At 40.9% G+C, this 57674-nt stretch overlaps 7 protein-coding genes across 8 annotated transcripts in view; 1 reads left to right on the top strand and 6 right to left on the bottom strand.

The window, feature by feature from the left end:
- Nucleotides 1-565: 565 nt before the first annotated feature.
- On the bottom strand, nucleotides 566-9621 carry pck2 (phosphoenolpyruvate carboxykinase 2 (mitochondrial)). Its single transcript, XM_053493696.1, has 10 exons — nucleotides 9189-9621; nucleotides 4482-4694; nucleotides 4142-4326; nucleotides 3202-3408; nucleotides 2877-3064; nucleotides 2285-2447; nucleotides 1970-2185; nucleotides 1704-1841; nucleotides 1515-1610; nucleotides 566-1365 (listed from the first exon to the last, which is right to left on the bottom strand). The coding sequence occupies exons 1-10, from the start codon at nucleotides 9218-9220 to the stop codon at nucleotides 896-898; spliced, it is 1908 nt and encodes a 635-aa protein (XP_053349671.1). The 5' UTR covers nucleotides 9221-9621; the 3' UTR covers nucleotides 566-895.
- Nucleotides 9622-14440: 4819 nt separating this feature from the next.
- Nucleotides 14441-20254, bottom strand: arf2b (ADP-ribosylation factor 2b). Its single transcript, XM_053493698.1, has 5 exons — nucleotides 20119-20254; nucleotides 19075-19236; nucleotides 17932-18042; nucleotides 16753-16877; nucleotides 14441-16583 (listed from the first exon to the last, which is right to left on the bottom strand). The coding sequence occupies exons 2-5, from the start codon at nucleotides 19220-19222 to the stop codon at nucleotides 16422-16424; spliced, it is 546 nt and encodes a 181-aa protein (XP_053349673.1). The 5' UTR covers nucleotides 19223-19236; nucleotides 20119-20254; the 3' UTR covers nucleotides 14441-16421.
- Nucleotides 20255-22607: 2353 nt separating this feature from the next.
- On the bottom strand, nucleotides 22608-29146 carry LOC128519991 (uncharacterized). Its single transcript, XM_053494002.1, has 11 exons — nucleotides 29048-29146; nucleotides 27191-28659; nucleotides 26983-27117; nucleotides 26689-26818; nucleotides 26466-26594; nucleotides 25966-26070; nucleotides 25686-25849; nucleotides 23721-23871; nucleotides 23061-23624; nucleotides 22870-22964; nucleotides 22608-22778 (listed from the first exon to the last, which is right to left on the bottom strand). The coding sequence occupies exons 1-11, from the start codon at nucleotides 29121-29123 to the stop codon at nucleotides 22608-22610; spliced, it is 3189 nt and encodes a 1062-aa protein (XP_053349977.1). The 5' UTR covers nucleotides 29124-29146.
- Nucleotides 29147-33443: 4297 nt separating this feature from the next.
- grnb (granulin b) lies at nucleotides 33444-43334 on the bottom strand. The gene is made up of 16 exons (XM_053495111.1): nucleotides 43233-43334; nucleotides 41984-42045; nucleotides 41185-41328; nucleotides 40902-41039; nucleotides 40678-40773; nucleotides 38502-38643; nucleotides 38351-38398; nucleotides 38119-38210; nucleotides 37886-38021; nucleotides 37714-37811; nucleotides 37375-37617; nucleotides 37017-37259; nucleotides 36679-36921; nucleotides 35316-35564; nucleotides 34984-35217; nucleotides 33444-34777 (listed from the first exon to the last, which is right to left on the bottom strand). The coding sequence occupies exons 3-16, from the start codon at nucleotides 41326-41328 to the stop codon at nucleotides 34667-34669; spliced, it is 2217 nt and encodes a 738-aa protein (XP_053351086.1). The 5' UTR covers nucleotides 41984-42045; nucleotides 43233-43334; the 3' UTR covers nucleotides 33444-34666.
- Nucleotides 43335-44921: 1587 nt separating this feature from the next.
- pus3 (pseudouridylate synthase 3) lies at nucleotides 44922-49119 on the bottom strand. Of its 2 annotated transcripts, XM_053493895.1 has the most exons (7): nucleotides 49005-49119; nucleotides 48052-48499; nucleotides 46519-46793; nucleotides 46256-46439; nucleotides 46007-46116; nucleotides 45690-45868; nucleotides 44922-45577 (listed from the first exon to the last, which is right to left on the bottom strand). In XM_053493895.1, the coding sequence occupies exons 2-7, from the start codon at nucleotides 48445-48447 to the stop codon at nucleotides 45294-45296; spliced, it is 1428 nt and encodes a 475-aa protein (XP_053349870.1). In that variant the 5' UTR covers nucleotides 48448-48499; nucleotides 49005-49119; the 3' UTR covers nucleotides 44922-45293. The 2 variants fall into 2 exon arrangements, with proteins under 2 accessions (XP_053349870.1, XP_053349871.1); XM_053493896.1 differs by lacking the exon at nucleotides 49005-49119 and having other exon boundaries at nucleotides 48052-48639.
- A 1397-nt stretch (nucleotides 49120-50516) lies between these two features.
- On the top strand, nucleotides 50517-54937 carry cdk5 (cyclin-dependent kinase 5). The gene is made up of 12 exons (XM_053494145.1): nucleotides 50517-50738; nucleotides 52320-52408; nucleotides 52516-52583; nucleotides 52693-52753; nucleotides 52855-52911; nucleotides 53010-53105; nucleotides 53586-53660; nucleotides 53877-53973; nucleotides 54073-54142; nucleotides 54261-54321; nucleotides 54431-54511; nucleotides 54612-54937. The coding sequence occupies exons 1-12, from the start codon at nucleotides 50702-50704 to the stop codon at nucleotides 54696-54698; spliced, it is 879 nt and encodes a 292-aa protein (XP_053350120.1). The 5' UTR covers nucleotides 50517-50701; the 3' UTR covers nucleotides 54699-54937.
- Nucleotides 54938-57052: 2115 nt separating this feature from the next.
- The window catches only part of cers2b (ceramide synthase 2b), an 8721-nt gene continuing 8099 nt past the window's right edge, over nucleotides 57053-57674 (bottom strand). Inside the window, exon 11 of the mRNA XM_053494144.1 lies at nucleotides 57053-57674. This exon is cut by the window's right edge and continues 832 nt beyond it. The gene's annotated coding sequence lies outside the window, so the exon portion shown is untranslated.

The following is a 57674-nucleotide window of genomic DNA, read 5'->3' as shown; positions in this document are numbered from 1 at the left end:
ATGACCAAGTTGCGAAATCGACAATCCACCAAAAACATGAGAAAAAAAAAAACATTCTCTCCTCCTTTAAATTTTTTTTTCACCTAAATAAGCAAATCAGATCTTCTCCCCCAGTGATGGCAGGCCTTCATATATCAAGAGACTTACCCTGGGTCAACAGGCAAGGCTAGTGCTTAGCAGCTAACTGCTAATGGCTAACCTAGTCTTCTTTAGCTTAGGAAGGTCTAGATTAGCTGTTAGTGGTTAGCAGCTAATCGTTAACACGTAGCCTAGTCTTCTTCAGTTTCCGGTCCCTGCAGTAAATTTAAAGCCATAGACACAGAAACAGCGTGTTGGGAAAAGGAGTGAAACGTAAAGGAAATCAAGGATGCCAGAGATTGTTTATGCAAACATGTTCAAAAAGGAGTATGTGAACTTAAATTATGTCTGCTTCTGCCAAGGAGTTAGAATTGAGTCATGGTGTAATGTTCATGCGGGGTTATTATGTGATGATATGTAAATGCACATGGACATCTCTTTATGACCTAGAGGGTGAAACAACATTAAGACAGCAGCTGATAAAAGATGTTTTTAGTTATTTATTCAGCCAGGTCAAGTAAACACGTTTACAACAGTTTTGTAACTCTCTTAAACATTGGTCCAATGCCACTTAGATGCTCGTCACTGCTTATATCAAAGTAAACCTCTTGAAATCCATCAAGACAACATGGCACTAAGTTAAAGTCACTGAGACTTTGCTTCATGTGGCTGGTGTATATTACTGTTATTATTATTATTATTATAGAATTTCATTGCAGGACTGAAGACTGCAGCTAAAACAATAGGTCATTTCCGTCTACACAATACAACAAACATTTAAAAATAGTGTATTTTAAAAACATCATGTCTCTTTCCTTCAATCCCGAACTCTCTCCTCGAGCGCACGTAGCTCCGCCGCTACCTGCTCAGGTAGGTCAGCGCCCACCTGCTGGGTAAAGTAGGCCCTTATCTCCTGGGTTTCTTTTTGCCAGAAAGGTTTAGGAAGGTCGAAGAGCGCCTTCATGTCGACTTTCTGGTCCAGGCCTTCCATGTTGATGGCGCCCTCTTCAGGCAACCAGCCTACCATGCTCTTTTGGGCCGCTTCGTTTTCGCTTGTGCGCCCACAGCGACGGAAGATCCACTCAAGCACCCTGGAGTTCTCTCCGAACCCGGGCCACAGGAAGGAATTGGTCTGCGGATCTTTCCGGAACCAGTTGACGTGGAAGATCTTGGGGAGCTGCGTGGGTGCTTTTCTGGTCTCCATGCTCAGCCAGTGTTTCAGGTAGTCGCCGAAGTTGTAGCCAAAGAACGGGCGCATGGCGAAGGGGTCGTGCATGACGACTTTACCTGGATACACAAGATTCGATTTGGTGATTTTATTTATATTTATGCGAGAGTCTTGTGGAATGCAAGATTCTGATTGGCCAGGAGGTACAAGGTGTTTAAAAAAAAGAATAAAAGAATGTTAATAAAAAGTAGTATAAAGTTGGAGATACCTTTATGTTCTGCAGCTGCTGTAGATTCTGATCTCATGGCAGCACCAATGAACACTCCATGGCGCCAGTTAAATGATTCATACACCAGAGGCACTCCTGTGAAAAACAACAGATAAGTGCCATTACAGCGGAAGACATAATAAACCTTTAACCATAATAAACCTAGTGTTCGGATTCAAAAGTAATCACCCTCTGGTCTCCGGCCGCCAAATACGATGGCGTCGATCGGCACTCCTTCGTCACTCTCCCACATGGGGTCCATGATGGGACACTGACCCGCGGGGGTACAGAACCTGGAGTTCGGGTGTGCACAGGGTTTTGAATTACCTGTGAAAAAAGACCTATTTTATTCATCTGCTCACAAAGCAAGAACAGTGGATATAAACTGAATATAAACACAGATTAGCGGGACAGTTTTCTTTCACAATGGTTTTCCATTTGAGTTCTGTAGTTACCAGGCTTCCATAAATTTCCAAGCCAGTCGGTCAGAGAGATCCCAGGCGGCGGTGGTTCGAGACCCTCCCACCAAATGCCGCCGTCGCTCGTCTCGCCCACATTTGTGAATATTGTGTTCTTTGAAATGGTTGCCATGGCATGAGGGTTTGTCTTCAGTGAGGTTCCCGGGGCCACGCCGAAGAAGCCGTTCTCTGGGTTAATAGCCCTAAGTTTACCTGGAAAATAATAACATATCGTCTCGTCTCAATTTCAGGGGTTTTGCGGATAATATTAGCACGACGACAACGAAGAAACCTGAAACGATAATCTCTTACCCTGACTGTCGAACTTCATCCAGGCGATATCGTCTCCCACGCACTCAACCTTCCAACCCGGCAGCGTCGGTTTCATCATGGCCAGGTTGGTTTTCCCACAGGCGCTTGGGAAAGCTGCCGCAATGTACCGCTTCACCCCTTGAGGATTTGTGATTCCCAGAATCTAAACAGATAGAGAGAAAAAGTATATTGTCTGATTTGCAGATGTGGGAGGTAACTGAGGACATGTTCTTCATTACCATGTTTAAGTGAGTAAACTGTGGCTACTGTGAGCTAATACAGGACGTTTATTTTTACTCGAGTAATATTTGCCCTAAGGAATCTCTACATTAACACAAGTACAGAACTTGCATAATTTGTCCACTTCTGTTTTCTATGTATTTTAAAAAACAATTAAAATGGCTAATATGCATGGAAATGCTGTGTCATTTTTTTGTTTATTTTTTTTAGGTTTCAAACAAAGTAATTAACTTCCTTTCAATGCCAATCTTCTCAACCACACTCCAATCCAATAGGTGGCAGTATTGCAACTTTCAACTGCTCCAAAAACTCACAGAAGCGATACTCTTGCAAAAGGCAGAAGTTCTTTTACCAGCATATGTTCAGCTAGCCAGCCTTCATCCTTGGCAATGCGAGAGGCAATACGAAGAGCAAAACATTTCTTTCCCAGAAGCGAATTTCCGCCGTAACCACTTCCGAAAGACAGGATCTGCCTGCTATCTGGGAGATGTGAGATCAGCACCTTTTCTGGATTGCAAGGCCACTGGTTTATCAATGGAGCTGAAAAACAAAAGAAAACGGAATTAAATAAAAAAACAAGATGGTGACTTGCGAATTTGCAGGTCAAACGTCATCTAGATAAAGTGAAAAGATCCGCTACCAAGGTAGAAACATATGTTGTACTAAATGCTCGGTACCTTTAAGCGGCAGAGGTCGCCCTAACGAGTGCTGGCAGCGAACGAACTCCGCCCCCTCCGCAAGTTTCTCCATGACTGGCGTGCCCATGCGGGTCATTACACCCATGCTGGCCACCACGTACGGAGAATCCGTCACCTGGACGCCGAACTTAGCTAGAGAGGAGTTCACCGGACCCATGCTGAAGGGGATGACGTACATCGTCCGTCCTGGGGTGGGACAAAGACAGTAAACAAACCAAAGTAAATTAAGTGGAATTGCAGAGGTTTTGTCTCTAACATCTGGTTGTCTGAGAGTTTACACATTAACCAAAGGCCAAAGTAGTAAGTGCAGCGTTTATTACAGAGATATAATATCATGTAAAGCCAGAGGTGAGCAAAGTACACACATCCTGTACGTGAGTAAAAGTAGAGATTACCTTGGGTGAATATTACTCAAGTAAAAGTACATTTACATATGTACTTGAGTAAAAGTACAGAAGAACTCAACTTCAAGTTTACTAATGTAGCAAAAGTTCAGGACTTGTATGAGCTCACAGTAGGGCTGGGAGTCGACAGTCACCACCCGATACGATATTATCACGATACCTCTGTGCTGATTCTATAAGTATCACAATTTTATAAATATTCAAATTTGATATTACATTTTTTCCAGATTTTGTTACAAATTAAACAATTTAAACCTTTAAACTTCAACTTAGCAAATAATTCTCTCCTACCACATGGGATGAAAATGTGTCAATAGTTCAGAGTGCGCATTTATAGCCTAATTAGCACTAATGAATGGGTTTCTGTTGTGTCACTCGGAAGCTTCTGCGGTCGGTCCAGAACCATTTATATTTCTGTGGCTGATCACCTGTCGCTCTTATGAACTAAAGTGCTAAAGAAAAGCACAAACAAAAGCAAAATGGTCCTCACACACAAACCTCACACACACACACACCTGCCATGCTCGCAGGAAAGCGCTCCTCTCTGGCTTTCTGGAAGTCTCTCTCGCTCATCCAGCTGCCCAGTTGACTCTTGGCGCCGTCGCTGGGAATGGGAACCGTGTCCCTCTGATTTTTAGTGACGATCACCGTCTTGCTCTCAACACGAGCCACGTCTTTAGGGTCAGTACGAGCCAGCCAGCTGGACAACACACACAGCACAAGAGCAGCGTTATCGTATCACATCAGAATGCTCTGCGAGGCGTTGTGAGGAGTCTGGCCTTCCTGCTCCCTCAGCAATTCCTTAACCTCTGGATCCGCTGTTATCGAACAAAGTGCAGAAGTTGCATCACTCACCAGTTCTCATACTTGGGCAGTTTTTTAATCATGCCTTCTTTCTCCAAACCAGCCAGAATGTTGGCGTTCTCCTGAGGCGTGCCGGTCACCACGTGCACTTTAGCGGGTTTGCACTCCGCCACGGCTTCGGAGACGAACTCGGCCACGGCTTTGGGCAGAGACTGGACGGAGGCCAGCGAGCGGACTCCGACTGCTGCACCCAAGACATCCCACCTCGAGATACACACACAAACATGTTAGCAGAGTCTCACACACACCAGCATCGTAACACGAAGAAATCAACCTGCAGAGAGATCAAAGGTATCGGTTTAGTCATAGTCTGAGTTTTAGCATTATAGTTTTTCTCAGTTGCTTTTTGGATCAGAGCTGAAAACTTCATGTCATCTTGTCACTCATGCACATCACAAAAACAGTTTCTCATTATTTTCAACAAATTACAAATGCTTTGGGACGTTCATGCAAATGTCTGGTGTCATAACATGTTAATTAAAATGTATTACACAGCTTCATTGGTGATTAAACATAGAGGTGTTAGTTCATGGTGCACATCATCACATGCAAAATGGTGGAACCAGGTGTCGCAATCTGTTAAGACATTTCTATTGGATTTTTTTCTTCTTCTGTGAACATATCGTGTGTTGATGAGCTGCTCTCAGGTGAATCTTGACTTCACCAATGGAGAGGAATGTTGAAGGCAATAATGAAACAATTCTCTGAAACAGCAGGCTGCCATTGATGCAGCGTGAGCACGTCAGAGAAACACTTCCAAAGGTTCTTTCAGTGCTTTATTGTGATGGAAGAGAGCCTGTGGCCTGACAGACAGGAATGTCAGGAGCTACAGAAAGACATTCTGTGCCGCAGGTACATGGGGGGAGGGGGAGGCTCGTCCTTTTGTGCTGTCTTGTCTTTTTTCTTTCCTGTATGGCAGTGATATTGTCTATTAGCTGTAGGTTTGATCAGAAAATACACAGTCAAAGTCTGGACACAAGTTTGGATTATCTGAAACAATACTGGATTCTTTTTTTTCAATGAACAATGAAATAATACATGTGGCATTCGGTAATTAAGTTACAACAACAATCAGTTATTGTAAAAAAGAAAAAAAGAAAGAAGGAAAACTGTGAAACCAATTAAAGTAGATAGATAGATAGATAGATAGATAGATAGATAGATAGATAGATAGATAGATAGGTTATTGAAACACATAAACAGCACCTCAGATTAGAGGCCATTCAAGTAGAATAGAAGGCGTGTCCAAACTTCTGACTGTGTGTGTGTGCTTTCACTGTTGTACTGTAAGGATGACTAATCACTTTGACACTAACCTGTTGGTTAACAGACACAGCAGGACTGACGGTCCTGACGGTTCGCTGATATAAACACTTACAGACTAACTGTTCTGAACGTGAAGTCGCGTGCAGTTGATGATCCCTTGTGTTTTGAGAAACGCATGCACAGTTGTTCGAACATTAGGGAATAAATTAAGAGGAGAAACGCTCCAAAGCCACTGAGAAAAACTGTACTATGAATATATGACTAATAATGAACAGAATATCAAGCATTAGGGCTTAAACATGGTGTTTAATAATTAATATGCACAGTCAGTGTACCCTGCCTCGTGCCCTGAGTCCCCTGGGACAGGCTCCAGGCTTCCTGCGTCCCTGTACAGGATAAGTGGTATAGAGAGTGAGTGAGTGAAAGAGATACTCTGAAATAAATATAAAAGTTACAGAGTGAAAGTCATGCCATTAGTGGAGAGCCATCAACCAACACCAAGTCTTTCATATACGAGGGTCACTACAGGCTCGTCTCTCCAGTGCAATTATTCATGCACACACACACACACACACACACACACGCGCACGCACACACACACACACACACACACACACATATACACTGACAGAAGAACTGAACTGTACACATTTCTTGGCTCAGTTCCAAGAACAGTCTTACCCAACACTTAGAAATATTTAGACAGCCATGTTGCACACAGTGTGTACGCACGTCCAGTCCCATCCCACAGGAGAGGCTGACACCGCAGGACGGGGAGAGGGGGAAAGAATCAAAGCATGGATGAATGATTGGAAAGAATGAAAGAACGAAATCAACAAAGAAAGAAAGAAAAGAAAGAAAGACAGGAAAAAAAATAAAACAATGTAAGGAAAAAAACTGAAAAATTAAAGAAAGAAAGAAAGACACAAAGGCAGAGATAAAAAAGAAAGAAAGAAGAAAGAAAGAAGGAAAGTAGAGAGAAAAAAAGTAAAAAGGTATCAAAAAGGAAAGAAACAAACAAACAAAAAAGGAAAAAATAAAAATAAAACAATGTAAGAAAAAAACTAAAAAATAAAACAAACAAACAAACAAAAACAGAAATAAAAGAAAAAAGAAAAAAAGAAAGAAGGAAAGAAATAAAACAAAAAGAAGAAAGAAAGGTATCGATAAGGTGTAAACTTTCAGAAAAAGAAAAAAGGAAAAACAATGAAAGAAAAAGAACTAAAATTGACAAAGAAAGAAAAAAGAAAACAGATAAACAAAAAAAGACAGGTGGAAATTTTATATAAAATATAAAAAAGTGGATAGATAGATAGATAGATAGATAGATAGATAGATAGATAGAAAAAATAAATAAAAGAAAAACTTTTTTCTTTATTTCAATTTTATTCATAATTAAATTAAAAACAGAAGAAAAAAGGAACAATAGAAGGAATACAGAAGCAGAAAACAAAAGACAAGGTTTTGAAAAAACAAAGAAAGAAATAATACAGAGATTAAGAGTTAAACGAGTGTTGGGTCAGTGAGCGCTCTGGCTGATGATGTAATCAGGTGTTCTAGTGACCCTGACTGATCTTTCTGTCTTTCATCATCCCTTCTTCTTTTTTTTTTTTGACACTGATGACGAGCATCTCTTCATCTCTCTGAAAGTATAAGATTCTTTGTGGATTTCACCGGGAGCAGACGTCACTACTGATGTCATCACTGACCATCCCTCAGTCCAAACCTATTTACACATCTCTCCCTCTCTTTATCTCTCTCTACCTCTCATTAACTCCTACTGAGATCTTCTGAGCTTTGCTCTTTCTCCTTTCTTAGAAACCAAAACCACACCCCCTTTAGTGAAACTGTCCAATCAGGTAAGCTGAAGGGCAGACACCCACTCCGCCCCACTCTCCATGCGTTAACAATCACTCTATCTCTCACTCTCTCCCTTACACACACACACACACACATGCACGCACAGAGTTAATGTGTAATGAATTATCTTGTCCTGTCCCTTGGTACATACACACAGGACCATACACACACACACACACACACACACACACACACAACAGGATTTAGCAAAAGTGTACAATATGTGTAGTCTAATAAGATGGAAGGAAGGAATAAAGATCTGAAAACTTAAAAAAGAAAGAAGAAGAAGACAGAAATAGATGGAAAAATAAAAATAGTAGAAATCAGAGAGTTTCTGAGAAAAGAAATGTGGAATAAAGGGTAAGATGAAAGAGGATGAGTAATTATCAGCTGCACCACCCGAGCGCTTTAACACATCGAGCTGCGAGACTCCTTTTCTTTTTAACGTCCCGTCCGGATAAACGTTATCGCCCATCGTCACTGAATTATCATTTTTAGATTCACATATAAAAAGTGTGCAGTGTTGTACAACATCCTGCATAGTACGATCAGTGTGTTTGCTCTCTGTAGGTGCACAAACACACGCGCACACACACACACACACACTCCCTCACAGGGTGTGTAGACCCAGAGCACTTCCTAACACCTCAGCATAAGCTCATAAACTACACAGACTATGAGACATACAGCTTGTCAGAAGTTGCCTTGAGGGGGTGTTGCCCACAGCTGGGTGCAGGGCCGAGACAGAGGCCACGTTTGGCAGCACTGTAATCTTCATGGGGACCAGAACTCCAGAATCCACCCCAAGCACAAACCCCTCCCACCCCCCACCCACATGCACGTATACACACACAAACCCCAAGAGCCAAAGGCCTGAGGTGGTCCTGTTAAGTCCATCATCATCAAATAAAACAAATAAATAAATAGATTGATTGATTGATAAAATAAAAATACAGTAAATAAATAAAATGATTAAAAAAAAACAATTAAAGTACATAACAATAAATAAAAAACATACATTAAATACAATAAAATAAAATAAAATAAAAAGGTTAAATGCACGACCACACGACTAGATACATTTTATTTTTATTTTTTTAATTAAAAAGAAACAGTAAAGTTCACTGGCGCAAATTGATTTGCTAAAAAAATGAAAAAAGAATAAATAAATGAGAAGAACATCATGGGAACAGGTTTATTTTATAAGAGTTGTCAGATGCATTTAAATAAAATAATTGTTTTAAATAAACGAATGGCCAAGAATGAATAAATTATTTAAGTTTGGTAAAAAAAAAAAAAAAAAAAAAAAAACACACACACATACACAAACACACACACCCACCATCATGGAAGCATTAAATGCATTTTAAAGGGGAAAACAGTTTACCAAGAACAAAACAGGACAACTTTATGTTTCTTTAGTTACTCAGTAACTACAAAACTTATGAAGCAACACTTCAGCTATGCATACAAAACAACAATAATAACATGAATATGCAATAACAACAATAACAATATTAATAATAATAATAATAATATTAATAATCGAGCATTTTAAGGAAAACAACTCACCTTTTGAGGGTCCCGACCAACAGGGACGACATGTTGGGAGTGTGTTAGAGCCTCTCTCACACACACACACACACAGCTGATAAAATGAAGCTTCCTGAGTGCGGAGGTGACCGCGCGAGCTCTGGATCCTCAGCTTCTTGCTCCGCTCATATATATTTATATATACTTACGTGCGCGCGAGTGTGTGAGTTTGCGCGTGCGCGCGCGTGTGTCCCCCCCCCCTACACAGTCAGCAGTCCAAACGGTTAGAGACCCTTGCACTCTGCACGCGTCCTGTAGTCGCACACGTACACACACACACACACACACACTGACACGTCCTCCTCTCTGATGTAAAGTTCGCGCGCACTTCTTTAACGCCGGACGGGAGTTCGCGCGTGCGCTGCTCTCGAGTTGCGAGCACGAGCCAGGCTCGAGAAGCTGTCTCTCTCCCCCCTCTCTCGGCTTTAGAGTGGACTTCCTCCTCCGCCACGCGCGGGCCCGGTGCTGAGCTCCGCTGGCTGACGCAAGCTCCATGCTGTAGTTCCTGGAGGTGTAGCCCTGCTGCTCGTTACGTAGAAGTTTGTTTTGTTTTTTTCATCTCGTTCATCTCAGATTTCAGTACGAGATGCCCGAGGCGGAAAATCAGTGACACACACACACAAGTGCCATCTCATTTTACAGTAAAAGTTCAGGAAATCACTTCATCCAGGCTGTATACGAGAATGTAGAAATAATTATAATAATAAAACGACTTAACCTCTGCATGTCCGCCATTTTGTTTAACTCGTATTGCACATTTCTTATTCATTCTAGAAATCCCCAATATGTTGTGCCACACTGTACATTTCTTACCTGATATCTGTCATTTTGTTTAAATCTACTCTTTCTTTACACAAATACTCAATACGTCTGCCATATTAGGCGGCACGGTGGCGTAGTGCTTAGCGCTGTCAGTTTGCACCTCCATCGTCCGGGTCCGACTCTCCCATCGGGGGTCTGTGTGCATGGAGTTTGCATGTTCTCTTCCCCGCTTGCTGGGTTTCCTTCGGGTAATCTGGTTTCCTCCTACCGTCCAAAGACATGCAGATTTGGCTGATTGGCATTGCCCGTAGTGTGTGTATATGTGTGTGCCCTACGCTGGATTGGCACCCCGTCCAGGATGTCCTAAGTTTCCTGAGATAGGCTCCAGGCCTCCACTGACTTTGATGATGAGTGAGTGAGTCATACAGTATGTCCACCATATTATTGTGTGAACTTCTTATTCAACATCCTTCTTTACAAATATGCCTGACATCTTGTTTAAGATTGCGTTACATTCATTCATTGCCTATACCACTTTATCCTGTATACTGGGCCGCGAGGGTATCCCAGGACACCACTCACATTCTTACTCAGTCTTTACAAAACATGTTAATTATGTCCAATGTTGTTCGCATTCTGTCACACCAGTATTCTGGAATTTCCTTCAGGATTCATACAGTATCTAGATATTTCTATTTTTAATTGCCCTTTTCCATATTTCCTACTTGATATCCTTGTTCAAAGAAATGATGCTCAAAAATCTTGTGTTTCTTGTCACAGTATAAAATACTAAAAATACATCAACACCTTGATTTAACTAACCAAACTAGTAAGAGCCTTTGTAATTATAATTACGTTGTGTGGACAAAAAATGAAGTCAGCTGCAGACCTGAATGTACTGAATGACCAGGTTTTTCCTGAAGATGCCAGGATTCATCGCACTTAAATTGTTAAAGAGAGCATGAGACATCATTTTCACATATGGATTGGCCACTAACATGGATTGGCCAAAAACCTTAAACCCGCTAAGAATCTTTGGGATGTGCTGGAGAAAGCTTTACTCTTCAATCATGACTTCAATCATCATCAATACAAGCTCTTGAAGAGAAACGAATGATGGAAATAAATGCTGGTCTTCGCATTACCTCATTGAAACGCGTGCCATAATAAAAGCAAAAGACGATCCAACAGTCCACGATATTAGTATGTGACTTTTTTTGTATAGCGTATATAAACAGGGCGTCACAAGTCAAACAAAACCGCAAACATATCATGTTATGTGAGCACCTGCCTTTGTTTTGATTTAATAGTATGTACAGATTGTCGTGCAAATTTAGCAAAATGTAGGACACATTGAGTATTTTCACAAATACGTTTTTGCTTATTTTTGCTTGTTTAAGCACTAATTTAACATTCTGGTTAGGAATAAATTAGTGTTCTCTGAGTCTCTGCTAGTATCTTGTTGATCTCATGAAGTTAATAAGATAGAGAAAAAAAACACAGCTAGCTTTTATTGAGAAAAAGCAAAGCATAAAAATTCCTTTGAACTACGGATGTCGCAAAACATAACAAGGCTCTGCTGACACTGGAGACTCCTTCCATGATTGGTAGCTCAATAAACATCGCAGAAAACTTCAACATTTCTTTCTTTAATAATAATAATAGCACATTTGTTAGTAGATTACATGACGCATTCACAGAATGAATAAGTTGTTACTAAGGAAACGTATTGATAACTTACTGTAAAATGGGTATTCGTTTCACACCTGGAACTACTGGTAGCAGCTGGTAATGGAATAAGAATTAACACTGATTTTATACGATGCAAAAATTATTTTATGAAATATCCCACAGGTACATTTCGTTTCCATGATGGTTATGATTACAGTGTGAAAAATTCATGAAATGTGACAGCAGAGACCCAGGAACGGAGTATACAGAACACAACTGGACAATCCTTAACATCAAACACACTTAATTCATAGTTGAATTATATAATGATTCGTTTTGGCACAAGGACTCACATCCTGCTAACATAAAAAAATGCAAATCTGCTTCAGTTCCAGCTTTTAATGTTCCAAAATAGAAACAAAGGACACGACAGAGCAGCAGCGCAGGCTTTACCCGGCCTGAAAAACGTGTTTAACTTGATTACACTCCTTCAGTAGCTTCATTCCTGTATAAACACTACCCTTACTCACTACATCTGCCCGACCTTTCACTAAGTAAAGAATTAGACAAACTCCATGTGTCATTTTTTACATAAGGGTTTTAGATGTACGTTTAATTTAACCTTTTTTAAAAAACATACAGTATATTAATGTGATTGTTTTTACACAATTATTTTAATCAAAATAATATTTTTTCCTGATTCATGTGATTTAAAAAAAAAAACTTAACTTCACATTCATGATTTAATGTTTGTCAATTCATTCATTTTTACATGATTTTAATACACAATACATTTGTCAAATAATTTTTTGAAAAATGACATCATCTCATCTTACATTATCCTTTTATTAATAAAAAATGTGTTTATTTACAGATAAAAGTCCAAATAATTTATTTCTTTTTTTACTTATGAATAAAAAAGTGCATTAATGAACGAATCATGTTGTCTCCATGTTACACCTTCATTTTTTTATAGTTCATAATCAATATTAATACACCTATATTAGGCAATAGTCTTAATGATAAGTCGCCTCTTGTGTAGATTTCCATGTGTTAGTAGTCACACTGATCTACGTAAACGGTTCTGAGTATGTAGTAGTGATAGTACTGTGTTTAATCAGCAGCAACCTTTGAGCTCAGTGTGTGTGTGTGTGTGTGTGTGTGTGTGTGATTTAACGTGCGACATGTCTCTGATCATTGTTATCAGAGTCGACTGATAAGAATTAGACTTACATTTAAGCCAATCTTCATCACTTGATGTTCTTAGATAACACACAAGTCCCTTTTCGGATAAACATTAGAAGTGTGTATCAGAGGTAAACTGCTGACTCGATTCGATTTTGAAGCGCTGCCATTTTCAATAGACTGTCCCGTGACGTCACTCGCAACCGGACGCAGGTTTAAGTCCACAAGATCACGTGGTTACGGACATAGATCTGTGGTTGAAAAGTAAGCAGTAAGATGATGGGAAAAAATTAAGATAAATGATATCTAAATGATAATATCAACGATTATATAAATTATAATTTTGTAGAAAGTTAAGTTGCTATGCTTTAGGAGGTCATGGAAGGTCTTTTCTCCACTTTTGGTACTATTACAGCTGAGTACATAAAAGCCACACTCTTCTGTGTGGTTAAATTAACTATGCTTTCAGGAAGACCAGCCGGCTAAACCGCAGTATGGAAATGAAAAACAATAGTTCCTGAACAGAGGATGAGGTGGAATGTCTGATAGCACTTTGGGGAGTGGTGGTGGTGGTGTGGGGGCGCATCTGTACAGGCAAAGCTGGAAGGGATGAAAGATTGTCACTTTGGGTTTAAGGGTAAGGGCCTTGCTCAAGGGTTTAAGAGTGGCAGCTTGGCTTGATTCCTGTTCAGACAGCAGCCCAATCCGATCATTTTAACATTAGTCTGGACACTCCAGTCGTAAAGATGTGAAGGAAATCAGATTTGACTTAACATGGTCTAGATGTCATGTCTCTCGTAAAACCGATCACCGTATTCTTTCCCCGCCATTCTTCAGCTCCACACTCCAGTCCAGTAGGTGGCGGTGTTGCACAAACCTCTCCACAAACTCAAAAGAAGAAGTGAAACTATTCTTCTGTTTGCGGAAGAATTTATTTTATTTTTTCTGCAAAGCTATGATATATAAAGAATTTGTTGATTTTATATAAATTACCTTATTGGTATATAATAAGTATAATAAATATAGTATTTTATATAATTTACAGAAATATTTTAAAAACTAAGCAATTGATGCAACTAATTGAACCAACAGAAAACTGATTAAATTGCATAAATGGTTAAAATCACACAACTCGATGTTACTCCGATTGCGTGTGTGTGTGTGTGTGTGTGTGTGTGTGGGCTGTTATCAGAGAAATTCGTTTACATTGTCCAGGCATGTCTGTGAAGATTCTCAGTCATCCAGGTGAGGTTATCTGGAAGTTGAGTCATGTCAACTGGACGACTTCTCAGTTTAATAAAAACGCTCACCCAAGTAGCTTCTTTAGTCTGACTGAAGAAGACTGAAGATCCATTCTGACTGAAGAAGCTACTTGGATGAGCAGTGAAACGTTTCTACTAAACTAACAAGTCGCAGACACGACTCAACTTCCAGATTGTCCAGGCTTGTTTTTTTGTTTCATCACTGTGTCCTGAGCGTGCCATGGACTCTGTAACTTGTCGCTAAACAAGAATTCTTGTAGCGTCTGAAACTCTCACCACATTTATGATGATCAGACCACCAGTGTCAGTGTCTACAACACCTAGAAATAAAATAATAATTTAAGAAACAAGTGATCAAAGGGTTTATTTATTTTATTTATTATTTAATTTAAATCAAGTCCAAAAGTACAAGGAGAGGGGAATGTAGCAGTGATTGTGCTCGGTTGAAAGGTAAGGTAGTGTACAGTCAAGAACCCGGACACACTCTTCCGTCTGGTCTCTTATCCTTCACCCGGTCAGGACCGAAAACTAAAACCGGAGGAGAGGCGGGAGGGAGGGGAAATGTGATTATTATCTTTTTTTTCTTTTAAATAAAGGACAATCAAGGATGGAAAAAAAATGATCTTCCCAACCTGATACAGGTTACAATGCCGTTCCTGCTAAGCCACACACACACACACACACAAACACACACAAGCATACCAGGGCTTCTTCATGATTTGGACAGAACGAACGTGCACCCGTAGAGAAGAACGTCTGGCCCCGTGTTCTACACGCCTCAAACGCCAGTGGTGGATTTTTTTTATACAGTTATTGTCGTAAACCAAACAATCCTGCTCGCAAATACTGCTTTACACACACCCTGTCAGGACACACAACTCACTCTCTCTCTCTCTCTCACACACAAACATACAGACACCGTGACTGCTAACAAACCGCTCTGATTAAACATCGTTTTGTCGTTAGCCGTATCTGGTATCGTGCCAAGTAGCAGGCTTAGCGATCATTGATCATGTGACGTACAGATCAGACGACACACTAAAGAAACAGACTTATAAATGTCAGAGAGTACTTCTTCATACTTTCTCAAAAGGACAGAGCAGTATCGTCATGCACGTCGCAAAACCATTCCTCCTCCGCTGTCTGAAATCAACTTAAAAAAAAAAAAAAAAAGAATTATTCTGACCGGAGGAGCAGAGTGCGTGTGTGTGTGTGTGTGTGTGTGTGCGTGTGAGAATGAGAGAGACAGTGAGAGAGAGATGGAGAGAAAGGCACGCCGGGGTCCGTTCTCATTCTGAGCTTTAGAGATACACATTCGAGACGACACCACTGAAGCCGCCGCCCCTATACGTTACCCTCTCTTCGACTGACCTTAAACAAATAAATAATGTTACACGAATCCGACAAGCTGACCTGTTAACAATGAAAAGCGGCTTAGCTAGCAGTAAACTACATGCATGCGCAAGCTAACATCTCTCTCTCTCACGTGTTTCTAGAAGATGAAATGAAATGTCACGTAACACTAAAACTACACCCCACCCCAAAGACCCTGGTGGTGGCGGTGTACATAAAGGGCGTCATCACGTATCTCTGCCCCTCCGCGTTCATACTAGCACGTTTGAGTTTCTTGTAGGCGTGGCCTGACCTGCATACTTTATAACTGTTTCGAAAGGGAACTCGAAAGGTTTGCGTGCTCATCCGTGTTAAAAACCGTCCGTTAGATTTTAGCGTCAAATTCAGAAAGCAAGATAACTGTACAAGTCAGGTAGGAACTGAAGGTATGAGTGAAGAACGCCGGACCAACACGTGAGACACGGGACCGGGCGACGCGTCACGTGCAAACGTGAAATAAGCAGCCGCGGGACACTTGCTAGAATGAACGCAGGGTAAGAACGTGTATATCTATGGTCCAAGCAGACACACACATTCTCTCTCTCTCTCATACACACACTTTAAGTAAACTCTTGCACATTTTCTCAGTCTCTCACACACACACACACACACGCACGCACATACACACACACACACACACACACACACACACACACACACACACACACACACAGGAGGCAGTGAAGCCTAAACCCTTATGAAGGACTTCAGAGCGTTGAGGTTTGTGCTGAATGGGGCATTCGAGTCTAACACACACAGACACACACACACACACACACACAAACGTTGGTAAAATGACACACACACACTCACTCTTGCTCTCTGTGGGGATAAAAATATACTGAGACCATTCAAGGTTTAGGCAAGGGCAACACCTCCCTCTCTCTCACACACACACGCGCGCGCACACACACACTGGTCTGAGGAAGGGTGGAATGGTTCATTTCTGGTTCTTCAGCTGGTTGGAGAGCCAGTCGAGGCCCTCGTACAGGCCGTCCCCGCTGGTCGCGCACGTGGCCTGGATGTACCAGTTGCGGTGGCGCAGCGCGTGAAGCCCAAGCTTGTCCGTGATCTCGGCCGCGTTCATCGCATTGGGCAGGTCCTAAACAACACCAACGACAGCAGGCGGTACGTCATCATAATGCTAATATTTATCATTGCTACAGCATAAATTTGTGAGAAAGTGCATTTAATACACGTGAAGGTAGCTTAAAACAATCAATTAAAACCAGTAAAAGGTGATTCAGTCACAGAATGCAGAATTCAGTCACCTGCTTGTTTGCGAAAACGAGGAGAACAGCATCGCGCAGTTCGTCTTCCGCCAGCATCCGTGTCAGCTCCTCCCTCGCTTCGTTTACTCGCTCTCTGTCATTGCTGTCCACCACAAAGATCAATCCTGAGAGACAGACAGACAGGACTGGCATGACGACTGATGTTTTAAAAATCTCAAAAGCATGTGATTTCTCCTAAGATAATCACAAACTGCAACCGCATCACTGTCATGGGTTAATTTTTTTCACTAAGAGAAACATGAAACTAAATAAAAGGAAAATGATGCATCATGACAAAATAAAGGAAGTATAAATTATTTTTAATAGAAATGCGGAAAAAGAATAACATTCAGATATGAATCGCAAATTCTTTTGAGCGCTGATTCATCTATTGCCACATATGACCTCCACATGAACATCATCTTTTTTTCCCCCGTTTAGTTTTTACACCTATAACAGAAATTCACCGGTCGATCAGCCTGTGACCAAACCTGACTGGATACACCTACTCTTAATGGTGCAACAGAAAGGCATTTTTATGACGTCTCATTATCAAGTTGCAAAAGTTGGTTAGCACCATCGCCTTCAACCTCCAGGGTTGAGGGTTCGATTCCCACCTCAGGGTCGGTGTACGTGGAGTTTACATGTGCATTTCCTGTGGATTAACCAGGTTTTCTCCCACAGTTCAAAAACATGCAGATTAGGCTAACTGCCTGTAGTGCGTGTGTGCGTGTGCCCTGAGCACTATAGAAGATGAATAAGTGAAGTTGTTAAGGTAGAAAACTTTGGCATTTTTAAAAAAAACATTTTAAAGATTTTACGTCTTAAGGTGGTAACAAAAAACATCATCAATCAACAAACAGTGATGGATCGAGGCAATTCCCATCCCTATTGCTTAGAGAAACTTTAATTTTTTTTTAAACCCTCATGTGTGATACTTAATAATGTGTCAATTTAATTAAACCTCCAGATTATATCATCACCATTAATTTAAAGATTTTTTTTTAACTCACACTCTGTAATTGATGTGTACTCGACTGAACTAATCCCAGGTGAATTAAATAACACGCTTTAATTCCAATGACTTTCATTTGTGGCGAGATGCAAAACAGCTACAAAAACAAACAAACAAACAAAAAAGTGTTCTTGGCAGTTTATAGGAAAGTGTATGTTTGTTACCTTGTGTGTTCTGAAAGTAGTGTCTCCACAGGGGTCTGATTTTGTCCTGACCGCCCACGTCCCACACTGTGAAACTGATATTCTTATACTCCACCGTCTCCACGTTAAAACCTGCAGCACAAAAACACACAAACATGACTGTTGACATAAAGGTCATAACTTCATTCACAAAACAGTTTTTATCTAATTGCTATGCATGTGTGTGTATATACACATGTATGTAATGCTTCACTTCAGGACATGCTGCCCTTAGAAGAAATTATCTTTTTAAAACTAAGGGTGGGGCAAAGAACTCTAACCTGCACACACGGCACAAGCCAAAAAATAAATGTTTGTACAAGCATAGTTGCTTCCTTTTGTTCACACACAGAGTCAATTTTACATTCTGACTCCAGACACACCCTCGAGCCAGACCAAGACGCACAACAGGAAAGACAAAATTTCGATTATAGGTCGTGCTCTACTACTACTTATAATAATGCTCTGCAATAACAACACGGATTCTCACGTCTCAAGAGAAGTCCTTTAAAACCCCGGCCCTGTTATTTAAAACAAGAAAGGGCACTTAAAACCTTTCTACTTTCCTCAGGTATTTAACCCCAGTTCTGTATCATTTTGTTTTATTGCACCGTGATAAAACTTCACGGGTTCACAAGACTCAGACCGCTGTTCCCACCTATCCTGAGTTTCAGGGCGTTTTCACGTCAGGAACGAATGATTCGTACCGTGCTCAGGAACGATTGTTCACGTTGCTCTTTGTGCTCCATACACTTGCATTTTTACAATACATCACCGATGAGACAGCAGGTGGTAATATGCACCTACTTGGTTTCTGAGCCACCATTAAACACAAGAAAAAGATAACGAGGACGTTACTATTCGTACTGGCTGTGTGGGTTAGAGGAGACTGATGGCACGAATGATGTCGCATCTAAACAGCAATTTACTATAATTCTCAAATACGATTGGCTTCCATATTTGATTCGATTCACGCCCGGGTGTGCTGTATTGTTCTCGAGACCACCTCTTTAAAATATGGTTCCTAAGCGCAAAAGGATTGTGTTCTCATTGAGCAAATTAAACCAGACTTTGGGGTCAACTGTTCGCAGAAACAGGGCCCTTAGACAGCGGCTCTCATCGTACCGATTGTAGGGATGGTGGTGACAATCTCGCCCAGCTTGAGTTTGTACAGGATGGTGGTTTTGCCAGCGGCGTCCAGACCCACCATCAGGATCCTCATCTCCTTCTTCCCAAACAGGCCTTTGAAGAGATTGGCAAAGACGTTCCCCATCCTTCCTCAGAGATCTTACAGAGAGAAAAAAAAAAAAAAAAAAAAAAGACACTGAGAAACAACAAAAATTCAGAAATAATAATATAAATGAATCACAGTTTGCCTCAAGGTATCGGATCGTATACTACTCTGACAAGACTTAAACCTTTTAACCATCGTAATCTGAACAAAGTGTGTAAAAATTCCAACCAAACTAACAGGGCTCTAATCTCCAATGGGCTGAGGCAATACGCTCTCGGATTGGTCACCTGCCATGTCAATCAATCAACCGGCCTCTTCCTGTGAAAGTAGGCGGGTCTTAGCCACGTTCATTGTTACTTACAAAACCAGGGCTTGTGATTGAAACATAAATAAATAAATATACATCTTGTATGTCTGCTTCTTGTAATTACATAGCGAAAAGCTTTAGCAATAACGAAATAAACAAAACACATAGGTCATTAACGATAAATTGCTAACTCATTTCTATATACAGTATTTGACCACTTAGCTAGCAGGTATACATATTTATATTTATAAAGCACAGTCATTTTTATTTTTTATTTTAGCATTTTAAATAGTCGTGTACATCATCTATAATATGTTCGCGTGCAATTTTACCAGCTGTTAGCATCATAAGCTAGGCTTTTTTTAACCAACCCGTATTCTGTCAGATCCCGCCTCCTGTCCTCTGATTGGTTTATGCTTCTTTAACCAATTAAATCATTGGTCAAGCTATCACGCAAGAACCAATGACAAAGCAGGAGGTGGTTATCCGTCGAAATGTGGGTGTGAGGGGAAAAAATGAGCCAACTTAGCTATTTGACTTCCTACATACATATATATGCCATGACTACGTGACACTATATTAACGTTAAAAGGAAGAAAAAATATAATTGTAATATGAGTTAACTTACTTGTCACGTGTTAGAAAAGAAACGTCTCTTGAGTGAATTCAACTTGTAAAAAAACGAGCCTTCTGGAGAGTTCTCTCTCTGTCACCGCGGTCACGTTAAAATGGCGTCACGTACACCTCACCGACACCGGCTTCACAAACCCCGCCTACTATTACAGAACAGACCAATCGTGTCAATGAAAAATCGGATTTTAGCCCGCCCCTAAGGGCTGCGCACCAATCAGAACGAAGCAGGAAGTAATTGTTTCCCATTTATTGTCGCAACTGCAGACACACCTAAAAAAAAAAAAAAAAGTCCTGATGCTCGTCATGTTTGCATAATCGCTCTCACTGTTAAAGGAAAACGTCACCGAGAAAATGATTCTAAAGATTTGCTCCTTGATGCTGTATTTATATAAATCCTGTGAGGAGAATGTTGAGTTGTGTTGAGTTGTGTCCACACTGATATCTCATCATGGTAGTGTCGAAGCAGTTACAATGGCATTTAACTGGAGCGTAAACATTCCAAGAACTGCTTTTCTTACCATTTTGGGAGAAATCTAGCTTAGAAATAGTCACAGAGGAAAAAGTACCAGAACGCAGGTTACGGTAGAGCCTCAGCATGGCTCCTTAACCATTACTCAATACACGCAATGTCATGAAGTGTTGTTGACAGGAGGGTTGAATTGTCAAAGTTTCAGCTAGGGTTCAGTAAAAGAATGTTAGAGCTCATTATGGTGGTCTTCATTTATATGCCTTATACATTACTCATTAATGGATTGTTTATTAAGATTCTTTCTGATATCGTGACACAACAGGCCTGACCTGTGAATGATTATCTAACATTATATAACAGTTAGTTCCGACCGAGCAATCCGATTGGACGAGTGGTGATAATAGACAGTAACAGCACTGGTGCTCTACAGCGTGAGTGAGAGTAGGTGTGTTCGGTCCGCAGTACTGAGAAGAGAGCAGCTGCCTGACAAAACCCACATTCACACCCAGTCACACAAAAACACTTTCAGTAAGAACACACATCTGATAACTCCTTAGTAATCGCTTCTAAGTTCTGTTCACAGCTAACATGAGCAACAAAGCTAACCAGCTTCTAACACAATGCTGAATCACAAATCCCTCTCGAACCCCTGACCAAGGGCACTACCACTTTGTGTGTGGAACAATGGATTGTACACCCTATGTAGCACACAAGCTTTCCAGTTAATGCTAAATAGGATTCAACCCGGAACCCGGAACCGAAAAGCTGATATTCGAAAGTAGAATAAAACAAACTGTTGCTCGCTAAATGTTGGTCTTCAGCTCCGAGAGTCGCGGTTAGTTAGTTAGCTAGTTAGTTCCACCGGTCACGAAAGGATATGTCTTAGCCGGGCAAAATAACTGGTTAAGTAAATATACAAATTATAATCTGTTGATTATAAATATTGTCACAATCAATGATACTGAATATCAGCATGACTGTCATGGCTTCGGCCCTCTGGCCTCGTGCCTATGACTGCATCACAGCCATGCTATATCCAGCAATACAGCCTTCTGTCTCATGTAATACTTAAGCGAAACACTTACATTTTTGAATAAGATTTTTAAGTTGCGGTTTCTAATTTTTAACCAGGTGTTTCTAGACTTGTAATAAGTATATAAAGTTAACGATGCACTCATACTGAAGATGTTAATGGCAATTATTTAATGTATCTGTTTTATTAGGGTTTTTTTTTTGTTTCTGACAAAAAAGCTCAATCTTTATTTAAAGAGAGGGGGAAAAAAAGCCAAGCACCAAAGGTTCAGGATCAGAGAGAAAAGGTGTCTCTTACAAGCACCAGAGGGTGCTAAAAATATAACTTCATTCCGCAAGTGTGTCAATAGCAGTAAGAAGTCTTTGTAAGTTACAGGTACCATGCTTGCTCTGGAAAAAGGATTTCAAAAGATATTCAAATTTGGCTCAAAATATTGAAATATTTCTTCAATTAGCACATTCATTCACAATTCCAAAATAAATCATGACATAAATGAAGTGAAAAAGGGGAATGTGGTGTCCATAGCGTGTTCAGGCTGCGATAGTAGAGCATGTGTCCGACTGCAGTCCGTCAGCCTCTTGCGTCTCCATTTTGCCGTCTCGGATCCTCCAGGTCCAGTTGGTGCTGTTGTCCGGAGCAGGGACACAAAGAAGCCACATTCGTGACTCCAGAACCTCTGTGTCAGGGGAGACTAGCTTCCCATCTAGCGTGGCTAAACTGAACGCTCTCATGGAGACCTTTTGTAAAAACACAAAAAGATGCCATATTTGCCATATTATTTGTCTGTTGATTGGGTGTCAAAAAAAAGAATAAATAAATCCTTAGACTCCTCACCTGTGAACTTATACCTATGGCAACATGGCCCAGTGTCACCTTCAGTCTTTCTCTGATCCTAAAAGTCCTCCCACTCACATCCTCGACCCAGACATCCACCCCGAAACCTACACAAAAATGCACATGGTCACGTTATCACTAAAAAAAATTAATGCAGAAAGTAGATTAACTGAGCAACCTGAGGGGGTTTACCTTTAAAGCTGATAGACGGCGGCTGGTTGGTGGAGACGGACCAATCGACATTGAAGCTCCGCTCATCTGTAAGACTGCTGTAAGAGGAGAAGACGCCGGAGCTCAAGTCATCCGACAAATCAGAACCCTTTAAAGAAGAAGCAGAAGTGTTTAGTTAGAGAGAGAGAGGGAGAGAAAGACGTAAGATAAATGAGACCTGGCAACCCCCGGATCCACACCTTGTCAGTTAGATCGGTGTCAGAAGTGCAGACGCTGCGATGGCAGGTGAGGGTTAATCTGGAGTTTTGCTCACATGAGGTAGTTTGATTTAAACCTGTCAAGACGAAAACATTCGCAATGCAGCATCTCCAAAGCATAGAAAGAAAGTTGATACGGAACAGAAAAATTTAGTGGTTCAGGTTTAACTCACTCGTCATCGAGGGTACACACTCTTCCTCCGTTTCGGACCACTTATCACCATCACGTCTACGTCTTGTGCCGTAGAGGATCTGCAGCCGGTGAAGCGGCTCCCACTCGTCCTCGCTGCCCAGCTCCCTCAAACTCCCCAAATCACTCTCTATCTCTTCATTGCTCTCTCCTTCCTCTTCATTCTGCTTCTCTACAGCTGCTCTTTCTCTCATTCCTTCTCCCAACCAGGGCTCTCTCTCTTCATCACTGCTGTTCTCGTCTTCAGAAAGTTTGTATTGCTTTCTCAATCCCCAGTACTCCATCCATCTTTCCGTCCTGTCGGCCCTTCCATCACTGTCCACATACGTGTCTTCTGAATCCGAGTCCTCCTCAGCTGCTCGTTCCCTCCATGTGCTGACCCACTGAATCCTAGGAGGGGCAGAGAGCGCTTCCTGACTACGGACTGTCGTTATGGAAACAGGAGGCAGGACCACTGAGGGTTTGTTGACAAGGCTGGTTGATGGGGAGATCTGAGGGCGGGGCTGATTCTGCGTAGCTAATTGGACAGGATCAGGGAGGCCGCCTACTAAACAAACACACACACACCCACACACTCAGAACATATTCATAAGGTCTAAATATTATGAGCGACCTGGTAACCGTGTCTCTAAACACCACCGACCTGCTCGCAGTGCTCTGCTGCTTTTCTCCAGCAACTCCCTGGCCGAGTCTCTCTCCCCCGGCTCCTTGACCAATCCCCCTCTGATGACGTTACAGGTGAAGGGGTGACAGCCTGCTGGAATCTCCCACAGAGGGGCCGGCTCACTCACGATCTATACGATAATACTTAAGAATTATGTCCAAGAGACTGAAACTATATTCAGTGATTTTTCTAACTATATATAATCCTGTGCAAAACTTCTTCATATTTGCGTCCGAAGAGCCAGACTTTCTTTCTTTTTTTTTCTAATGTAGACTTGAGGAATAGTTCTCCAGGCTTCCTGAAGGACTTTTTTTGTCTGTACCTGATCAATTTCAGAAGAATGGTTTTGTTTGTTAAGCCACACAGTGACCTATGAATCAATCAAGCATAAAAATAAATAAATAAAGACGTTTAATAAAGTCTTTTGCACAGGACAGTAGGTTGGGGATTACATTATTTTACATTACATTATTGGTAATAGTATAATTTTAAAATTTTAAAACTCACTGTAACATTATTAGTTATTATTAGTATTATATTCATATTAATTAATAATTTATCAACTGACTTTTTATTTACTTCTCTTATACAGTAAAACCTCAGATTGCAAGTAACGCGGTTTGCGAGTGTTCCGCAAGACGGCCAAACTATTTTTAATACATTTGACAAACGAACAAGTGTTGGGTTACGAGTACCAAATATCATGTATCACATATGCGCTTCTTGTTTTGATGCCGAGCGTCACTCGATCACAACGGTTTTTCTCTCTCTTGCGCTGCGGAATTGTGGGTAATCGTCTCTCCCTGCTGGGTCTCTTACTGGTATAATCAACTAGTCTCTTGAGCGTCTCTTACTGATATAATCAACATCTGTGCATGCGTGTACTGTTTACTATAACACTGTGACCACGTGTGTGTGTGTGTGTGTGTGTGTGTAAGACATATTTTATTTCGCGTGTAAAGCAAAAGCAAGTCTCATTAGAGAGGTTAAAGATTTATTTTCTCTCTCTGTATCAGCCTGCTCTTTGTGCGCGTCATTTGACACTGTGCCACACACACACACAGACCCCTCCTACCTTTGCCTTCACAGACACACACACACACACACAGACACACACACACACTCTTTCTCTCTGCTCTACACAGAAACACTGCTCTTTCATGATTCTTTTCAAAGGTAAAGTGCACGTTAATTTGTTTTATTTTTATTTACAGCAGTGATTACGTTCGAGTATCAATCGATACTCAATCGAGTATCATTAGAGAGATTTCTTGTTTCTTTTTTCCGATGAAACAGTGTTTCCATTTTGTGCGCATGTGTGTGAAAAGAGTCGAGGAAGGGTAATGGTGTAAGACGAGAAGGAGGAGAGGGGAGCTTACTTTAGATTAACACACACACACACACACACACACACACACACACACAGCGCCTGCACACACAAACAGAAACACTTATCTGTCAGGATTTATTTTTACTTTTTTTTTAAAGGTAAAGTGCAGGTTAAATTGTTTTATTTTTTACTTTATATTTATTCGTTTATGTAGAATGAATAATTTAAGTTTCCATTATTTCTTATGGGAAAATTCGGTTTACGGGTTTACGAATTTGGTTTACGAGTGTTTTGAAATACGAGCCCGCTTCCTGAATGAATTATACTCGTAATTCAAGGTTCCACTGCATATGGTTATTTATTAATTAAATTATGTGATTATTTATTTATTTACCAATGAAATGTTCTTAACTACTCATGAATCTTTTTAATCACTTATTTAATAATTACTCATTTACTAACTACTTATTTATTTATGTGCTTGATTACTTATAAACCTATTTATTTGTTATAAATATAAATGCATTTTATTTATTCTTTTTTATATTTAAATTTAATTTATAAGTATACAGTATATCGGTTATGGGTTAGTGGTTGTGGTGGGGTGCTCTTACTTTCAGGCAGAGCGGGTGTGTGTAGTAGCGCGTCCACGGCTGATGGCCACTGAGCATGTGCAGCAGCATGCAACAGCTACTCCAGATGTCCGCTTTGTCTGAACGAGGATCCCCATGAGCCACCTCGGGAGACATGTGACTCTCTGTGCCACGCAGACCGTTACCTAAAACACCATTTAAACACACACTGTTGCTTGGACATGAAGTTTACACATGTGTGTGTGTGTGTGTGTATGTGTGTGTGTATGTGTGTGTGTTGTGTACATGCACAGAGTGTTACCTTTAAAAGTCTTGGTGCTGTATCCGGTCTGGTCCAACACCTCAGATAATCCAAAATCACACAGGAAACACTCCCGCTTGTCCTTCGAGAGTAAAACGTTGTCCACTACAAACACACACACACACACACAAGTCTTAAGTAATATAGAAATGTTTCTTTTTATCTCTATATGAGTCAATCATGACTTTCTAAATGTGCTTTCAATTTTTTAAACACAAGAAAGAATAAAAAGCAACTAAACACACAGGATAAATCCTTCTATTTTGCAAGTAAAATGTGGAAAAATAGAAATTCTACAAACTAAAGCTTCTCTATTAATCACACATACGTACAATAAGATGTTATTACTGTTTATAACTTTGAGAATAGTGTTGTTTTCATTCGAGCATCAAAGGCATCAAACTGGACAATAATAAATTGAGAATGGAGCACTATACCCACTATAACTTACACATTCTTTTAAAACTCAGTCATGGTAATGTCATGAGGGGAACGCTCACCTTTGACATCCAGGTGAATGACCTTTCTGCCGTGCAGGTGTTCCAGAGCCTGCAGCACCTGACAGTGATAATAAAGAGCCAAGTCTTCAGGAAAAGGCCCTCGTGCTTTTAAGAACTGCGCCAATGAGCCTGAACAGAGGAGGTGAAACAGAGTTTCTGGGATTGCGTCAAGGTGTTTGATGTCTAAAGGTGTAATAAAAAACAGGAATAATTCGGAATGTACCTGTTTTAAGGTCCATGAAGAGGACAACATTGAGATCCTCACGTACAGCCCCGTAGAGCTGAAGGACACGTGGCGAGTCCAGTCTGCTCCATGTTCCCACTTCCTCCCAGCTGAAACTGCTCAGAGGAATCTGCAGGAAGTTGGTTTGATGAAAGGTGTAAGAAATTAATGATAAAAGATGAGTATAAAGAACAGAAACACTCTATGACACTGCTATAGGATGATAAATCTACACGTGGGTGTAAACAAAAGAAAAAAGAAAGACATCCAGTTTAAGTGTTATGGAGATCTCACCCTTTTGGCAGCACACGTAAACCCAGTTTGTTTGTCCCGCACACTGAAGACATCTCCATACGAGCCGTTCTGTATGTGACGAAGCACGGAATATTCCTGGCCTTCCCGATACTCTGAGTTTTTTGCCTGTAAAAACTGAGAGATTGTAACATTAGTCTCTGTTCGTTTCATCATAAAGACCATTTCCAGACAATTATTAACCCTTTACCCTTTGTGGATGGAAGAGGAAGCCTTTGTTTATCTTGACTTTTTCTTGATTTCGGTCATGCTCGGTCTCTTTCATCATCTCATGGAAAAACGGTGCGATGTAATGGCGATCAGGATGAGTCACGACGCCCTGTAGTTTATTCCATGTGAGATCAGAACAGTCCTTTAAATTAAAAACGGAGTGATGGTCCTTACCCTTATGACAGGCTGCAGTGCTTTGCTTAGAGGAAGCATTGTAGAGGTCAAAGGAAGCCTTGTCAAAATGGCTATTTGGTGTGTCGCAGTGTCCTGCCTCAAAACAGCCAAACAGGGAGTCACAGTGTCCTGCCTCAAAATGGCTGATTGGCGAACCACAGTATACTGCCTCTAAATGGCCAACTATGGAATCACAGTATCCTGCCTCAAAATGGTCAACTGGGGAGTCACAGTGTCCTGCCTCAAAATGGTCAACTGGGGAGTCACAGTGTCCTGCTTCAAATTGGCCGCCAGGCGAGTCACAGTATTCTGGCTCAAAATACCTGTCTGGCAAGTCACATTGTCCTGCCTCAAAATGGCTGACTTGTAGATCCCAATGCCCTGTTTCAAAATTCTCAGCCAGCAAGGTTTGGTGCCCTGACTTGAAACGGCTGACATGGTTATGGTATGCTTTGTCAAAATTGTTGACTACTGGGTCACAATGTTTCCTTTCAAACTGGCAGGCGGCTGACACACAGTGTCCTGCCTTTAAATGGCTGCCAAAAGCAGAGCAGAACTGTCCTTCCATGACGGAGGATGATAATGATCCCAAATCATAGTCAGTGATATAACCGGAGGCAGCAGAGCCTGAACATGATAAGGCAGAGCCCCACTGTGCCTCAGCAAAGCTGTAGACCAAGTTGCATGAGTCGTCCTCAGAGTCAAAGCTCCACTCCCAGTCTGCATTAACACAGCTTGAATCTGAGTCACAGTCACCTCTGATGGACTCGCTCTCACAAGAAGAATCCGATCCGAACAAGGCTTCTACACTGGTGCCTACTGCAATCTCAAATCTGGGACCTTGCACAACGTTGTGGGTTTTTTCAGTTCCTGTATAAAGACAAAGTGTACTCCAGTCTTGCACTGCACTAGAACAAAAAGTGTCATAACCGTTGATGCTTTCAGCATAAATGTACGCAGATTCTGGTTGAGAACTGAGCTCTGGAGATCCTCCACCGCTGGTGTAAATATCGGAGCAGCATCTCACTTCAAACCTACGGATGCTGGGACTCACTACACTGCTGGAAGGCTTTTCAAAAGGGGCACTTCTTGTTTCTTCCCTTTTTAGTGATTTCTTTCTTGAACTCGACCTCCAAAGTGGCTGCTTACATTCAGCCTGCTTGCTTGACGCTCCCCTGAGTGTTTTAGAGCGTCTTCTATGGAAAGGAGCCAGGGTTTGAGGTTGAGGCACACCATGCTTTACACTGGATGGACAGAATTCTTGAAACTGCTCAGCTGCAATAGAGGAAATAAACAACTAGACATCTATGTGTAAACAAATATATATCAAATTTGCAGCATAGTACTGTTAGGTTCTTGATTCTGGTTGCTCAATAAGCGCTGACGAAACAGCAACTGCAAATCACATGGTTTATATTAATAAAGAAAAGCTACACCTCAAACCCACCACGTTATTTTCTTAAATTGTATTTTAATTCTTTACTATCTACATTAACTGCATATCTAATTCCTACCACTTTAGGTGCTGAAGTACTATGTTCCTTCCTTTACAACTCCAAAACAACACAATAATTTATCTTCATCTTAGTACTGGGTAACCATTTGTAACCACTTCAAAAGCCACTTCACCTATAGCCATATTCATTATTTTTTCTTTCCATACCCTCTGCCTGGGCAATCACGGTTGTAATTCTGGTCTCATCCTCATCAAATTCCTGAAACAGAGACTCAGATTCCATCTTGGTTAAAGAATCATCGTCTTCTTCATTACTGACAAAACAGAAGAGACAGAGAAGAAAGATGTGTACGTTCATTATGTTTATCTCTTTGATACAAAACTTATTTAGTGTGGGAGCAAATGTGAAAGCATTTTCCGCAAAGTAAAACAGGCAGATGCAAGGTCATTTTGTACGAATGTAGGGTTTGACTAGCAGTTGTGAGAGATATTTTTGTGAACTTTAAATGCAACAACATTTTATGTTGATTTCAAGTCGAGTGGCTTTTATTGTCGTTTTAACCACATTCAGCTATAGTACATACATCATTTATCATTGCTACACAAAACAACACAGAACTTTGTGAGACGAAACAAAACTAAACTGGAATACATAAGGAAATGTGCAAGAATATAAATGTCTATGCTAAAGGAAACAGGGTCTCCAATGAGCTACCAGTCTGCTGCAGGGTGTTAAGATCCAAGATGCAACTCAAAAACCAGGTCCTAATAAAGCTGGAAGCTTGGCTTTTCTCAGCAGAGACAAAGCAGGGCATTCTTTGATATGGTGCTGGAGTTCGTGGACCTAAAAAGGTTCTTTGTCAGAAAGAGTTTTGAGCTCTTTTTCGAATCTTCAGTCTCCATCAAGGTTCAGTGAAGCATGGTCTCTCTGTGCTGTCCTGAAGTGAAGTGACTTACTATAGTTTCTTCGCCTCATGTGTGTATGCCGACTCTTCTTTCTTGCTGATGGGACCCACCACGGCCGTGTCTCTGGAGAGTGTAATGCTAATTGAAATGTAGAGTGTTAAATAATTACATGTCAGCAGAGTGAACAGCAGTGGACTGAGAACATCGCCCTGGGGTGGGGTGAGATGGTTAGTGTGATGATTCTGGTCCCAATCTGATCCAGTTGAAGAGTGAGGTTTTCAGGTCCAGCAAGCTTTCCAGTCAGATGATGAGGAAATATTCTGTTGAATGCTGAACAGATGTCTAAGAACATTTATAAACACACATGCCATTTTTCTAGATACTGTAGCTGAATTTTAGATGCTCTTTGACCATGACCATTGTTAAAAGTGTTATACAGTATAAATAAAATTTCATTGAATTGAACAGATACACCCCCCCTCACAATCTATGTACAGTACATGGAGTTTGCATGTTCTCTCTGCGCTTGGTGGGTTTTCTTCCTCAGTCCATTAGCATGCAGATTAGGCAACGTAATTGGTGTTTTCAATTTGCCCGTGGTGTGTGGATGAGCGTGGGAGTGTGTGCCCTGCAAAGTATTGGCACTCCATCCAAGGTGCACCCCGCCTCGACCGTAGTGGTCTTTCTGTGACCCTGTATACAGTGGAACCTTGGATTACGAGCATAATTAATTCCAGAAGTGGGCTCGTACTCCAGAACACTCGTAAACCAAATTTAATTTTCCCATGAGAAATAATGGTATCTCAAATTATTCATTCCACAGTCCAAAAAAATTTATACATAAAAATAATTAACACAAAATATAAAATAAAAATAAAATTAATTAACCTGCACTTCACCTTTAAAAAAAAAAGTAAAAATAAATCCCAACAGAAATCCCAACCGTTTGTGCCCCAGGCGCTTTGTGTGTGTGTGTGTGTGTGTGTGTGTGTGTGTGTGTGTGTAAAGCTAAAGTACGGAGTCCCGCCCCCTCTTCGTCTTAGACAGTACCCCTCCTCCACTCTTTTCACATATACGCGCGCACACAACAGAAACACTGTTTTATCTGAAAAATAAACAAGAAATCTCTTTAATGACACTCAATTAAGCGACACTATAAAATCTGCTGTAAAGTAAAAATAAAACAAATTAACCTGCACTTTACCTTTGAAAAGAATCGCCACAGAGCAGTGTTTCTGTGTAGAGCAAAGAGAAAGAGTGTGTGTGTGTCTGTAAAGGCAAAAGTAGGAGGGGTCTCTGTGTGTGTGTGGCACGGTGACCAATGACGCGCACACACAGACACAAAGAGAAAATGGATCTTTAACCTCTCTAATGAGACTTGCTTTTGCTTTATTCATCACGCGCGCTGTACACGCACGCATACAGACACAAAATAAAATATGTTTTACACAAACACACACGTGGCCACAGTGGTATAGTAAACAGTACACGCGTGCACGGATATTGATTATACCAGTAAGAGACGTGCACTAAGACCCAGCAGGGGAGATGATTACCCACAATCCCTCAGCGCAAGAGAGAGAAGAAAAATTTCAAAACAAGAAGTGCATGCGTGATATATGATACTCGGTATTCGTAAACCAAGACTTGTTTGTTTTCCATGTCAAAATTTCTCAAAAAAATCTTTGCTCGTCTTGCGGAACACTTGCAAACCACGTTACTCGCAATATGAGGTTTCACTGTACAGGATGAGGTGGTATAGACAATGAGTAAGTGAGTGAGCGAGTGAACAGATACATGGTGGTAACGATGGTGTCGTCTGTTTTGGGATGTGGTTGGGATAGTGCGCAAACTGCAGGGGGTCCAATATGGGTATTGGGTAAACATAGTAAATCTCAATTCAACTCAATCTGTATAGCACTTTTGCAACAACAAGTGTCCCAAAGTGCTTCAAACAAATAATAAAATAACATAAAAAGTCAAATAAAAATCACATCTCAAATCCAAACACGTCATATAAAATCAACATCTTATGCTGGTTTAAATGCCAAAGAAAACACGAGTTTAAGACCAAATGTGAGAGATGTAAGATGTTTTCAGACGAAATGTAAGTCTTTTTTTTTTTTGGCAAATGGAGGTTAAGAGTAAAAAATGTGAAAGAATTATATTCAAACATGATTAAACCCGAAATTATCCAAGCAGTTTACGCCAATTCGAGTGGCAAAAAGAAAACGGGAGAAGTAATAAATGTGAGAGCATTTTATGAAAATGTGAGGTACATCTAATTAACACAATAACCTTGTATGTTATTAAATTTGTATTTGTCACATACACAGGACGATATGCAGTAAAGTGCTTATGTTAATGTGAGAAGCCGAATAGTTTCATGTAAGGTTTTTTTCGAAACTACTACGCATGGCTTGCAAGTGTAATTGCTATAAAATAAGAGAGAATTTCATGTAAATGTTATTGGTAATAATTTGCAAACGTGACAGCACCAACTGCTGTAATTTGTGATTAGAAGAGCATTTTACACGAATGCCAGAGAATTTCAGTAATGATGGAGATAAATCTAATATATATGCGAAAATCTTCAACAATAATAGAAACAATAAATACTTGGTCAACACCCTAATAAATGTTTGTGTGTGTGTGTTTGAACAAACATAGTTGGCTCAGTGCCGGGGTGTATTAATAGCAGAGACATTTCGGTGCAAGCAGGAGCTTGTGCAACCAGCTGCTTCAGTCAGTCTCCCGGTTTCCCCGCATACACCCACACTTCCCTCCGCGATCACCTCCTACTGCACCACTCACTCAATCCTGCCAGCTGTCTTACACTCCTGATCGACTTCCCATCGTCTTTTGAAGTTTGAATGTCTTCTCGCAGCACCCCCGTCCATATAACCCGCACTTCAGGCTTGTACGTTTTTAATCAGTATAAACAGGCTCAATAGAATTTTATGAGCAGGAATTAATTTTTTTTTTTAAAACAAAATATGCATCATTAACACGCATAAAACTAACAAAAATATCAATTATGAAAGTGAAGCAGTTAGCTACTGTTCACTAGCTACTTTTCCTATTCCACACATGTAATAAGGCACGATATGCTTGAAAAAGTTACTAAATTCATATTTTATGAATAGTTAAATGTACTACACATTTTAAATCAGAATTATTAGTAAATTTTATGAACATACCAGTGAAAAGAGCCCATTTATTGTTCTTCTCGAATTACAGCAACATGAAAGCGTTCGAAGGTTCACTCTTCTCGCAGTTCATTCACTCTGAATGCGCGTTAGCCGGCAAGAGCAAGAAACACACACACACCCACGCTGTCCTAGTGGAACCTAATCCCACCGGCTCTCAGACACCAGGAAAGTGTGTGTCAGATGAGCTACATGCTTAACTAGAGCTATAATCAAGTTCAAAATACACCAACACAACTCTTTTTTTTATTCACTTTTTTTCCATCACCATGTTGTTTTTCTATGTTTACTAATTAAATGTATTTATTGTTTATTGCTAGTATTGTATCAATTTTCAAAGTCTCTCCGGAGATATTTCATCCATCCCCTGCGACATAACTCACATACCGCCGAGTTTCGTAACTCATCTCGCACACCAATCGGCTGTCGACACGCGACTCAGCACATCACCCAGGGTTTCTGTTTATCATAACAGTCGTAAAGAAAAATCTTTTTCAAACTCTTTATTTCCATGTTTCATCAGTAGTAAAGTATAATTGAAAGAAAAAATGAGAAAAAAATATTGATTTAACAATATAGATAAATCATTCAAAACTTGTAAAAAATAATTTACATTTCATGTCTTATTTAAAAGCCAGCCATTAAGGTTGGCTTTCAAATAAAGCAACAACCAACAATTTCTAACATGTATTTAAGGAACACTAAGCTTGTGCAAGTCGTGACGGGGTCCCCTTTAGGGGACCTACTATGCAGCAAACTCTCATGCGATCAGAGCAAATCGAACTAATCTAAAAACTAAATGTATGTTTTTTTTTTGTTTAGTTTTTTCGTCTGACACAAAATTTAAATTAAAAAAAAAAAAAAAAATCTAGTTAAATAATAATTAAAAAAAGTCAAAATCTTAAGTGGTCACTAAACTTAAATACTAAAAGCTTTCAAAATTAAAACTCCTACTAATAAAACACCTAACGGAAAATGAAAACTCCTACTAATAAAACGACTAACGGAAAATGAGAAATGAATAACTTATAAGGGTTTGTGCATACAAGTACATCCACTTTAAAACTTGGGGTTGTTATCCATTAACAATGGGAACAAAATTGGTGACAAATTTGGCCAGCCAGCCAGGAGGGTAATAATCATGAGGAATCAAATGAAGTGGACTTTCCAGCAGGGGTACAATCAATCGTTCATGCTCATGCTCAAATGATAACTCAGCCAATAAAGACTTTCTGAAAAATGTCAACAAGTCTTTCTCTACTTGTAGCATTTGCTTGGGTAACAGTAAAGCAGTTTAGATTTATTTTTGACATTGACGTTGTGCAGTTTATATGCATTACAATACATTCAGTTCTGTCTCTGTGAATCTAATTTAAGAATGTGTAAACAGGGAAAGAAATTATGTAAGGTCTGTCTTTCACACCTGAGAAGAAACGAATTTTAATTGGTCATTTTATGCAGAAACTAGATGGCATACTTCGCAATATGAAATAACGACTTGAAATCAAAAAAACTCATTAAGGGTATCAAAGCTTGGAGTGGTTTGGATTCAATACAATTAATATTGTGTAAATTTTTCAATGTCAGTTTTAGTAAAACAAAATCGCAGAATAGAACACCAACAACAAAATCTAAACACAACTATGCTGTATAGTCCCTTGTCCTGATTCAGGTGAGGTTTTATGCCAACTCTTGGTGTGATGATGTTTCTCTACAGTAAATCGTCCCACCATGTGAGCGGAGACTGTTTAGTGCAACGTTCTTCAGGGTCACAGGTGTATCCCTTAGGGCAACAGTGCTTCATGTCCTCACAGCACACCGCCTAGAGTAGGAAGGAGAGAACACAGATCGAAAGATTAGATAGAAAAGTGCTGACACTGGAGACTCCTTCCATAGAACGTCTGCTTACGGAAAACTGCACACGTAATCTGGCTTTTGTGGAGCGTTTCTGTGAATAAGCTTCGAATACAGGAACAACATCCTGGTATAGAAAATTCTGACCAATCGGATTCAAGGGTAAACAGTAACCTGGTGAAAGGGACAGCAGGCCCAGTCAGAGTCCGACGTCCTACAGCAGGTCTGGCTCTTAGAGCAACGTCGTGTGGTGTCGCACATCACCTCATCTTTATCTATGGCGGAGAGTGTGTCTAGGAGTGTGAGTGCGACTCCATGTGTGGAGGAGGGTTTAATGCAGGTTCCAGTTTGCAGGTCGCAGGTGTAGTCGTGTGGGCAGCAATGTTCATGGTCCTCGCAGCAAACCGCCTAAAAAAAAAAAAAAAAGTCTAAGATTTTAAGTTAAACTGTCCAAGCGTACACGTCCCAGAGAGCAAGCTGGCATTTGAAACCCGACCACGACCCACCTTGACCAGGGGACAGCAGCCCCACGTCCCTGAGCTTAACCTGCAGCAGGTGGTGCCCGCCGCACAGCTGGTAGTGTCATCACACTTCACGTCCTCGATGTTTTGCGTGACCTCTGAACCCTGAGCGCTAATGGCCGGCTGCTTCTTGAACCACGGGATCTGCAGTTTTCCCTTCACGCAGATGGGTCTCATCTTATCGCAGGTATAGCTGCTAGGACAGCAGTGATCTCCATCATCACAACACACAGCCTGTGGACAGACGAGGGGTTTAACTTACACACTCGCATTTATCCAGGTGCTGATACGCTCTCAGCCAGCAGGGGGCGATCAGGCACTGGCTTGTGACCGAGTAGCTTGCGTTCAACAGATTACAGGACGGATTAGAAGGAGAAGAAGCAAAAAAGAAACATGACAAAACAAACAAACATAAAAACACATAGTATTAGACATTTTTTGAAAACGAGAGGAAGAAATAGAAAAACAAGAAATCACAGAAGAAGAAAGAAAATAAAACAGAAAACAAGCAGGATTATGACAATTCTGAATTCAATTTGATCATTTTGATTCATAAACATTTCATACAAATTTCCATAATTTTCTTTTGATTCTGTAAAAGCACCATACAAAATTTTTATTTATTTTAAAATAAGACAATTAGACAGCAAGTGGTCAAAAAAGTGAGAAGATGGAAAACACTAGTGCTACGAAAATAAAGAAATAGACAATGTAAAAGAAAGAAAAGAATAATCAGAAGAACAATGGAAACATGAGGGGGAAAAAGAAAAATGGAAGAATAAATAGTTCAATAACTGAAATTAGATAAATAATTAGAAAACAACTAAAAGAAAAAAAAGATTACGAGAAAAAGAAGAATTTAAAGTAGGAGACTGCTTTAACAGTACAGCGGAACCTTGGCATACAAACTGAATTCATCTTGGAGGCGCATGCCGAGGGCAATGTTGATATCATTTACATGTAGGCGTTTGGCAGACACTCTGATCAAGAGTGACTTAGAAAACTGCTTTGAAGTTCCCATCATTAGATACAGTAGATCCTTACACTGGGTTACTGGGTTCTAACCAAGTACTATCGGTCAGACACTGTTGTAAAGGACTTTTAAAACCACTTTTGCAAGTCAAATTCGTAATCTCTGTTCATTTGGTCGTTCACTGACACAAACAAATTTTGAATGGCTTCTAGACACACGCGCAAACGAAACTTTGTAAGGTAGGCCATCCGTAGGCCGAGGTTCCACTGTACTGTATATAGACCTACCAGGAATAACAAGTAAACTGGCACAAATGAAAACTATAGCACATGCGGTGTGTGTGTGCGCGCGTGTGAGTGTGTGTGCGCACAAGACCTGTGGCAGAGGGCAACAGCCCCACTTGCTGATTTTCACCATGAAGCAGCAGGTGCTGCCCCTGGGGCAGCTGGTGTGCGCATCACACTTGTGTTCCTGCTGCGAGTCCGGCCTCACGCTCAGCGCTGGACGCTTCCTGGCCCACGGCATGCTGGGTAGAGACGGGTGTTCACAGGACTGTTGAGCAGCATCACACTTGTATCCCTGAGGACAGCAGTGTTCGTGATCCTCACAGCAAACGGCCTGGGAGGAGACAGACGTGTATGTGAGAGTCGCACTTATATACAGCAAATAGTAATAACGTGCGCGCGCATGTGTGTGTACACGTGTGTACGTACTTGTGGCAGCAGGCAGCAGGCCCAGTTTCCTGTTTTCTGTCTACAGCAGGTCGTACCACTCGGACACGCTGCGGTCTCGTCGCAGCGCTCGTTCTCGGGCGTCAGTGCCACGGCGGGCGTCTTGCTCACCCAGGGGACGGTCAAGCCCACGCCCACGCCGGAGACACCGTCGCACGTCCCCGCCGCCATGTTACACACCGTGTTGTGGGGGCAGCAGTGCTGATGATCCTCACAACACACCGCCTAGAGAGAGAGGAAATACATTGTGCTTGCGTTGAGTAGATGTTTATGCAAAGTTCACACAAAAACTGCTTGTGTTCACAAATACAAACATGACAACGGATGGACGCGCACTCACCTGAGGTAGGGGGCAGCATCCCCATGACCCGGATACCAACTTGCAGCAGGTAGAGTCTTGTGGGCACGAAAACGTCGGGTCACATTTTTCATTGGCGGTTTGTGAAGGATGTGGTAAAGCGGGAACTTTCTTCACCATGGAAACGGAGAGGGAGCGGTCAGCAGGGTCGTCGCAAGTACCCTCGGAAAGGTTACACACGGTGCCGTGGGGGCAGCAGTGGGTGTGGTCCTCACAACACACCGCCTGGACAAAAAAACAAAGCCAAACAACAAGAATTAGGTTTTATTTCTGTTTGTTTGTTTTTGAAATCACTGATCCGATCATTTGGATTTGTGGTACCTCAGGGAGCGGACAGCACGCCCACTTTCCATCCTGTTTCTTACAGCAGGTGGAGCCGGTCGCACACACCACCGAGTCGTTACAGGGTACCGAGTCCACTACACACACACATTTCTGTTAACACAACATTTTTTTTTCATGTTTAATCGCCCAAGCTTTAGAGCACATGTACCTGCCGGTTTTAATTGGACAATGGGCGGGGCCTCGGTCATCCGCGCAAGCTCATTGGTCATGACGCAAGCAGCATGTTCGAGGTCACAGACCGTGCCTGCAGGACAGCAGTGCATGTGATCCTCACAACACACAGCCTTGAAGAAAAAAAAAAATGTCAAAAGTTCAAAGAATTATACCAGCAAAACTCTTTTAAGTTATTAGGATACGATAACAGACGTGAAAAATACACACGCTTGGCATGGGGCAGCAGCCGTAACTCCCGCTGGGTAGCTGGCAGCAGGTTGTCTTATCTGGGCACGTGGACACTTTATCTGGACAAATCACTTCACACACACAAACATACACACACACACACACACACGGTCAAAGAAAAAAACAACGAAAAATTTTAAATTAATTAAATACAGCAGTGAGTTATGTGAGAAGACTATAAAGCCATGTTTCTCTAAAACTCATGTCCCACCATCATTACTGTGTGTGAACTCCCCGGGTATCTCATTCATTGCTGCATCTGTAAGGTAAGGACACACACACACACACACACACACACACACATTAGTGCATGCAATAGTGAGTGCTATTACAGATGGGAGGGACAGAAAGTGACATCATACCGCTTTTCTCTCCTTTGCGGACGGCTGGGAATTTCCTCAGTAGAGGGGTGGAGTCACCAGGCGCCGATACACACCTGGAGTGGTGGAGGTCACAGGTGGTGCCCTGGGGACAGCAGTGTCTTTTATCTTCACAACACACAGCCTACACACACACACACCAAAAAAAAACAAGGAGTTAGAAAAATTTCCTTAATCAGCTCTACACACAAACAATCGGTCACTCAGGGTGTATACACACACGGCTGCACCGAATTCTTTTTTTTTTTCAATCCAATTTTATTTGGATTATTTAATTAGTCTTATGATTATTTTTCATGGCTAATCTAGTGATTGTTTTTTTGAGTGACTAGATGATTAATCATTTTATTAACTTGCCAGTAAATACCAATAACCATAGCTTTAATGTTTAATAAAAAATAAAAAATAAATTTACAAGGAAAAAAATTTTCAACATAAGGGAAAAAAAGAAAAAGAAATTAGACAGTTATTTAAAAATTCTTAAAACTTAAAGATAACTGTAAAAAATTTAATAATTAATTTAAAATACACTTTAATTTTAGTCCTTGTAGGGCACGCACACAGTAACAGTAAAGACAGGAATAATTATTAATGATAATTAATTATTAATTTAAAAAATTAAATAAACCTTTCAACGTTTCAAACTCTACATTGCTTAGTTTTAAAAGTCTACATGTGTGTAAACTTATTGTTTACACGTCGGCGGCACAAATATAAATATTTATGACAATGACGTAATCGAGAACGTCGACGAGTCGGTGCAGCCCTACAGTCAAATATACACACAAACAACTCAATGCACATAAACAGGAGAGACGGCGGGGAACCGATTCAGTTTTTTTTAGCCTGATTCTTTCTGTGGCGATTCATGTATCACCACATTGACGTTAAAATAATGTTTTAAATTTATTTACTTATTATTTACATATGTTTGCATTTGAGCTAGTAAAAGGTGCCATTTCTCCATAATCCCACATGGGGCGCTCTATTCATAATTCGGCAGGCTGTACAGCGTCCTGTGTTTAAATTATTTGCAAAGTTTGTTTAGAATTGTAAGAAAATCACTAATAAACTATAATTCTAATTCTTAATACATAATATGATGTTGGCCCCGCCCCTTTGCAGGTTTAACAGCATCAACTCTTCTGAGGAGGCTTTCCACAGGATTAAGGAGTGTGTTTATGGGAATTTTTGACCATTCTTCCAGAAGCGCATTTGTGAGGTCAGACACTGGCGTTGGATGAGAAGGCGTGGCTCTCAGTCTCCGCCCCTAATTCATCCCAAAGGTGTTCCATTGGGTTGAGGTCAGGACTGTCAAGCTCTTCCACACCAAACCCGCGCATGCATGTCTTTATGAACCTTGAACAGGAAGAGGCCGTCTGTAAACTGCTCCCACAAAGTTGGAAGCATGAAGTTGTCCTGGTCTGCTGAAGCATTAATAGTTCCTCTCATTGGAAAACCCCACATGATAATTCCTTCTCCACTGAACTTTACACTGGGCACAATGTACTCAGACAAGTACTGTCATCTGGCAACCGCCAAACCCAGACTCAGATTGCCAGACAGAGAAGCGCAATTCATCACTCCAGGGGACACGTCTCCACCGCTCTATAGTCCAGTGTTGGTCCTTTACCCCGCTGCATCTGATGATTTGCATTGCACTTGGTGATGTAAGGCTTTAATGGAGCTGCTCGGCTGTGGAAACCCACTCCATGGAGCTCTCTACGGAATGCTCTTGAGCTAATCTGAAGGCCACATGAAGCTTGGTGGGCTCTACGCACATCCCATGTTCCCACTCTGTCATTTCACGTGGCCTCCCACTTCGGGGCTGAGCTGCTGTCGTTCCCAATCTCTTCCACTTCGTTAGAACATCACTAACAATTGACTGTGGAATATTCAGTAGCGTGGAAACTTCACGACCGGACTTATTGTATAGGTGCCGTCCCATCACGGTAGGAATTCACTGTATGTGTGTAGAAGCGCTCTGCATGGACAGGTGCTTGATATTATCCACCTGTAACCATGGAAGTGACTGGAATACCTGAATTCAAGAGTGGATACTTTTGGCAATAGAGGTTATATACAATTTAAATCTTATCCCTAATAAAAATACAACCAAGATGCAGACAGAAAAACAGACAGACAGACAGACACATACATTGGGCATTGGACAGCAGCCCCATTTCCCATCAGGCATCTGGCAGCAGGTCGTGTCATCAGGACACTCAGACTCCTGGTCAGGACACACCACAGCCTGCGAGAGACAAAAAAAGAAAAGGGGGGGGATACACACTATTGATGAAAGGCTCCTAACACAGAAGAAGAAAGAGTGTATAATAGTGTGTGTGTGAGCGACAGAGAGAGAGAGAGAGAGAGAGTTACCCGAGGTAGCGCAGTCTGCTTGGCACTGACTCTCCTCACCCACGCTAGAGTGTGTGTTTTGTTCACACACCTGCCATGTGCCATGTCACACAGTGTTCCCTCATGACAGCAGTGGAGGTGATCTGAGCAGCACTCGGCCTAAACACACACACACACACACACACACACACACACACACACACACACACACACGGTACGAGTTTTATTACTATAATTAACAAAAGTATGAATTACACCCTCATGACATTCACACGTGTACAATCTCTCACACACACACACTTACGTTAGGCAGCGGGCAGCATCCGTATCCGCCTCCTGGTGTCAGGCAGCAGGTGTTTCCCTGGTCACACATTCCTCCATCGGGGCAGATGAGAGCGCTGCACACGCCCAGCATCAAACACACCAACACACACACACTCGCACGCATCTGAAACACACAGACATTTGAGTCTTGGTCTTAGCGTCCAACAGTTATTAAGTTAATGATAAGACAAAACACAGAGAGAGATCTGTAGGAAGCCTTTAAACTCCGGGCTAAAGGGTCTCAGTATGAGCTCGTAAACAAGACGACACAATAAATGGCTTTATCAGAACAACACGTGTGTGTGTGTGTGTGTGTGTGTGTGTGTGCGCGCGCGCATGCGGGCGTTTCTGAGGAATGGGGACGCTCACGCGGCTTTCCTGGAGGACGTTTTTAAACCCAATACACAGTGTACAATTAGAGAGAACAACCCAAAACTTAAGACAGCTGTTATATAAAGTCTCACATTCGAAAAATTGACTTGACAATAACAGACTTGTTGATACCATAGAAACAACAACCTGCTTCCTGTTTGTCCTTTATTAGAAGTGTCCTTTATTTATGATGTGGACTGTGTAATAATAACTGAATTACATTTAAAAATTAATAAATAAAATAAAACAAAACACCCCGTACAGTAGGCATGAACAGGAACTCTAGTTACGGAGATCCAACCTGTTGTAAATCGGGACATTTGAACTCTGTGGGGGTCGACTCACATTTGGAACCAGCGTGTCAAAGAACTGCACGTTGGAAGTGAAGGTGTAGTGTACACACTCACCTTTGGTGTTAGTTAACTTGGATGTCCTACAAAACCTTCACATGAAGTTCTTTCACTTCAACCTAAAACCACACAAACACACACACACACACACACACACACACACACACACACACACACACACACACACAGTTGAGCCAAATATGCACATATGTATAAACTAAAATAAAACAGGGAAGATCCAAACATGACGTCTCTATCGGTTAAGTGGCTTTGAAATTCCAATAGCTCCACCCACATCGACAAAGTGCCGCCCAATATCTCCACCCATCAGCCATAACATTATGACCACCTGTCTAATATCCCACTAGAGCTGAAATGGTGACGTGTTGGAAACAGAAAAGTTTAATTAAACTCAGGTTCAGGGTCTCATTCTCTGACATCACAATAAATAAGCTCATATACAGTACCTTCTGTCTTCATTACACTAAGATCACATCCTTCATTCATTGCATTCTTATTATTAACATTTAATAAAATGATGCAACTTAAATTGAAAACAATGTGTGTGTATATATATATATATATATATATATATATATTTTTTTTTTTTTTTTTTTTTTACTTTATCCTCATTGAAACCCTTGCTTGTTGTTTACTTGCTGTAACTAAACAAATTCCCTTTGGGATTGATAAAGTCATCTATTTATCTGATCACAAAAAAACAAGCCTTGAGGACCAGTTTTTTTTTTTTTGCTAAACAGTGCCCCCCAGCGGCTGGACCAGACGACGCATTTAAACGGTACATTGTTTTTCACAATTTTTACACACCGAGATTCCAGCCTACCTGTACAAGTAAACAAACAAACAAACAAACTTCCAGGCCTTTATCAAGCAATTGTTCTGTTTGACACACAGTCCAGTCACATCTAATAACAACAATGTCACTTTTAAATCTCAATATGAACCTGAATTAAACATTTTACTAATTAAACGTGACATAAACAACATTAATACTCCAAATGTAAGTAATTTTATCGTTAATCGGTGAAACATCAAACAGCTTCAGATAAAAACCCACAGCGGGGAGTGTGTAGTGTGAATAGAGCAGTGCTCAGTGCTCCTATACAGGGATAAAGCAGTCATTTAGGGACACACACACACACACACACACACACAGCTCTTCCGGATGCACAGGGTTAGCTCAGTACGCTAGCCGAAGTCCGTCCCGTATTTAATTCAATAAGCTCGAATAGAACGACACTAAAGTGGCTACAAAAATTAAAACGCGGCGCGTGAGCCGGCGTACCTGCGCGAGACGTGTTTCAGAGCGCGGAGAGCCCGTGCAGCGCTGATTAACTACCTCACTGGGGAAAACAAGCTCGCGCTCACGTGACGCAGACAAGACTCTGATCATGTGACTTCACTGCGAACAAACATGGCGGAAGCTATAATACGAACAACATCGTAACAGTCAGTCAGTAGAATAATTCAAACAAAACAAGGCACAGAACAAGTCACAGGCCAATAACACTGTACTATCTACAAGATACCGCATAATAATAATAATATGTACACACTGTATACATAAATAAATAAACAAAGGGAAAATGGGGGGGGGGGGGGGGGGGGCTAGAGGATCCAATTAATCTTCAGTGATGATTTTGAGTTCACTGCAAATATTGAGGCATTTTATCCCATCTTTCTTATACATGTGCTTTAGTTTAGGGAGAACATTCATTTGTAGATCTCTCACTGTATAAAGAGAGTAAAGAGGGGTCTGGTCTGTAGGGTTTTACATTTATGGATAAAGGACTTTCCGAGTAATAGAATGGCATTTACAAGGAAGTAAACTTTATTGTCGGGTAACATCATGCCCAAAATTTGTGTGAAGGTTGGAAGGGCGCGTATTTTAGTGACCAACCAACATCATGAACATCAGCCCAAAAAGTTGATGAGAAATAAGTGTTCGGTGGTTTCTATGGCATCCTCGCAAAAAACAAACAAACAAACAAAAAAAACCCCACAATTACTGTGATTCACATTGAATCTTTTCCTTAACAGCTCATTAGATGGATAGACATTGTTGAAAATTTTATAAGGGATTCCTTTAGTTTTGTATGACACTAGTAATAGAAGATACTTCGTTCTAATTTTATCAAGATCTTGTTTAGAGAAAATCTGATTAATTGTGAAAAACAAACTCAGACTCACACATTTCTCTTTTCTTTTCTAATTTCTGTGAACAGATGCTCTTGGCCTTGTCCCCAGTACTGTATATAAACACATTTTTCCTCCGGACATATATTTTTATGGAACAATAAGGATGTTCTCTTAAGCAATTAATCACTTGAAAAGGTAACTTTCTTTTAGTTGGACAGCTGTTTAACACACAAGGCAGACTTTATAATTATTGAAATTTTTTTTTTTTTTTTTTACAGAAATACAATATTCCTATATCTGCTGATGAATATGCTGTAGTTTCTATCTCCAGACCCTCTGGGGTGACTTTATTGTTACAAGACTACATTTCCTTGGCCATGCTCTTATTCTTTAAAAAGTAACTGGCACAGCGTTTGGAAGAGTATGCAATTAGATAAAAACTTTATGAAATTGTGACATTGAAATGAATTTTTTATTTTGTCTAAAACAGAATGTATTTTTTCACCTGTTTTGGCAGTGTTCCACCACCTGGAATAAAGGAGTAAAACTCCTCCACTATTCGACTGACTTTCTAAAACTTGCATCTTTACCTGTGGCTATTACATGAGGCTGACACTGGAGACTTCTTCCAGAACCATCACTAGATTGGTTTATGGCTCAAAAATCTTTTTTTGACAAATTTGTGTGAATTTACAATAATTGAAAACATAAAAATTAGTAACGATGCCATGTAATGGATAAGTAGACCCATTTTGTGATCTTTTTCCTCTCAGAGCTCGAAAAATCGCTCCATCTTGAACTATAGGAGATCCACTAAATGTAATGAGCAATGGACTCAGGACATGATTTATTTTAATCCAACTGAAAATATATACATGCTGTGATTAAGACATTTACAAATAAACCATTTAAAGTAAAAATACAATAAAAAAAAAAGTTTTCGAATGTGTGCACACAGACATTGGATGCAGCAACATCACACGACTTGCGAGTCTCCCAGCATGTTTTTTTATAATGTGATCCAAATGTATGTAATCTTCAAACCAATAGTCATGTGTTAATCAATAAAGTGTGCGATTGACAGATGGATTGAAGCTCCGCCCCAACACCTTCCTCATTCTCATATTCCTAATGCAGGGGCCTATTTTTCCCTTCGAAATTTTTCATCAGATCTGCATTTCTAAAACAGACCCTGACTAAATAATTATTATAAGGGACGTAATGGCGTGTCCTTTAGGCTCTTGAGGTTCTCTTCTTCTGCGTCTTCTTGATTTGTGGAGCCTGCTTGGTGCGAGTGTTTCGACCTCTTGCCCCTGAAGACGGTGCTGCCCTCCTCGCCGCTCTCTCCTTCCTCCCGCTCGAGTCGTCCTCGCTTCACAAAGTGCTGGATCCGCGATTCCAGGCTCTCGCAGCGTGGCCGCTCCAGCAGGGGGCGATAGTTGCGCTGCTTGGATCCTTCCATGAGACAGCAGTTCATCACTGACGCTTTATCTGTGGATCAAATACGGATTTTTATTTTACTTAACATTTTATATACTCTACATATTTTATTCCTTACACAGTGGCTGATCTCTCTCTCTTACACACACACACGTATACACACCGGTGTCTGTGCTCTGCAGGCCGTGGATCATGCCGTGCAGCACCTGAGCTTTGACAGCGGTTTGAGTCCACTGCTGGAGAAGAGAGCTGAGGACGTGGCTCTGCTCTTCAGACTCACTGATCCAATTCAGACCGTCGAAGTCGCACTCGTATAACACCAGTGGGTAATCCACCGCCATGCTGGGGGGAGGGGGGGGGGGGGGGATAATCCACAACAATATCCAGTAATTAGGATAGCTATACAAGAACATGACATGTCTTGCCACCTCTCAGTAACACACTAACATCTCATTAACTTTGCATAAGTCTTTCTGTCACCTGTACTGAGGTTTCCTGGGGTTGTTCTCAACATCCAAAAGCTGATTGATGATCTCTGGTGCTTCCAGCTTCTGGCCAATCAGAAGTAGGATAGCCATCATGCAACGAACCTGCACAGAGTTAAAAAAAAACAAAACAAAAAAAAAAAAAACACACAGCATGTCTGAAATGTTGTACAGCTGATATTTGACACGATGTGGATCCATGCGATCCGAAAGACCTTCATCACAAACTGAAGCATGTGCCGACCTGGTGGTACAGGAAGGCGAGACCTTTGACCTCGAACACGTATAGTTCCTGAGGGTCAGCGGATGAGAGGTTACTGGGGTCGCACAGCCGGACGCTGGCGGACGCGATCGTTCTCTGGAACTGGAGTACTCCGTTACCCACGTCCATCTTACACAAGTTCCTGAAGTCGTGCGTGCCTTCATATCTGCACAGATAACGACATTAGAAAGCAAACACCACAACAACACAGCTACAGGAGTGACCTCATTATCTCGTTTAGGTACCGATTAGCTGCTTCGGACATGAGCTCTACGTCCAGGTTCCCACGGGGAAAGTAGTACCGGTAGGTTCGGGACTGGCAGTCGAAGCGTGCGCTGAAGCCGCTGTGCACCGGAGACCAGCTGAGAGCCCGGATGTCTGGAGGAAGGACTCTGTTCAGCATCTTTACGTACGGCAACTCGGCCACCGCAGCTCCACCGCCAGCTTTGGGTTCGACGCCCTTAGGAATGGTCACACCCAGACCGCTGAACTGACTCGAGCGCAGGTCAATAGAGATGACCTAGAATACACATAAAAAAAATCAGTCAAGAAATCAGTAAAAATGTTCCAGTAAAGATTTCTTTTTTAACGACCGAAATTTGCAACAAAAAAGCGCAGACCTCAAGCCCTCGGACTCCTCCCTCGACATTTTGCTGGATTATTATGATGTTAGATATTATGTACCTTCAGATGCATTTCCTTGCCTGAATATTATTTAATACTTGACTTTCTGTTTGTCTGATTAAAGCATGCACAGATGATTTTATTTCATTTGCTCTATAACTATTGATACATTACTGCCCTCTGTTGGGCGTATTTGGGACACATTAAAAGACTAAATATCAGGCATGCGAGTAACTCAAACAACGGAGGACACAAACACACACCAACTCAAATAAAGGCGGAACAAATGTTCACTATTTAAAATAACCTGAAATGTTTCATAATTTTATAATTTGAAACGGAGGGCATAATTACACAACAACTTAATTAGTGTACAAACACACCACAACTCAAATAACTAAGGGTACAAATACATATTAACTTAATAAACCAACTGCACAAATATACTGCCTGGCCAAAATAAAATAAAAGTCACACATTTGTTCAATCACTCTCATCTTTGATTACACACACACACACACAGTGGTGACCACTTCATGTGTAAAAATTGTTCCTCATGCTCCCAGAACCACACTTTCACCTGAAACATGTCTGTGAGAACATCAGGGAAGAAGACCTCCATAGATGTGATAACCTGGTGATTTAGTACATTCAGGTGGTCAGCTGATTTCATTTTATTGCCCCATGATGTTGCTGAGTCTAGACCTGAATAACTGATCAACCCCAGATCATAACAGAGGCTTGTACAGTGGACACTATGCATGATGGGAGCATCGCTTCATGTCCTTCCCTTCTTACCCTCCATTCATGATTCTTTCCCCAAAGTTGACGATTCATTGCTATCCTCCAAGGTTTTGATAATGTGTTCCTAACCCAGTTCCAGTCATTTCAAATCTCCTTAGTCGTTTTCATTGTTTGCTGCAGCCCAATTATTTGACCCCGTCACACGTCACCTCATACAACTAAACGTAGAAGTTTACAACGCCCCATGAGCGGAAACAAAATTTCCCTTGTTTTGTAAGTATAGTCCTAGGCACTCGTATCATACAGAAGTATATAACATCATTAAAAACATGGAACTCATTCATTAATTACACACACGCATCATAATCTACCCCAACTCAGACGCTCTCTTGGACCTGTACATACTGTACCTGGGAGAACGCGCTGACTCCTTTATCCGTTCGGCCACAGCGGTGGTAGTTGGAGCTCTGCCTGTCCTGGATCAACTTCGTTTTCAGCAGAGCCTCAAACACTCGCGCCTCCACCGTGTTGTCCGTGTTCTCCTGCACCGCGAATCCCTGGTACTGCCAGCCCAGGTACGCTAGACGCAGCGCCACATGGCGGCGTGGATGTGCAGCAAAGTCGAACGCCCTCTTCCCCTTCCCCTTCTTACTGCCCTGTCCATTCTCCTGGGCCTCCGAGGCTGGGGTCGTCCCTTTGCCGCTCTGAACCGCATCGCTCTTTCCACTCAGGTGTGCTTTCAGTCGCACCACTTCCTCCTCCAGCGCCTTCACACGGGCTTGCAATGCTTCCTCGGAATTGCTCATGGGGATCAGTCTATTTCTGCCGTCTCAGGGTGATTCGAGTTTGTAATTGACCCTAGATAGTGTACACATTGGTATGTTATAACTTTCAGTTTGCACCTTAGGATCTCAATTAGAGTGTAACATTAATCCTACCTCACTCCCTGAAATACCGGGGAAAGTTCAGGGAGTACTGTGACCTTGACCAGGATAAACCTCGTCTTTAAGATAAATGAATGAATGAAAATCCAATCTTGCCAGATTTCTAAAGAATTGCACAAGGATGTGGGATTAGAACAGAACCTGATTATTTCTAATAGACTATAAGGCTAAGAGCCTGGTGTAGTGTGTGTTCTTTTAAATAAAAAAGGAAGATAGAAATCTTGGTCTGCACATGTTTTACAGGAATTTAATCTAAACATGTGTTAGCTCTGATAAGAGTAAACAGGTCAATGAAGCTCAATAGAGTGACATTACTGCTCTGGGTTTAGTTTAAGAAACAAATACAGTCATGAAACTACACCAACCAACACGAGTATGACAATTAACTTCACCTTTATTCATGTTATTAATCTCCTTACCTTAAAATGCACTAAAGATGAGATCGATTTAACAGTGTAACCCAAAACATCTGAAAATAAGGCAGGAGTTTAAAACAGCACGTTGTTTTTAACCCACATGAGCTACAAACATACCGGTGTGTACCGAAAAGCCTCCTGCTGGAATTATAGTGTACTAGATAGGGCGCATGTGAGCGCTATTCTACTCTGTTCCCCTTTAATAAAGGATAGAGGAGACATTTAGGATTGGTCCAAACGAAAACGCGGAAGTAAAATCCCAAAACGCGGGTCAAAATAAAAGCCTACTTAAAGCAGGCAAACCTGGGGTATGACATCAATTTCAAAAAATTAAACATATACTGATAAATAGTGCTGAGAATCTAATAGAGCCAGATTAGCCAGGCTGTCCAGCCAGATCTTGTCACAGCATCACGCAAAACTGGCATGACATAATTTAATGAAACTTTGCCAGGTAGGTCTCAGGTTTAGCTTAAAGGTAAACCTGCATAATGAATTAAATGAAAATGTTGGGTAGAAGTAAAGTTATGAGCAGTTATGTGCCAGATTATAAACCGCAAGTTTTGACAGCGTACGGCGCCTGCTTCAATCTGTGGGCCCATCTTAAATCGACTGCTAGACAGAATTTAACAAAACCTTTGCAATACTTAGATCTCTGTCTGAAGTTTAATCTGCACCATAAGTGAAAATCTAAATGTTGAGTAAAAGTGATGTTATGAACAGTTATGTGTGGGATTTAATATTCCACTTAAAAATAATCAACTAATGTGCTACTGTTAAAGTGATAAAGTGAATATTTTTACTGGGATTAGTTCATATTTTTACTTTGGCTGAAATAACAGCGCTGAAGTGGTATAAGTGAATTTTAACACGCTGGAGTGGTTTTAAGACAAAACTTCATCTTTATCCTTTTATCTACTTTTTCCATTTCTCATCTGTGATTCACTCTCCGATTACCGAACAGGGAGTGTATTTGTCTGACCACCAAAGAAGGACAACTTAGTGTAAACAAGGCGTAAGATACTCAACCTTACAGAATGGGATTTCTTTGTATTAATAAGTTAGACAGAGAGTTCTGCTGTACAGAAAGACACACAGACATGTACGTGGGCTTCAACCTCAAATAATAATAATAATAATAATAATAATATCACTGATTACATTAAAGCTCATCAGATTATTTTCAGTTTTAACCTTTTAACTATTTCTACAAACTCTTTAACCATCAACCCTGCATACTACGCCAGTGGATAGTAACAACACTAGCAATGAAAACAACCATAATACCAATAATAGAAAAAAATAAAAATAAATTAGCAGGAACAACATGCAGAGCACAAGAAAGATATGAAAAAAAGACAAAGCAGGTATTTATAAACAGAATATATATACATTATAAAGACTGGAAGTATTTGACAACAAATACACATGAACAAGATGTTTAATCACAGCAGCATGTTTTTTTCTTTCCTGGTACAGGGACTTTTATTTTGAAACACGACTCGACCGTCACCGCCGCCATCTTGGAGCAGCTGTCTTCCTCCCGTACGCCGCTTTCTCTGTTGACGGCCGCGCGATAAAACTAAGCTTGGCTGAACAAGCGATATTGTTTGGATAATTATATATAAAATAAATTAATTTAAAAACAATCTGCTGCTAAATTGTTAGCTCTCAGTGGCTGGTTTTGGGCTGGCTCAAACATGCAGAAGTATGAAAAACTAGAGAAGATCGGAGAGGGTGAGTCTGGCTTCCTGCGCGCTCGTGCTGGTTGGGACAGACGCGCGCGCGGTTGCTAGCTAACGGTTAGCGTAACTGAGGCTATCAGGGCTAATTAGCTTTAGTGCTAAAGAATCGCCTCAGAGACATGGAGCTTATTTAGAGCTTTAAAGCTGAACTGTAACATGGGGTCAGTTGGACTTTCGAGTATTTTCGAAACCGTGGTTGACATATACATTGCTATGAAAAAGTATTCGCCCCCTGCCTGATTTATTATTATTATTATATTTTTGTCATATTTGTTACACTTAAATAATTGAAATCATCACACCATTTTTTATATTACACAAAGATAACCCCAGGCAATACAAAATGCAGTTTTTAAATGATGATTTTAAAGCTGTCCTGACCTACCTTTCCCTATGTGGAAAAAGTAATTGCCCCCCTCTTTGCTAAGTCATGAACGAACTATGATTTTTGGGGAAAGCTGAGTTAAATTTCACTTGCCACACAAATGTCTGATTACTGCCAGACCTGTTGAATCAAGAAATCGTGACGTGCACTAACAGATCTCACATCATGCAGCGATCTAAAGAAGCAGATGAGAAACAAAGTAGAAAGGGTTAAATTTCTAAGGCTTTGGGACTCTGGCGAACCACGGTGAGAGCCGTTATCCACAAATACCTGAACCTGCGTTACATCTGGGGTAAATAATAATAGTGAAAAAAAAAATGGCAACCATGGGTTCCAAAGCGAAAGTAAAAACAAAAAAACCTGTCTGGCCCTATGTGAAAAAGTAATTTACCCCATTAAAAAATAAACTTCCAATGAGTCTTTCTCGTCACTGTGGAGAAGAATTTTGACCCACTCTTCTTTGCAGAATTGTTTAAATTCAGCCGCATTGGAGGGTTTCCGCGCATGAACGGCTTTTTTAAGGACGTTCAGCTGTGTTTCTGATCATTGTCATTCTGCATAACCCAAGTGTGCTTGAGCTTGAGGTCATAAACTGATGGCCGAACATTCTCCTGAAAAGCCCCAGATCATTACATTAACACCCTCTTTAAAAAAAAAAACAATTATTTAATTTTTTTTTTTATTCAACAGTTCTGAAGTAATTAGGCCTGGGTGTGTGGCAAGTGAAATTTAACTCTGCTTTCCAAAAATCACTGTTTAGTAAAGAGAGGGGGCAATTAATTTGTTGGTATGTTTTGGCTGCTTTTTTTTCCCCTTTATAAATTAAATTCTTTATTTTAAAACTTGGGTTATCTTTATGTAAAATGATCATCTCAATTGTTTAAGTGGGACAAATATGCCAAAGAAAATAGTTTATATTAGTTCAATATTTCATACATCTTTTATGGTTATGTGACATACAGTACATAGGTTAAAAAAAGAAAAAAAATATTCTGTACCATGCTGTTATGGGAAAATAATCAGCGACAGGGTGGAGTGGCAAACCAGATTTACCTTTGAAGCTAGCTAGAAAGTTTCCTGTAACACCACTTTAAAGAGTGTTTATCTGTTTACAGTTATAAATACAATGTTCAATTTCAGCAAATTAATTAGATGTAAGCCTTAATATTGTAACTGCATCACTTGCAGGAACCTACGGCACGGTGTTTAAGGCTAAAAACAGAGAGACGCATGAGATCGTGGCTCTGAAGCGGGTCAGGCTGGATGACGATGACGAGGTAAGAGGCACATCTGTGCACGAGTGTGTGTTTGTGTGTATGTATTGTCTCTGTGACGTATTTGGTAGTAAGAGATACTTTAACATTTTCATGTGCTTGTTGTTTAGGGTGTTCCCAGCTCAGCTTTGAGAGAAATCTGCCTCCTGAAAGAGCTGAAGCATAAAAACATAGTGAGGTAGGCGTCGTCTAGGAAAGACCCCCATCCTCCTGTGTGTGTGTGTGTGTGTGTGTGTGTGTGTGTGTGTGTAAGAAGCGTTTCTATATGATTCGTATTTTGTTCACAGGCTACATGATGTGCTGCACAGCGACAAAAAGCTGACATTAGTCTTTGAATACTGCGACCAGGTAAGACTCCCCGAGCTCTAATGGTGTTAGCAGAATTCGTGATCGTTTCTGTATTGCAGTGATGCCTTTTATTATTTAATTTATTTCTCTCCATCCTGCAGGATCTGAAGAAATATTTCGACAGCTGCAATGGCGACCTGGATCCTGAGATCGTCAAGGTTGTTGCTCTCTCTGTCTCCCCCTCATATCAGACTCTGTTTTGAAGTTGTGGCCTGAGTGAGTCACTGAGCTGTTTGTATTTTTTTTTGTGCTGCAGTCGTTCATGTACCAGCTGCTGAAAGGACTCGCTTTCTGCCACAGTCGCAACGTCCTTCACCGAGACCTCAAGCCACAAAATCTGCTCATCAACAGGGTACACGGACGAGTTTCTTACTTCTGCTGAACCGGAGGCTTTAAGTGTTAGAGATGGGAAAATATCAATTTGTTGTAACTGATGTTTTAAATAACAGGCTACATTTAATTACTCAAACATTTTTAAAGGTTTAAAATGATAACAAAATCTTTAGAAAATGTAATATCAAATTGGGATATTAATAAACTCTTGATACTTAAAGAATCTTATTATTAATTGAATCAGCACCGAGGTATTGTGTTAATATCGTATCTGGAAGTGACTGGTGATTCCCGTGTTAATAGTGATAACGCCATTCTGGTCCAGTTCATATGCATCATATTAATGATGTTTAATATTTAAAGCAGCATGTGAGTTTCAGACAGGGTGAAAAGGAAAACAAATGACGGTGGATAATAATGACGCTGGATATCTTTTAAGCTTCTATGTTATGTTTTTACATTCATCAGTTAATATATATTTTTTTTGTTTTCCTTTAAGAACGGTGAACTGAAGTTGGCTGACTTCGGTTTGGCCCGAGCGTTCGGAATTCCCGTCCGATGTTACTCAGCGGAGGTAAGACGATCGTTACAGCGTGTCCTGACTGGTCTAGAAGTGCTTTATATGAACTCTTGACATACTGTAATACTCTGTCGTTTCTATAGCAACACCTCATTCACCTCATATAAACTTTGTGTTTATATCTACTACAACAGAGATCAGCGTAGCTATAAACGGACAAAACGTAACACTTGCATTAGTGAGGTCCTGCTTGTGATTGACGCGTTTCAGGTGGTGACGTTGTGGTACAGGCCGCCGGATGTGCTCTTCGGTGCCAAGCTGTACTCCACCTCCATCGACATGTGGTCAGCCGGGTGCATATTTGCAGGTAGATCACGTCTAGTTACAATCGTTCACCTCAGGTGAAAAAAAAAAAATATATATACACACGTTGAGGGCGTGACGTTTTTATTCTGTTTGCTTCCAGAGCTGGCGAATGCCGGGCGGCCGCTCTTCCCCGGGAACGACGTAGACGACCAGCTCAAGCGCATCTTTAGATATCCTGCAGCTGTTTTTTTATTTATACTGATGATTTGAGATCTATAATGTCACATAGGTGTGTGTTTGACGGGTTTTCACTTTTCACTTTTACTTTCTTTAACACGTCGTCATCACGTTATTAGGCACACCCACGGAGGAGCAGTGGCAGACCATGACCAAACTCCCCGACTATAAGGTACTCCAGATTTCTTCACACTGCTCCATTCTATAAATGCATGACTTTCGATCAGATCTAAGGGATGGTAACGCTAACTCTGCTTTGTTGATCTCTTCCTCCCTCTCAGCCGTATCCGATGTATCCTGCGACCACGTCGCTCGTGAACGTCGTCCCTAAACTCAGTAGCACGGGACGGGATTTACTGCAGGTACGTCGGTCGTGCTTCCAGATTTTAAAGAAGTTAGTTTTATCAAGTTTACTAATTAATTTATTTATTTATAAATAACAAATCCACTTTTCTTTCACAGAATCTTCTGAAATGCAACCCAGTCCAGAGGATCTCGGCTGAGGAAGCGCTCCAGCACCCGTACTTCGCCGATTTCTGTCCGCCCTAGAATCTCTTTATCCTTATTTCCCCAGAAAAAAAAAATGGACCAACATGGTCATACCTCACACACACACAGTCATTTTTATTGTTATTATTATTGCTATTTAAATCTTATTTGCACTTACTAAGCAGACGTAAGGGGGGTGTAATGGAGAGTGTCGGTGTTAGTCGATCCTGCTCAGTGTTTAGTAACTTTTAACTTCTACCGACTGTATATAGATATATTAAAAGGAACGTATCTAGAGAGTCAGTTTTTGCGTTTCTTGTTTTAATCCACCTTCATCAGCATTTCGTCGGTGTTGCACAGCCGCAGAGGTGCCAACATTTAAGGTTCTGCTGTGGTTTTTAAAACAGCGCTTTTTCCTTTTTTTTCTAACGCTCACTGAAGGGGAAAGGACGAGGGACACGAAAGACGTGAAGGGCGTGTGCTTTCTTCAAGCTTTTTCTTTCGGGTTTGTGCCAACGTGATCTACTTGACCCGTGGATCTGTAAATTCAGGCTTTTGCGAGATAACAAACGTCAAATAACTGTCAGTAAAACGTGGTTAAGTGGCAGGACGCAGGACACATGGATGCGTGTCCGAGGCTAGCCATGCTTTCTGATATGGGAGAGCCGATTTAAGCACAGACAGTTGATCTCCTTTGGTCACACTCCTGTCACTGTCTCCTTACTGCTGTTTTGGTGTTTATCCGGAACAAGGGGGCGAACCTGCCTGAATCTCGTCCTCCCTCTGCCTGTGAGCCACGTTGCCACCTCTGTTTAAAAACTAATTTCTCATTTTAGCGAATGTAGCTGCAAACCCGTGTTCAGTTTTACTGTTCCATGTCCACGTATTTAATTGTTCTGCTTGTATTTATTATTATACAGTTGCTACAGTTTAAAAAAAGAAGTTGAAGAAAAAAAAAAAAAAGACGACTTGTTCTTTGTAGGCATCGCAGTTCGGCCGTAACAGAAAACGTATGTTTTCACCAAAAAAAAAATATATATATTATGCCATCTGTAATTTTTTTTAAATCCCCGAGCACGCTATCGTAACAAATACAACGGTACGAACCTGAAGATCTAAAGACCTCGGCAAGTCCAAGTGATGATTAGATCAAGTCGTCAGACAGCTACGTGTTTGGGTTTTCTGGGATGTAAAGGTACAGAAGGTAGAAAAAAAACAATCAAGTTCATACTACATAGATTTCCATTTTCTTTACGTGAACTAGAACGCAAATGTTTATTTGTGCATCGATGTTTTAGTTGACTTTTCAGGACGCAGCGAGTACGGGTTACTGTGGAGTGGAGCGAACGTTTCCTGGCTTGTTTCTGACGTCTTTCTGTTTTTATTGTTTTAATTAGAGATGTTTATTCTATTCTAGCTGTTGGTCATCTTCAACACAGAAGTTACAACACTTCACTACTGCAGCATTTTATTTTTTGAAATTTGAAGTTTTTGAAACGTCTCCTATTTGCCAGGAAATGAACTCACCTCAGAACTATTAACCCTGTAGCACACAATAATATTGGGTTGTTATTGTTAATATTATTGTTTTTATTGGTCATCATCCATTTGGCACTCTACTGTACATGTGATTTATGATGTAAGACTTTTTCACACTGATTAAATAAATACATTTCATCAAAAAGAAAAATCCTCTCTTTTTTTCCCCTTTCATGATCTCATAAGCTGCAGTACACACCAGTACATCAGCAGCTGATGGAACTTAAGGCTTCAAGCGTTAACCACTGAGCCTCCACCAGCCCTGTGGTGACAGTTAAGAATGCTTTTTTCTTCCTCTTTCTTTCTTTGATTTTCTTGGCTCCATTTTTACGGTGTTATGTTGAGCGTCAACCTAGAGTTAGGTAGAGCAAGTGGAACCACAATTGTCAAGAACGTCATGAACTCATGCATGGGTTTATTATTAAAAAAAAAAAGAAGAAACTAAAGTAAGATGGTGTCAATGTATGGGGAGTGGAGCGCTCAGAGAAAACCTCCATATTGGGTTGGTCTGCCCAAGTTACTGAACGTTTACATTTAGCGCACACCCTTATCCCGCATGACTTACCGTTAATCTCATTTTTTCATCTGAGCAGTTGAGGGTTAAGGGCTTTGCTCAAAGAGCCAACTGGTTATGTTCTGGTAGTGTTTAAACTTCTTGGAGTCCACAAGGATCTCATCAAGGTTGACTTGTTTTGACGTGCTCTTCCTGCTCACCACGGTCGTACACAGTAGTTACCCGTGTTTCCCCCTTTCAGCCCAAACTACTGTGGATGTTTCCATCCGCCTTCCTCCTGATCAACAAGACGTTTCACGTAGCCCTGCACGCCGCCAAATAAACTGACACGTCTACGCAAAGCACATCACTTCACTTCGTCTGTGGTTCTCATTGGTTTATTATCTCCGTTATCATCGTAACATCGTTCCATTATGTCAGCTCAATGTACAGAAAAGTAAAATAACACTGTTAAAGTTTTGGTTTGGGGGGTGGAGTGTGAACGCAGCAGGTGTTTAAAACAGGAATAATAATAATAAAAAAAAAAAAAAAAACGAAAAAGGAGGTAAAAAAAGAATGAACACTATTTTCTTTGGTAGTACGCAATTTTCTAATGCTAGGCTGTCTTATTATTATTATTAGTGTGGTTTGGAACACAGCCACTCTTTTTACAGTCCAACACCTCAACCACTGCAAAATTTTATTTGACCCAAACTGGTTATGTTCTAGATGTGTTTCACAACACTTTTTTTTTTTCAGGTAGTATATTAGTATGTAATTTGAAACAAGGCCGGTCTCAGAGTAATTATTTAGTGTGGGGGTGATTTTGGATTTTGGGACGCAGCCATGACATTTGTAATTTTTTTAAAGATACAATAGACTACCAGGTAAAGAGTCGTGGCTTAAAAACGCTGCTGGAGGACGTGTCCTAGATGTACTACTTTAATACACTCTTAGTGTACCATCTGCAACATGTACGTATATTACATACATACGGTGATCAG

Source organism: Clarias gariepinus, chromosome 4 (genome assembly GCF_024256425.1).
Source record: "Clarias gariepinus isolate MV-2021 ecotype Netherlands chromosome 4, CGAR_prim_01v2, whole genome shotgun sequence".
NCBI classification, from domain to species: Eukaryota; Metazoa; Chordata; class Actinopteri; order Siluriformes; family Clariidae; genus Clarias; species Clarias gariepinus.
The sequence above is the reverse complement of the archived record's forward strand: the minus strand, read 5'-3'. Positions and strand labels throughout refer to the sequence as shown.

Coding starts and splice junctions, on each gene's coding strand:
- pck2 (XM_053493696.1), bottom strand. CDS start 9,220: ATGTCGTCCCTGTTGGTCGGGACCCTCAAAAG. Junction 3,409..4,141: donor CTTTCCTGCGAGCATGGCAG/GTGTGTGTGTGT, acceptor GTCCCACCCCAG/GACGGACGATGTACGTCATC. Junction 1,611..1,703: donor TGGCGGCCGGAGACCAGAGG/GTGATTACTTTT, acceptor TGTTTTTCACAG/GAGTGCCTCTGGTGTATGAA.
- arf2b (XM_053493698.1), bottom strand. CDS start 19,222: ATGGGGAACGTCTTTGCCAATCTCTTCAAAGGCCTGTTTGGGAAGAAG. Junction 18,043..19,074: donor CACCACCATCCCTACAATCG/GTACGATGAGAG, acceptor TTTGTGCTGCAG/GTTTTAACGTGGAGACGGTG. Junction 16,878..17,931: donor CTACTTTCAGAACACACAAG/GTAACAAACATA, acceptor TCTGTCTCTCAG/GATTGATCTTTGTGGTGGAC.
- LOC128519991 (XM_053494002.1), bottom strand. CDS start 29,123: ATGGAATCTGAGTCTCTGTTTCAGGAATTTGATGAGGATGAGACCAGA. Junction 26,819..26,982: donor TTACGTGTGCTGCCAAAAGG/GTGAGATCTCCA, acceptor AACTTCCTGCAG/ATTCCTCTGAGCAGTTTCAG. Junction 26,071..26,465: donor CATTCACCTGGATGTCAAAG/GTGAGCGTTCCC, acceptor GTGTGTTTGTAG/TGGACAACGTTTTACTCTCG.
- grnb (XM_053495111.1), bottom strand. CDS start 41,328: ATGCGTGCGAGTGTGTGTGTGTTGGTGTGTTTGATGCTGGGCGTGTGC. Junction 38,022..38,118: donor GCTGCTGCCCCATGCCAAGC/GTGTGTATTTTT, acceptor TTTTTCTTCAAG/GCTGTGTGTTGTGAGGATCA. Junction 35,565..36,678: donor GCTGTTGCCCTCTGCCACAG/GTCTTGTGCGCA, acceptor GTCTGTCCACAG/GCTGTGTGTTGTGATGATGG.
- pus3 (XM_053493895.1), bottom strand. CDS start 48,447: ATGAGCAATTCCGAGGAAGCATTGCAAGCCCGTGTGAAGGCGCTGGAG. Junction 46,794..48,051: donor GAGTCAGCGCGTTCTCCCAG/GTACAGTATGTA, acceptor TGTGTATTCTAG/GTCATCTCTATTGACCTGCG. Junction 46,117..46,255: donor TCGCCTTCCTGTACCACCAG/GTCGGCACATGC, acceptor AACTCTGTGCAG/GTTCGTTGCATGATGGCTAT.
- cdk5 (XM_053494145.1), top strand. CDS start 50,702: ATGCAGAAGTATGAAAAACTAGAGAAGATCGGAGAGG. Junction 52,912..53,009: donor TGGATCCTGAGATCGTCAAG/GTTGTTGCTCTC, acceptor TTTGTGCTGCAG/TCGTTCATGTACCAGCTGCT. Junction 53,974..54,072: donor AGCCGGGTGCATATTTGCAG/GTAGATCACGTC, acceptor GTTTGCTTCCAG/AGCTGGCGAATGCCGGGCGG.